Source organism: Toxorhynchites rutilus, chromosome 3 (genome assembly GCF_029784135.1).
Source record: "Toxorhynchites rutilus septentrionalis strain SRP chromosome 3, ASM2978413v1, whole genome shotgun sequence".
Taxonomy (NCBI): domain Eukaryota; kingdom Metazoa; phylum Arthropoda; class Insecta; order Diptera; family Culicidae; genus Toxorhynchites; species Toxorhynchites rutilus.
In genome coordinates this window covers 208,419,812-208,491,900 of record NC_073746.1, presented here as the reverse complement: position 1 = coordinate 208,491,900, position 72,089 = coordinate 208,419,812, and the positions used below count along the sequence as shown (strand labels likewise).

Genomic DNA, 72,089 nt, shown 5'->3' with positions numbered 1-72,089 from the left:
AAAAAATACCATACAAAAATTGTGTCGAAAGATGATTTTATATTATAATGGTAAGTTTTGGTGAGAATATCTCAAAATTCATAGAATATAGTTTAAGTTAGGGTCAGAACAACGTACTTCTAGTAGATAAATAATGCCAAGAAAAAATTTTCATACAAATTTTAGCAATTTAAAACTGCATTAGTCCGACTAATCTGATAGAGAACAGTTGACCTCATACAAACTAATGTCGTATCCAGATGTCGACACCATTCCGCCGTCAACGCGAATCAAGAATGAAGTCAGTTCTATATTCAACCACCAACGAGACTAGTTGTGTTTTGTCCAACTCCCGAAAACATTTCATTTCTTTAATAGTGGCGACGAGGAAAAAAAAATTTAAAAATCTGTGAAAAAAAAAGTGAAACAATTAATACATTTTAATTCAAATGGACAATAAAAGAACAGTTTTATTGTAGACAGTGCCTTTTCTTGGACAATTCCATCCGCCATCTTGACGATTCTTTCGTCTCCTATTTTGGAAGCTGTTGATACTGATAAAAGTGTCGGACCAAGATTCGGAACTTTATGCCGGACAATTAGCTTTCTCCGGAGAGTTTTTTTTCGACGGTAAATAAAAACAAAATCATCGGCAAGGGTCGTACGGCTGTATCGGTACTTCTTGGAAACGTGGAGGTAATGGCCCACCGAAGTCAACTTAGATTGTATCATAGGAAATACCCGGAATCTAGACCAAACATCGTAAAGTGCACAAGACAAGAATGCCGATATTTTGGACAAGAACGTTGAAGAACGCGTAGCTGGAAGGGGCTCAGAAGTCATCCAGTGGGAAATCTCACGGAATGATCTGGCAAAGGTCAGAGGCTCGAGAAAGAGGAATGCTTCTACGGCGGAATTGCCGGGAAGTTTACGGCGCTCGAAACGGACAAAGCGCCCATTCGAAGAACAGAATTATTATTATTATACAAGAAGAAACTGTCAGAAATCTTTTAGTGGCGATCAAAATGGCTGACATATCGAATTGTAAAATTAAAATACTAGTCAGTTCATACGAATTATACTGAATTGTAAGAATATGTTGATTAAATAAAAAAAAGGGGACGACTTTTATGCCTACCTTCAATATGAAACATTGTTAAAGTGTATCGAATCCATTGGAAATTGTTAACCGCGGTGTATCGAAACAATCGATTTGAATGTCTTTGTAGATTAAATATAACTATAAATTGAACTGGCGCGCCAATAAAAAAGTTAGTTGAATAATTTCATTCGAACTTGTTGGACCCTTTTAGATCGTTTCAGCATAATCCGGAAAATCGTGTTGAATTTTGAACAACAATCAAGAATAAAGTCAGTTCTATATTCAATCACCACGAAACTAGTTGTGTTTTGTTCAACTCCCGAAAACATTTTATTTCTTCAATACTACCAAGTCTCCCTTGAAAACCGTAGAGATTATCAAAAAAAGCAGGAGGCTATTACAACACTTTGATGCGAAATCCATGAACAAAGCTGTTGTTTCACGCGCGATCTGTTTCGGATGATTGTTTTGCCAATTATGTAATCATCTTTTTGGGCAACTACTCCATTTCCATCTTTTCGCACAAATTGTCAGTGTTCTTGTCAACCTTCATAATTTCTACTGATTTTTCATAAGGGCATAACCAGAATAATCATTTTTTTCTTCGCAACTCGAAATCAAGATGTCTAATTCAAGTATGATAAATCTGAATCTAAAGCGATAAAGCTATTGAAAAAACAATGAACTGATTAGGAAAATCATTGTTTTAAATACGCCGTTTAAAAATCATACAAAAAAAAATAGTTAATATTCAGAACTCCAACATACACGTAACGCGATAACGTTTTGACTCACTAAAAATAGTTTTGTTCACATATCACATGTTCACCATATTTATAATTAGCACATTACACAGTTGTCATTTTTTGATACATTTACACAGTAGCCATTTAGGCGTAAGAGTATTCCTTCTGATCTCTCATTATCCAGTTAGACCACCGGACAGCGGAGATGGTTGATTGATCATTGTTGAATTATTTCTAGAACAGCAGCCCGATGTGTCTTGCAGAGCAGAGCAGTTGTATGGACGAATCGATCTTATTTCGACCGTGGATCGATCTCCATCGCTGATGATGGTTGCGAGGACGTAGTTATTCTATAACAACACAAAGATGGTCAATTGAGGGCCCTGAGTTTGAACTCACGATCGATCGCTTAGTAAGCGAACGCGTAATGCCAGATTTACAATCATCCACAATGAGCGCGATTTTTTTTTCAATAGCGATTTTTATTCGTCAACCAATCAGAGCAAAGCGCGAAATCACCCATGACAGTGCGAAAGAAGATAGAACTCTCCAAGCTTTGGCAGCGAAAATCGCGTTGCTTTGATAGGAGACACTACATACATCAGACAGGTGGAACAAAATATGCTTGATGGATGGAACGATATATCGAAATAAATGTTCAGCTCTATACATATGAAACGCTTAATAAAGTGAGAGCTGAATCGATCACCTATTGCAAGCGGAATGCTGCATAATCATAATTATTTTTACACATTTTTGTTAATATTTGATTGAATTCGTTAGTTTTTCAATTATTAACTATCTGGGGTTTTGTACTTGCATTCACATTTCTAGCGATATGATTTTGTTCCACCAATCTAGTACGACCTTGTCCATAACAAATAATGACAGTATGATAAAGGAATGCAGGTTTGACATACAGATTATGACAGATTATCGCGCGATATCGCTAACCATTGTAAAGAGCTGCACTGAAAAATATCGCTTGTGAGTATATCGCATGCGATTAAAGGCCAGCATTGTAAAGGAAGCATAACCAATGTAGCTACGGAGTCCCGCGACATGCATTTTGTTACGTAACAACATGCAGTGAGCGAAAAAACAAGGGGCCTGATTCTCGAATACACTTCACGGTGAAAACCAAATAAACGGCACACCATACGTTTTACGAGTTAATAAAGTGTCGAAGATAATAATGATTTTTCAGGCAGAATGAGCACTTTTCAAATAAAAATCATTAATGAAAATTAACTTCTTCCTATCAAACTGTTGTTCAATGTGAATGGAAAACTTTGTTTTCTTCATGTGGTATAATAATCTCATACAAAAGTTTTATCTGAAGATAATTTGATATTATAATAAAAAGTTTTAGTGGGAAACTAATCTCATATCCAGATGTCGACCGTAGCCATCGCGAATACATTTCATTTCGTTTCCACCGTGAAGTGTATTCGAGAATCAGACCCAAGATCTCACTTTCAAACATGGCAAGTTTAATTGCTTATGGTCTGTTCATCAAAAAAAACTCTATATATTGTATCTACCTGTTGTGGTTATTCAAGGTGGTTCTAAACCGATCCCCAGTTTTTACTTCGTAATTATTTAACACGTTGACAATTGCGTTTGCCAACAATGACTCGCACAAGCCTGGCTCATCGGGCGGCGCACACTACCAGTGGAACGCTTTTGATTTTCCTAACAGACACTGTTGATCAACTCCATCTATTTATAAGTATGAGCATGTGCGCATAGCCGTGCAACAGCGTCATGTTCGCGTGTTGACGCTGACGTTGACCGTTGACATTTGCGTGTACACTTTGTTTGTCCACACATGTCGCTCAAAGGCTAAGTTCTTCCTACCCTAACGTTATCTCCCTCTAGCAAAAAAATGCTACCTGCTCAATATAAAAATATATTTTTTTTCATTCTTCCCCACGCACCCATAACACTATTATTCCCTATCGTATTTTGGGATTTCATACCATTTCGGCCTTTTAGTGCCATTTTTCAACGAACCGGAGGTCACCATCTTCGATTCCAAAATGGCGATACGACATTCGACTTTCACTGCTAAGATTCGTATAGGCAACGAATCGACTCAAACTTCAGAAAACTTAATCCTTACATGAGTAATAACTCATAATAGTTCGGCTGAAAAGTTCATAAGGTTGACGTTTAGACGGCGCCTCTTGCGAAAATCTACTTGGCTATCACAAAGCACCATCTTTCAATGAATACGTGTCAAAATTTGACAGCAATCGGTCGATTGGTTCGTGAATTACAGCATTGTTTTCTTTTCGCAAATCTGGAGAGAATGCTTGGTGGCAAGAAATTTAAAACCGATGATGAAGTGATACCGAAACTGAGATCTATTTTGATGAAAACCCGAAAGAGTACTATAAAAATGGTATCGTATTGCCCTCGAAGGCAATGATGTTGAATAATAAAATTGGATTTTGCAAAAAAAATAGTTTTACTGTGTTACCTTATAAACTTTTCAGCCGAACTGTTATTTACCTTTGAAACAATCGAAAAAAAAAGTTGTGATATAGTTGCCACTGCTTGTTAACCCTTAACCGGGAACTGGCAACTATATTGCCATCAACAAAAAATATTCATTTGCTGCACTTGGAATGTTCTTACAATATTTTACTCAGTCAAATCCTCCTAAAGGTATCTGGCAATACTCTAATTTTTTTGGGCTGTTAGGAATGAGCGATATTAATTTGGGAGTAACTTTTTTGTAACAAAACGCCGATTTTAGAGAGCCGGCGAAAAATTCTGTTTAAATTGGTTGAAAATGCATAATGTTGAAAAGTTTTTCCTGTAAATTTACTATTTGGGATCTACTGTGTAAGATCATGTACTTTTTTCAATAAAATAAATGGTGTATTTGATGAAAATGTTAAATTTTAATTTTTTTCTCTGAAACTCTATATAAAAAAACAAGATTTTTCGCTGCATTAGAAATAATGTAAATCGCTGAAATAATTGGTATCGCTGCACTAGAAATATTGTTATGATTTTTGCATAACTAAAGGCACAATAAAGTGAAGTGTTTTTGGGGTTAACGGGCAGTGGCAACTATATTGCCACCAATAACAATAACTGTTTCAATAGTTAAAAGTCACAGGAAGGTTGTGTCCGAGACACGACCGCATAGTTGACGTAGGAATCCGTTAGGCTATGATATTGGATATGTTGGAAAAATTACATCGGTAAACTCTTTGATAATGATTTGGTGGTCCTGAAAAGAGCCGTTTTGTTTGGTTGTTGGGTATTGTTCGTTCACTGTTTCACTGTTTGTATTTAAACCAGTGTTAACCGAGTGATGGTAAACAGTCGTTGTATGGTGCGTATCAGATAAAAGATACCGAAGTGGAACGAAATATGATGAAGACCGCCCTCTGTAATCCTAGACGAGATGCCTCCTGTGTTATGTATGGATGAAATAAAGAACAAATAACTCACCAATGTAATATATGAAAATTACCAATACCGAACACAATTATCATTTTATCTCATCAGTAAAAATCTGTTACTTTAACATAGAGAAAACATATTTGACATGAAAAAGATAATTTTCTTTTATTATTTTTACTTTCTGAGTGTTTATTCAACACAATTCGAATTTTAATTGGACTAACATCTATACTATACTACATATAGAGCATATGGGAAATCACTTTTTCTAATATTTCTTCACATTTCCAATTTTTCCCGCCGTAAAAATTTTCTTTGGGTGAAAATGAACACAACAAAACAGACAGTTGACACCGAACGACCCGTTCTCGAGGGAGAACACACCTTGGTTTTTATTTATGAAAATTGAAATAAATCGTTTCATATATCATGTCATTTTTAATACAACTGCTACCATATACAATTTTACACCTACACTTGTGCTAAATTTTTAAGAATATACGATCGGTCATTGATATGAAATTTTACGAAGCAACCAACATTAAAGTTCCTAATTTAAAATTTATTTGCTAGAATTAATCGTATCACTCACCTTACTTGCAATATAAAAATGCCCCCGACTTGCATATATTTGCAATGCCGATTTCCCCTGGGCACCTTGGTTTTGATGTCTCTGTTAGGGAACACTTTTTGGTGGGAACAAACACTTTCACTACTTTCATGTATTTACAGTGCCGATTTCCCCCAGGCTGCTTGGTTTTGATGTCTCTGTAAGGGAACCACCGAATGTGTCGTCAATTTCGACCAATCAAAAGAGGGTATTTCCGTTAGGATAGGGGTTGAGATTTGGGTTGATGTGCTCGATTTTCGATTATTAATTTGTACCCCAATATGTTTCCGAAAGAGGTAATCCTACGTCAAAAATTGTTCAAAGGTAAATATGTGTTCCTTCCTCATGTAAGGACTAGGTTCTTTGAAGTTGGAGTCAACCCCTTGCCTGATTCTCACGGCCCGTTAAAGGGGTAAACCCAAAAACACTGCCTTGTAAATTCTCTTCACTGCGCCTTTGGTTATGCAAAAATCAAAACAATATTTTTAGTGCAGCGATACCAATTATTTCAGCGATTTACAATATTTTTAATGCAGCGAAAAATTTTGAATGTTTGAACATCATTTGTTTCATTGTAAAAACGGCATGATCTTACACAGTAGATCCTAAACGTTAACAGTGAAAAACTTTTCAACTTGTTGCATTTTCAACGAATTTAAACAGCATTTTCTGCCGACGTTCTAAAACCGTGGTTTTTTTAATTTTTTATTTTATTTTTATTTTTTATTTTTCAACAAATCAACAGGTATACAGAACCCTAATGACGCTTACGTACTAATTATAATTGAAAAGTTATTAGCTAATTGGACTGTTTGCTATTGAAGTGATGTATCGCTTCTTATGTACTGTACGAGATACACAGAAATCAAAACAAATACTGAATATTCGACAGATACTCGAGAATGGCTCATGATAACCGTAGTTCGTGCGTGACAACGGTATTTGAAGAAAGTTGTGCGACCTCAGATTTCTTTGCTGAATGTTGAAATTCACAAGCTGTAAAAGTTCTGAGCAATCAATGTGCGACAGTAACAGGTCAGAGATGAAGCAAATTTTGGCCACGTATCGACGATTAGACAAAGAATCCAGTCCAATGAGTTTGCAGCGATCTTCGTAACTGGGGAGGTTGTTGGGATCACTCCAAGGTAGATGCCGTAGAGCAAATTTGACAAATTTGTGTTGGATAGTTTCTAAACGCAGGATGCTGTTTTGGTAGTATGGTGACCAAACAATCGATGCGTATTCGAGTATCAAACGGACCAGGAAACAATATACGGCTTTTATACAGTGAATGTCCCTAAATGTTTTGTTGTACGAAACATAAATCCAAGCATTTTAGATGACTTCGTTGTAGTATATGCAATGTGTTCACGAAAAGTAAGCCTAGAGTCGAGCATAACTCCTAGGTCCTTGACACAAGTGACTCGTTGTAATATACGATCCCGCAGCTTATACTCGAAGTGTACTGCAGTGCGTTTACGCGAGAATGATATGATTGAGCATTTGGTGGGACTGAGAATCATTCTGTTTTTATCACACCACGCAGCAAAGGCGTCGATTTGTGACTGGTTTTGTTATATAAAAATGTCTTCCAAATTAATATCGTACATTTTAAGTAGCCCAAAAAATTTTGAGTATTGCCGGATATCTTTTGAAGATTTTGGTTGAGTAAAATATTGAAATAATACTCCAACGGCCTTGCAAAAGGTTTACCTACAATGATATTAGAAAAATTGGATTGTAGTCATTTGTAAACGGTGCATTTCTTAGATTGACCACTAAACCACCAGTTCCCATATGGAACGCCGTGCAAAAGCCAAATACAAATGTTTGACTTTCGTATAGTTATTCGCTAAATACAATGGTCACACATATACCCAATTGTGGAAGAATTTCACTTATGGAAGAATTGTAAACAGTAAACTATAAACTAATCGGTGGCTTATGGTTAATTTTAAACGGTTTTATTTAGCTTGCCCTGTAACATGTTTGTATGTTTGTAACGTGTTTGTCTGTAGCGCCCCACATTAATCCCATGCTAATAGAAATTTGATCCCCTTCCTGTGGACCGATTAATCGGGAATTTAGAACACACTTTTATCTCTGCAGTCACTATAAAATTGCGTATTTCATGATCTTAAAAATCTAAGATGTCTACAAAATGTCGAATCACATATTTTCTCAGAACTCCTTCAATATGGGTATCAAATGAAAGGGCTTGACTAGTAGAACACAGCTGTTTATGAAAAATGCAAATCCAAGATGGATGCCACTACAAAATGGCGGACTATATATTTTCTCAAAACCACAACAATATTGGTATCAAACAAAAGGGCTTGACCAGTAGAACACAGTTATTTATGAAAATACAAATCCAAGATGGCGGACTACATATTTTCTCAAAACCCCATTAATATGAGTAAAAAAATGATAAAATGAAAGGGCTTGACTAGTAGAACACAGTTATTTATGAAAAATGCAAATCCAAGATGACTACCGCCAAAAAGTGGCGACCCACATATTTACTCAAAACCCCATTAATTTGGGTATCAAATGAAAAGACTTGACTTTTAATTATGAAAAATGCAAATCCAAGATGGTGACCACAACAAAATGACGGACTACATATTCTCTCAAAATGATAGTGGCCACTACAAAATGGCGATGAACATATTTTTTCCCAAAACCCCATCAATATGGGTATCAAATGAAAGGAATTAACTAGTAGAACGAAATTATTTATTAGAAATGCAAACTTAAAATGGCCACCTTTACAAAACGGCAACAAATATATTGTTTCATTATGAGTATCAAAAGAAAGGGATTGACCAGTTATTTATGAAAAAATGCAAATTTAAAATGGCCACCACCACAACATGGCGATATATATTTTTCTCAAGACCCAGTTATTATGGGTATCAAATCAAAGGGCTTGAATAGTGGATCACATAACATGAAAACCCCAAACCCAAGATGGCCGCAATCACAAAAGCGCAAATTACTTTTTTAAACGGCTTTATTTAGCTTGAACTGATTGTATGTATGTATATATGTCTGTAGGGTTGTCCCACATCAATAATTTGTCCAATTATTTTCTAACTTTTAGTACATTGCTATGTTTAATCACAACCATGTAACTTAAAAAGTTTTTTTTTACTTATTTTATTTTCTAGTACATTATCTGTTTCATTATAATATTTCTCTACAATCAAACCATTGTACTGTATTCTATTAGTCAAATCATTTCATTTGATATCAATATTGAGTGGATTGCAAAAAAAAATACATAGTGTGTTTTCCAAGTTAAGTTCGTTCGTTTGATACACATATCCCAATCAACATTTTTAGAGATAATATGGAATCAGCTATTTTGTAGCGGCGCTCAAATTGGATTTTTCAAGATCATGGAATAAGCAGTTTTGAATTGACAAAATTTGACCAATAGGAACTGACCGATTGTTCTAAAATTTATAAAACACCTTTATCTTTATCTGGTTTTATTATAGAGAAATATTATAATGAAACAGAAAATATACTAAAAACTAGAAAATAAAATAAAAATGATTTTTTTTAAAGTTACACGGTTTCATTGTGATTAAACATAGCAATGTACTAAAAGCTAGAAAATAATTAGGCAAGTAGCAGTTAGCAGTTATCACAGCCCTTCCTTCATCAATCTAGGGCATTGATGAGACTGAAATAAAATCGTGGGGCACATCGGATTTCCATTATTCACAGTTAATGGTTTCATCGTATGATCCACAATTTTATTTTAGTCTTATCAATGCACTAGATTAATGAAGGAAGGGGTGTGATAACTGCTAACTGCTACTAATTATTTTCTAGCTTTTAATATATTGCTATGTTTAATCACAATGAAACCGTGTAACTTACTTAATTATTTTTTACTTATTTTATTAAGTTTCTTGCGGGGCCCAACATGCGGATAAACTATTGAATGAAGATCAATATTAGTTTGTAGACAACACAGATTTTATGAATTGATGCCAAATTTAAACTCAAATATGTAACTTGTTTTTGATGCAAAAACAGCAGTAATGATTCAAAGTACTTTGTTGCACTTTTGATTGTTCATTTATGTTGGTGGTAAGCTATCTAAACCAGACCTTTTTGAGAAAATAAACAATGTTAACTGCTTGGAAAAAGACCGAGTATTTGCCTCAGCAGTGATTCATTACTAATACCCTAACGCAAATATTTCCTTCCCACACTATGTTTACGTACGGGTTTTGAAACGCGCACGTACGCACATGAATATCCATATTTCGATGGCTTGAAGCAACTAAATATACACACATTTATCTCCATTTGCGCTCTTTTCAACAGAATCCCTTTCTATTAATATTGCCGGTCTAGATTAGCTTAGCTGCCACTGTTTATACTCTATGCAAATATTCCCCTTCGTTCTTCTTCCTTTCCTTCGTTCACGGAGACTTTAAATCTTACGATTTCCCCTTCGTTGCTCGTCGATAAATTGCTCGTTATTGACAGCTCTGTTCGGGAAATCACTCAAGTCAACAGAACAAATATATGGGAAAATGGAAACGCTCATAGTTTTCATGAATTTTAACCATGTACACACCAGGGGATTGTGATGTTTAGAATATCAAACAATTCTTAGGAATTTCAGATTCGTTTGGTATGTAAATCGCCAAAATCCGTCCGCGGTCAAAATAGTTATTAACGTTAACTTTATTTCATAAAATCGTGACTTGTTTTCTGATTTGGTACCCTTAGTGAAAGACATATTTCTACGTCAAAATTTTACGAAAGCTGATGACTTAGATTCATTGCCTCTATTCGAGAGAATTTCAGCGGTAGACTGATTCGTCAGACTTGTAGGTTTTTCTCGTGTGATATACAAAGGAGAATTATGAAATATAATTACTATATAAAAACATAATAAAACACATTGTTCAGTAAATGCATATTTAAAATTCACAAGAAATAAACATATATTATTAAGCTTTCATAATCTTACATGATACATGTACTGATATATGCTCTTTCAAGGGAAATTAATCCCAACTAGTATGACACCCATATAAAAAAAATAATACGACCGCAAAGGGTTAAGCATAGCGTACATTCATGAGTGGTCAAAAACAGGTCAACCGCAGAACACAGGTAAACTAACGTACAGCTTATCAACCGACTCCTACATGAAGAGTTTTCGTCGTTTTGTGTGTCGCCGAGGAGTCCTAGCCAAATTTTATTCAAATAACCGCACCAGGGAAAGGATCGCTCGCACACGATAATTACATCCTTCAAGAGCATGCAAAATAATTCGTTAAAGAGCTATAAGACAATTCGATTTCAGCAGCAAATACTCATCACATAACAAGTTTCATGTTTTTATTTCCCGTAGAACCAGCTCGTCATTGTGACTCTTGCGCACATGACGAGTTGAACTTGGCATTATAGTTCAGCTGATCAGTACCAAGCACACAAACGAGCGCGTTCGGTGTACCGACTATTCTTGCCAAAGTCACATAAAACTCTGCCAAAGATAACGATAGGCACTAATTTCCTTTCCCTGTGAATCATCAAATCTTTCACCTTTGTAGAAAGCCCTTTCTCGAAAGTAACGTGACAACCAAGCAAGATTATATCGACTATTTTGGAATGGGATGACGCTCGCCTAAGGACACAATATTGTCGTGCATAAGACATTTGACGATCTGATGGGTCGCTCACAGACGCGCCCTTTCATCGTTATGATAATTTCTTCGAGGATACGGTTAGATGGAACTTGCGGCAAGTGACATTTTCACGCACCCCTGGAAATGCCGAAACGTGCAAAAACTGGCTGCAAAGCGCTCTTCGACAACCAGCTGGAAGGGAGTTGATTTAAAAGCATTCCGTAATTAAGGCTGTGGAAAGGCGGGAAATAATAGTAAGAGTGGTACTACTAAAGTAATGAAGCAGTATCATATAATAATATGATACTCAAGATTCTACCCTCATTAATTTTAAATGTGTCTAGCCTAATAGTGAAATTGTTATCGTTAGAAGCCTTTTAGTTACCAGTAATGTGTTTTCTCTTCACCCGTGTATAATGAAAGAATCTTGACGAACCTAGCAAGACGGAAACAGACTTGCTCAGTTGAGTTCAACTGTGATCCAACATCGCAAAAATCACCATTCTGATGAATGTATGAATGAATTTATAAAATATGTTGATGCATATTTATTGAACTATCGGAACCATGTGCATCCAATAACATAACTGTCAGCAATCACGTTTGGTGGGAGTGAATAACGCCATAAACCAGATGCATCGAAAACATCAACCCTTACGAGCAACGGCTTCAATTAATTAAAAGCCATATATAATCATTTTGCGTGCTGAATTGCTCTTCCATAAAATGGGATTATTTTACATCACGTCATCGTCGATAAAAATGAGTGAAAATAAAAATGGTTAAACTTGTATTAGTGGTTCTGATGCTTGTTCATACAATTTATTTCATTTAAACACTGTAGAATGTACTCATTATTATCAATTAGACGATGATGTAAACTGTTCTAGTTGTCCCTATTTATCCATATTGTTTTTTTTCATAGTTTGATATTTATAGATAGTATGCACAATTGTTTACGTAGATTACTTTTTTGCTAAATGTATAGCGACAAAGCGATCGCCCGATATGTACACTCCTTTGTCTTAGAGAAACTTACCCTTAGAAAAATCCTCTATAAAAAACTACCAAATAACTTTGGTGATGCGAACATTAGAAGAATGTACAATTTGTTTCGACAAAAAGCTAAAACTGCCGAAGAGTACCCTGTTCATTTTATGAAACTTTTAAGTTCATTTAATGTGATATTTGAGGATGTCAAACAATGTGCTAAATATTAATTTTAGGTGTAGAAACTAGAAAGAATGAGTGTGGAAGTTATACCAGAAATCGTGTATCAAAAAGCTTTTTTTTTTCTTTATTATAGTGACTTTCAACACATTTCGGCTGATTTGTCACTTTTACTTCCATTTTTGGAAGAATGTCGGGAGTGAGAATTGTACTCGTGATCTCTGCGTGAGATGGATGTTACCACTACGCCAGATCGCCTCCACTTCAAAAAGCTTTAGGGGAGCTTATTTTTATTAAAAAGCGATTGATCTTCTTCTTCTTCTTCTTCTTCTTATTATTATTATTATTATTATTATTCTTAATCATCTTCTTCTTCTTCTTCTTCTTCTTCTTCTTCTTCTTCTTCTTCTTCTTCTTCTTCTTCTTCTTCTTCTTCTTTGATGGCATGTTGCCTACTTCTTCTTCTTCTTCAATGAATTCTTCATAATAAATCGTGGTCGCAATACTTGGAATCCGAATATTGTTCACTACCACTAGTATCCAATTTCACACACATTAATATTGAAATCATGAGTACAGTACTGGCTAGATGTAATAAAATTAAAATAATATCCGAAAACTGACTCATATATTCCACATATCTTCTAGATTTGAATGATGTTCAGGTTTTACTGCGAGCTATCGAAACACGAACATAATTTACGCCGTAGGCTTCCAATTTCAGCATTAATCAACAGCAACAATCCGTTCGCTGAACCGTTGGTAGACGCCACAGGATAACAGCGCCAAAGGATGGCACATGTTTATCACCGACCGCCATCCAATCTCCAGCAGATATGGGCTGTGCTCCAGAGGCAGCTGTGTATGTGTGGCAGCCTCATAATTCCGACACAATGTCGCGTCGATTTGGCGCCGGTTGTTAGTTTCCAGGGCGAGGTTCAACGAGAAGGAAGCAACAAATGCGTAGAGAGAAATTACACTTATTCAGATTGGTCAGATCATTTCGGAAGCACTTGCTTCTTCGTCAAAATGGGAACTGGACAGAATATACACAAGCCAGCGGGTCAGTCCATACTGTGAGTCATCATTGAACATAATCAGCAAGATTGCACAGTAGTATATTTTCAACTATTCCAGAACACGTGTTCCAAAAAAAACACTACAAATAATGGGTTGGTTGAAGGTAAAGAAAGTTGGCAACACTTTTTCATATACGTGCGATTTTGACATATGTCATTAGTTTTGTGTTCAGTTTTATTTGACATTTAATCATGAATAAAACGCTTGCAAATTGTGAGTTTTTTATATTTAATAAAAGAAATCAAATTAAACGGTTTCAACGTTTTCAAAGGAATTGTAAGAGGAGGGGTGCTCGTGCATGTGCTTTTTTTTCAAATCTTTCCTCATGAAATCGATACACTTTGCATGCATTCAAGCATTCTTGTAAAGCTTTTATTCCGCTTCGAAGGAAAGATTTTTGTTTCAGGGTTTGATCGTTTGTCGAATTATATTATATTCATCGCAAATATATCTTTTATTGTGGTCAAATGTTAGTGTTCGATTCGATTAAAGTAGAATAATTGCCAAGCGTGTGTATTTTTATTGAGATAAACCATGGCGAAAACGCTGTAAAACAACTCAAACAGCACTTGTATGTCAAAACGTTCTGATACATATGCCATTGAAAATGTCAAACTTTTCAGCGCTGATGTCTGATTTGACGTATTGTAACTGGAAATTGCGTATCACAAAACAAATTGTACAACCCTTGCTCCATGCATCAATCTAGTGTTATATAAATGCATAGAGTACAGAATTATGTGTATTGATGAAAATTATCCGATAAATTGCACGGTTTATAGGCTGCAATGGCTACACATTTTTCTATTGGGTAGATTCATTCCCCTCATTCGCAAGGGTGTTTCATGTTTTATCGCAAGATAGCGAATATAATAGATACGATATTTCATCGATTCGTAACACGTGCCTTTTCGTAGATGATGTTATCGGTTACTGTTAGGGTCATTTTTTTTGTCTAAGACAAATTATCAGCAATTAAATCGTTACGCACAAAGTGTCATAATTTCAATGGGAACATCAATTCGGTACACTTGTTTTCAAGCCAATGTTGTTGCTAATCATCTTTCAATATGTTGCAATAATAAATGTTGGAAGAGGTTGGTAATCAAAATATTCTCAACTACCCAATGTAAATACTTATAACAAGCTCAGAGAAGAACGAAGCACTCGAAAGATAATATATATTCTCCCAGAGAATCGAAATTGCAATATTGGTTGGTATTATACCATCTAAATATTGGAATACTCTTTGTCAATTACGTCCAAGACACGAACGAAGCTAGATCAATTCAACGAAAATTCTAGTTACACCGATAGAAATAATTAGTATATAACGATTTTTTTGTTAAATGCTACCAACCTATAGTCATTTTCTACCGTACTAATAAACACATATATCAAGCAGGACCATGATTCGTAAGCCCAATATCGGCTACATTCTCCCACCGAAACTGCACGTATTAAAATTATATCTTTATTATCAGTGTTGAAAAAAAATATTTTCACTAAGCTCAAATGCATAGATTTTCGGGCTAGGTTGCATCGAAAACCTCTACATTCCAAACGAAAATCAAAGTGACAGATCCAGACAACCAGTGAATATGAGCAAATGAACTTTTGTTCTCCAATATGTTTCGAAGTTCATTTTCCCACCCAGTGTCATTTTCGTCTTGATTATGTAAGACGTCGAAATTGAATTTCATTTTAGCTAAATGAATATCAACTGTTCCCGATGTCGCAAATCACTTGACGATAGTTACAACCACTCGTTGCATCCGTTTTGCACATGGCATTGTTACCGTCTCGCCAAATAAAATCCGGCGCGATTTCTTGCAAAGTTCGTTTCATCGAACTCTGGTGTTTAAGTTCTCTAAATGGTCCAGCATGATTAATTTTTTGTATTTTTGAATTTTGACTCAAATTCACTGCCAGAACGAATATCGTTTCGAATGTGATGAATATCATCGTTGATTGTGTTCCTGTGCGGAGGACTGCACGGAGACCAATCTGGGGCAATAGACGACTGGGTGAACTCAAAAGATTGCGATCCTCTGCTCTCCGGCGTTTCTGTAGGTTGCGCTGTCCGTTTGCTAAGCAAGAGCTGAACCGAACGAGCAACGAATACCGTTTGTACAATCGCTTCCTGTATAAACAGTATACGAGGCGTATGCAGAAAAATCTCCGTAGAAACCCGAAACTTTTCTGGTCCTTTGTCAACTCCAAGAGAATGGAAAAAGGCTTGCCCGTGAACATGTTTCTGGTGAACCACTCGGTTAACACTGCACTCGAGAAATGCAATCTTTTCGCTACTCACTTCAAGCGAGCATTCAATTACCGTTCGTCCTCCGAAATGCAAGTTGCTGCCGCCGTTAGAGACACTCAAACCAACGTATTGAATCTTGACATCTTCCGAGTCACCAGCGATGTTGTGGAGGCTGCGATCCGCAAATTGAAGTATTCTTTGACTCCCGGTCCGGACGGTATCCCTTCTTGTGTACTCAAAAAATGTGCGCCAAGTCTTGCCTACCCTTTATCGGTTCTATTCGACACCTCTCTACAGCAGAGTATGTTTCCTTCGCTATGGAAGCAGTCAGTGATGTTTCCAGTACACAAGAAAGGAGACAAACGTAACATAGAAAACTACCGAGGAATCACATCACTTTGCGCCTGTTCAAAAGTTTTCGAAATCATTGTCAATGATGCTGTGTTTTCCTGTTGCAAGAACTATCTGTCAATGGATCAGCACGGTTTTTTCCCAAAAAGGTCTGTCGCAACCAATTTGGTCGACTTTGTTTCCATTTGTCTGCGCAATATGGAGCAAGGTACACAGGTGGACGCAGTGTATACGGACCTCAAGGCTGCTTTCGATCGCGTCGATCACAAAATCCTTCTAGCAAGGCTGAACAAACTCGGGATTTCATCAAGACTAACGACATGGTTGAACTCGTATCTGAAAGATAGACAGATGTGTGTCAAAATTGGACCTGCACAATCTGCGACATTCTCTAATCCTTCGGGAGTGCCTCAAGGAAGCAACCTAGGTCCATTGTTGTTCTCACTATACATCAACGAAGTATCCTTGATACTTCCAACTGGGTGCCGCTTATTCTATGCTGATGATGTGAAAATTTATATGGCAATCAGGAACGCACTAGATTGCCATAGGCTTCAGGATCTGGTCAACCGCTTTGAAGAATGGTGCTTGAGGAATATGATGTCGCTCAGTATCTCGAAATGCAGCACTATTTCGTTTCACCGGAAGCTCAAGCCAATAGTGTTTAACTACTCCATTTCTGGTCAAGTTCTGTCGCGAGTGAGCCACATCCGTGACCTTGGAGTGACCCTTGATAATGCGCTCAGTTTCCGACTGCACTTCAACGAAATTATTGCTAAAGCCAACCGGCAGTTGGGATTCGTTCATAAAATTACAAGTGAATTTCGTGATCCACACTGTCTTCGATCTCTATACTGCTCGCTAGTTCGATCTACACTGGAGTTTAGTGCAGTTGTCTGGTGCCCGTTTCAAACTAACTGGATTTGTAGGATTGAGTCTATTCAGCGGAAATTTGTGCGACATGCTCTCCGGAATCTTCCGTGGCGGGATCCACTAAACTTGCCACCGTACGAGGCTCGTTGCCAACTCTTGGGACTGGAGACGCTGGAAAGGAGACGTTTCAACGCTCAGGCTATGTTTGTCGCCAAACTTTTGACCGGAGAAATCGACTGCCCTGCACTGTTGGAGCAAATTAATATGTATGCGCCTGAACGTATTCTTCGTACCAGAAACTTTTTGTATCTTGAGGGACGCAGTGTGAACTATGCGTTGCACAATCCTGTTCGTTTTATGTCAGTCCGTTTCAATGATGTGTTCGACTTATTTGACTTTAATATCTCTTCGGACACCTTTTACAGACGACTCACTCGTAGATGAAATCTTTGTATTGTTTTATTTTGTTGGACCATTGTATTTTGATTTAGTAGTGTCGTTTAGTTTTAAGAAAATCATTAAGACCAAGTGTGAGTCAGATGGTTTAAAGAAAAGAAATAAAGAAATAAAGAAATATCAATTTGTTTCTTTTGATATTCATAGTATAAATAACAGCGAAGTTATGAACTCCACTCAATGCTGCATTCATTAATTATAGCAAATTTGTTCATGCATCACCGAGATGAACAAAAATTGTAGACAATATGTACAAAAAAAAAGTACATTCTACTAATGTTTGCATTGCCAAATATTTTTGGTAGTTGTCGACCAAGGATTTTTCTAAGTGTACGATTAGCTCTAGATACACACGAAATGTGAAACACTACATCCGCAAAGCCCAAATCCCATTTGACCCACATTAGCGCATCACAATTCTAGGGATTTTTCGACTGTCAACACCGGATAAGGATTATATGAGTGTGCCTCCTTGCGTAAGCGCAATTCTCACATCGCCAAGCCACTTTTCGCCGCCAGTATTTCCTGTTTATGAAAAACTCGTCAAGTATACAAATCTAATTACGATGCAGTGGCTACAGTTTCCAGGGAGCAGAGCGCAAATCTCATTGTGATGAATGTTTTAGGAGGGATTGCGACGTTAGTCTAAATCAACAGAAAAAAGAACTTTGGCTGCCGAAGGAAGAGAAAAAATTTCTTCTTATTTGCCAGCCCAGTCATATATATTCGGGCGAAGGAAGCCCCATCATTACTCGGGGGAAAATACAAAATTTAATCATGGTATTTTATCCATTGGGGAGAGCCGAAATAGGAAAGTACTCTTTGAAGCAGTAATAAAATTAATGTCGAGCGTAAGCACACAGCACACAGAGTGAAAGTTTGGACAGACATGTGTCTTTCCAATAATCTCGGATAATGCGGAAACTGTAATTATAATTATACTCAACGGTAAGAGAAGACGGTGAATAGTTTGCAATTAAATAGATGCTTCTTTGTATAACATGCTAGCGGCGTGAATATAGATTCGTAAACAGATTCATTCTGCTCCGAATAAATAAGATTATAAACATAGATGCTTCAACTCAGATTGTGGAATATTTAATTGGGAAATAACGTTTAAAATATGTTTCGGGTTCAAAGTACAATATGTTCCATTATTATAGAACTGCCCACTGGAGATGGAAAAGAGATCATGGGAAATGATGAAATGATGTGCAATAACCATGTTCGTTTATAAAATGTATATCCTAAATTGATTTGGTTGTGCGCTAAACATTCAAAGTGAGTCGATGTTTCATAACTATAACTATAGGATCAGATGTGAATTTACAAAAATAGCGTCAAATTCAAAAGAATCACGAGTTTAACCCTTTCATTACGGCAGTGTGCTCCACCGAAGTGCTACCTCTGTACGGAGCACAGCGCCGAAAAGTATGCACATCGCGCTGGTGTGATCGAAGAGCAGTATGAATTTCATGTCGTCTAAAGACGACGCTCGTAATGAAAGGGTTAAAGTAGTTACGAAGGTCGCTTTTCTGTCCGCGGATTGTTCTACCGCAGACCTCTTTTTGGCTTTCTGAACATGAAACTTCTGTCGTTTTCGCTGTGTCTCTCGATGGCAACTCTGGGTTCTGTTTAACCCTTCTATGCTCGTGGACCGCTCTCACAGATCGAAAAATCAATAATTCGTTGAAATTTCGCAGAAAATTTCAACACTATGAGATTCTCTTTAGCTTCCTCATTCGTTGTTAACCATTGTTCAACGCATCGCAAGTTTTTGTCAGAAAGGGACTTACATAACTTTTTTACTAAAACCGATCTGTGAGACTGACGCGAGTATAGGAGTTTCTTTTTTGGACAAGTGGCTATTTTCTATTTTAGAATATTGTTCAATGAAATGTATAAATTATTTTTAGTAGCTCACCTCTTTATTAAATACTAGCTAACCCAGCAAATTTCGTCCCGCCCAAAATTTGTTTTTTTGTTATCAATACCTTCAAACATTCACTTTTTCTTACTAAGCGCAAGATCATGAGTCCAATCGCAGAACTGTCCTTTGATTGAACTTCTAATTGACCCCGTTGAATTTACCTTCTACTAAAAAATTCCTAGTACGTCTACCAAAACTCATCATTATAATATCAGACACAATTCACAATTCTCGTTCAAGATTTTTCAACCACTTGCAAATAACAAATTAACTCCCCCCTTAGAGAGGGGGAGGAGTATCTATTCACCATAGAAACGTAAAATCTTCACATGCCGAATTTGGCCCCATTTGCTTGATTAGTTTTCGAGTTATGCAGAAATTTGTTTTTCATTTGTATGTCAGCCCACTAGAGTGCGTGCGATTTGGCACAGCGGCCGTGCCGTGCCAAACAAAAATGGCACAGAAATGGCGTGCCATGGCACGGGACATGGCACAGTGGACGTCCATACTTTAAGGGGTGACCCTCGAAAAAATCGATTTTTTTGCATTTTTGGGAAGCTTATGTCCTCAGAAATGTTGTCCTGAAAGAATTTTTCGATATTTGATTTCGTTGGAATGTTACAGCCGAAAGTATGAGGTTATCTCAAGGGATATATTAAGTATTACTGTGCGAATTTTTGAACGTGTTTTTCTCGAAACCATGTTTTTTCAGCTGGTGGTATCGATATCTCAGGATCTACTCGACCGATTTGGCTGAGTTTTTTATCAGTATGTGAAAATGAATTATCTAAATCCTTACATAGCTGCTTTGATATCTAATTTTTTCGATTCTTTATTAGCTTCTAAACTGCGATCTGTCATGAAAAATAACTCATTTTTAGCAAAAATGGTCGCCATTTTGGAAGTTTTCGGAATGTTTAAAAACCCCTATGTAATGCTTTAGGTATTGTCCTAAAGTTTCAAAATATTCATCGTTCTGCGGCACTCCGTTGTTTCGGAACCGAAACCACCAATAAGGTATCCAGCTGTCAACAGCGTAATAATAATTATTCGTAAACTCGAAAAATTATAAACACATCTACAAATATAACTTCAACAATAACCAAAATACCCGAACACTTGATGTTCAGTCTCACGACTGAAGAAAAGAGAACCCGCATGAGAAAACATGTCTGTACATGTTCATAAGGAACAAACGCCCCTTTTCTTTGATTCCCCTTCCAGCAGCGCACGTGCATTACATAGCGCAATAACGGCAACAACACAAGAAAGAAAAATGCTGTCCATCGCTATTGCAGCATTACCGCTGAATAAAACTATGCGTGAGACGCTCTCACATCTATATTTTTTTGACGGCTCAAGAAGTGTTTTACCTCGAATAGTTTTTTTGCAAGTGTTTTCTATATTCTAGATTAAGTTAGTATAGTTCTAAATTAAGCTAGTAATGTAAATCAAAAGTGTAAATAAAATAGTTTAGAAAGACATTATTCCGTGTGTTGATTCTCACAGTGTTAAAGAGTTTTATTTAGCAGCTGATTCAACGAGAGTGGTCGTCAGCGTAGATCAGCGAGTGGAAAGTTTCGCAGCACGCAGCTTTTCAGCCAGCTACTTCCCGGCGATTGTGATTGTCGCATGCGTGAGGCATCACCAGCTGTCCAGTTAATCTGAGGAAAGGTCACGAGCATCTTTGCCTCCTCCCCAATCATATACAGTCCACCATCGAACCACACATAAGAAATTGGTCCTTCGAGCAGACTCCGAGAAGAAGAGCAGTTACCAGTGTGAAATCAAACACGGAATTTAAACAGTGAAGCGTTAATAGACTAAAGTGAGTGAGTGTATTTGAACAATTTGTGAAGGGAACGAACAATCAAACAACGAGCAAAATGCCCACGAAGAGAACACCAGTGAAAAACGACAGTGCAGCTGCAGAAGTTGCTAGCAGCATCGAAGCTTTGTCTGCGCTCCGCGGGGCAGCGCAAGGAAAAATAACGAGGATCATGCATCTCCTTCAACAAGCAGAAGTGGAGCAAAAGGAAATTTCCAGTCAACAAGTCAAAGTGTGGATGAAACGAGTTGAAGCAGCGAATAACGACTTTGACGGTTATCATCAGCAAATAGTGAGTGGAAGTCCAGCGTTGGAGCAAGAAGAAATTGATAATCGTTATGTGCAGTTTGAGGAAATTTACAACGAAGTGACAGTGAAATTAGAAATGTTGCTAGAGCGACAAGCACAACCGGCTGCTTCACAACCCATTATGAATCCGCCGCCATTAGTGATTCAGCAATCGCTCCCACGTGCCATACCAACATTCGACGGCAGATATGAGCACTGGGAGAAGTTTAAAATAATGTTCCGAGATGTAGTGGATCGAAGCAATGAGCCTCCTCGCATCAAGTTGTATCATCTAGAGAAGGCTCTAGTGGGAGACGCTGCCAAACTGATTGACGCCAGGACGCTAAACGAAGGAAACTACGACAGAGCCTGGCAACTGCTAGAGGAGAGATACGAGAACAAGCGGCGAATGATCGATTTGCATATTCGCGGGTTGTTAAGCATGCAAAAAATAGTGAAAGAAAATTACAATGAGCTGCAAAAATTAGTTGAAACATTCAGCAACCATGTGGAGAATTTAAAGTTCCTTGGACAGGAATTTACTGGTGTTTCAGAGCAAATTGCTGTTTATTTGTTAGCACAATCCATTGATGGCGAGACGAAGAAACTTTGGGAGGCTACCATACGGCGAGGTGAACTACCAAATTTTGACCTAACTGTCCAATTCCTGAAAGAACGGGTGTCAATTTTGGAGAGATGCCAGACAACCAACGAAGTGGCATCCAAACATCAGCGTGCGTCTTCTAAACCATCCTGGGGAGGACAATCGATTCAGCGATCCAACGCAGCAATCGCGCCTGCAGTGCAACAAAGTCAATGTGATTTCTGCAGTAACAGCCACCCATCTTACAAGTGTCCGGAATTCTGCAGTTCATCATTGGATCAACGTCTGCTGAAGGTGAAGGAGAGAAACTGCTGTTTCAACTGTCTACGTCGAGGTCATCGAGTACTAGAGTGCCCATCGAAACGAACGTGCTTCAAGTGTCAACGGAAGCATCACACCTTGCTTCATAACGATGAAGCTGTACAAAACAGCAATGTCGAAAAGAGGCAACTTTCCCAAACCAGTGTCGCAGTGGAGTCAACAACAACCTTTGAAGAAAATGCTGCAGTCCAGTCCACAGTAACATCAGCCCTTTCTAATACACGGTCGAACCCAATCAGCCAAGTGGTGTTGTACACTGCTTTAGTCAAAGTTTTAGATAGAGATCAGCAAATACATCAATGCCGTGCCCTGTTGGATTGTGGCTCTCAGATGAGTTTCATTTCGCAATCACTACAAAATAGGTTGAATCTTAACATAAAAGAAGTGAATGTTCCCATAGCTGGAATCGGCAATATGAGGTCGCTTGTGAAGCAGAAGTGTTCTGTTCAAATTCGATCACATTGCACTAATTTTGAGTTCAATTTGGATTGTCTTATCACGCCAAAGGTTACCGGTAACATCCCGGCTATTCATTTCACAACTGAGAATTGGAACATACCATCAGGCATTAAATTAGCAGATCCCTACTTTAATAAATCAGATAATATAGACCTACTTATCGGAATGGATTGGTTCCATGATTTGATGAAACCAGGCTGTCTTAGACTAGCGGAAAACCTACCCAGTCTTCAAGACTCACAATTAGGATGGCTAGTGGGTGGTCGATATAATGATTACAATCACAACATAACAACACTGCAAGCTCTTACTGTGAGTGTAGATTCTATTGGAGAATTTTTACAAAATTTTTGGGAAATAGAAGGAGTGCCAGAAGATAATATTTTTACCGACGAAGAAGAAATTTGTGAGCAACATTTTATGAAAACTTACCGCCGAGATGGAAAAGGTCGTTTCATTGTTCAACTTGCTTTGAAAGACACAGCAACTCAATTGCCAGACTCGCGCGCTCTGGCATTGCGTAGATTCTACTCACTTGAATCTAAACTGATGCGTCAACCAGATTTGCGGTCACAGTATGACGATTTCCTTGCGGAGTATGAGTTACTTGGTCATTGCAAGGAAGTAAACGAAGAAGAAGATTCTTTTCAATTGCAAAAATGGTATCTTCCTCACCATGCTGTTCTACCTTCAAGTTCGACAACTAAATGTCGAGTAGTTTTTGATGCTTCAGCAAAGGTATCTGGTAGATCTCTCAATGATGAAATGATGGTTGGTCCTACCGTTCAAAGTGATTTAATGTCGATAATATTACGGTTCAGAAAATACCAATTACGTGCCGACATTTCAAAAATGTATAGACAGATTTTAGTAGATCCAAAACATAGCTCTTTGCAACGAATCTTTTGGCGTTCATCACCCAACGAGAGGCTTCGTGTGCTTGAGCCTTTGACAGTAACGTATGGGACAGCATCTGCGCCATATCTTGCCACAAGAGCTTTGCTCCAGTTAGCTAAAGAAGAAAAAGAGACTTATCCGTTAGCAGCACGTGTCGTCGAAGAGAATTTTTACATAGATGATGCCTTGTTTGGCTCTAACAACCTAGAAGAAGCGAGAGAAATTCAAAGACAACTAATTGAATTACTCAATTCCGGTGTAATGCACTTGCACAAATGGTCATCTAATGACAGGCGCCTCTTATTAGCAATCCCTCAAGCAGACAGAGAATCTACAGTAACTATTGGGGACTCTACGATCAACGAAGTCATAAAAACATTGGGATTATTGTGGAATCCATCCGCAGACGAATTTCTGTTCCTCTCTCAACAATCCACCAAAAGTGATCATACTACCAAACGCCAAGTTCTCTCAGCGATAGCAAAAATATTCGATCTGCTTGGTTTAATATCACCCGTCATTGTAATAGCGAAAAAACTAATGCAAAAATTATGGATATGTAAACTTGATTGGGATGATCCGATAAATGAAGAACTTTGTATTGAATGGGAGGAATTCTTGACGGATTTACCGATTCTCCAAGAAATACGTATCCCGAGATGTATTATTTCAAATGGAGCGATTGATTACGAAATCCACGGATTCTCGGATGCGTCACAACTAGCGTACGGCGCATGTGTGTATATCAGATCTATACATTCGGACGGCTCGGCGAACTTGCGATTGATTTGTGGCAAATCCAAGGTAGCTCCAATTTCCCCAGTCACTATTCCAAGAAAAGAGCTCCTTGCAGCAGTGCTTCTTACCAGATTAGTCTCGAAGATCCTTAAAGCAATAAAAATAGAATGCTCATCAACAAACCTCTGGTCAGATAGCCAAATTGTTTTATTTGTACGAAATAGAGTCGCAGAAATCAAATCACACGATACACACACATGGAGATATATAAACACACATGAAAACCCAGCAGATATAGTTTCCCGTGGACAATCTGCATCAGCATTAGCTAAAAATGAAAAATGGTGGAATGGTCCCAAGTTCATGCAAACAGCGGAGTATAATAATGAAAGTGTTGATATACTTCCGGATATTGAGATTCCCGAGCTAAAAGACGAATTACAAGTTTATTGTTCAATGGTTTACGAAGAGTTTCCACTTCTTACAAAATTTGAGTCGTATCGCAAATTGCAGAGAGTCGTTGCATATTTGTTACGATTCATCTCGAATACACGAAAATCCAAAGAGAACCGTAACTTTAGTCGCTATCCAACTATCGCTGAACTACGCCAGGCAAACTTGCACATTGTCAGTGCAATCCAGCATCATGAATTTGCCATGGAAATAGAGAGTATATTATCTGGCGAGCATAATCACCGACTAAATAATTTGAACCCGTTTATGGACAAACATCTTTTGCGCGTAGGTGGAAGGTTACGTCATTCGAATATACCATACGAAACAAGACATCAATTGATTCTCCCTAGTAGAAACTCGATTGTCAGAAGTTTGATTACTGCAATTCACAAAGAAAATATGCATGTGGGACAATCTGGAGTAATGACCATTATGAGACAACAATATTGGCTTCTCAACGCTAGATCTACAGTACGTTCTGTTCTACGAAAATGCGTCACATGTTTCAAAAGGAATCCCAAATGCCTAGACCAACAAATGGGAGACCTTCCTTCTTATCGAGTAAATGCAGCTCCTGTATTTCAAAAGGTGGGTTTAGACTTTGCAGGACCAATACTGATAAAGCAGTCTGGTCGTAAAGGAGCTCCTATAAAGGGTTATATTTGTGTTTTCGTGTGCATGGTTACAAAAGCCATGCATTTAGAAGCAGTTGAAGATTTATCCACCAACGCATTTCTCGCCGCGCTACAGCGTTTCGTATCTAGGCGTGGTATTCCTGAGGAAATGTTCAGTGACAACGGTACAAATTTTAGAGGCGCCAAATCAGAATTACATGCTTTGTTCTGCATGTTCAAAGAAGAAAATACACATAGAAAAATATTCGAGTTTTGTCAAAAATTTGAATTGTTGAATTGTTTGGAGAACAATCCCACCCAATGCACCACATTTTGGAGGCCTTTGGGAAGCAGGAGTAAAAAGTGTGAAGACAATTTTGAAAAAGATCTACCAGAATGCTTCGCTTACAATATACGAGCTCGCTACTCTGCTCTGTCAAATAGAAGCGATATTAAATTCAAGACCTTTATATGCTCACTCTTCAGACCCGAATGATCCCGAAGCTCTAACACCGGGTCATCTATTAATTAATCGACCACTCTTAGCTATACCAGAACCTTCACTTGAAGAAATCCCAGAAAATCGACTATCCCGATGGCAGCGCATACAACAGCTAAAGGTACATTTCTGGCGTCGCTGGACTAAAGAATATGTCACCGAAATACAAGTGAGGAACAAATGGAAAGTCAAAAAGCCAAATGTTCAACCAGGTTTGATTGTTTTAATGAAGGAAGATAATCTGCCTCCACAGTGTTGGAGAATAGGACGAGTGGACAAATTATTTTATGGACCTGACAATTTAATGCGTGTGGTAGAAGTCAAATGTAAAAACGGCACTTTCAAGCGACCCATTCACAAATTAGCACCTTTACCTATTTTGGACAATGATCGAAATGATTCTACTTCATTAGAAAAAGCAGCTTTTACCTATTCGCCGGGGGAGTATGTTCAGTCTCACGACTGAAGAAAAGAGAACCCGCAAGAGAAAACATGTCTGTACATGTTCATAAGGAACAAACGCCCCTTTTCTTTGATTCCCCTTCCAGCAGCGCACGTGCATTACATAGCGCAATAACGGCAACAACACAAGAAAGAAAAATGCTGTCCATCGCTATTGCAGCATTACCGCTGAATAAAACTATGCGTGAGACGCTCTCACATCTATATTTTTTTGACGGCTCAAGAAGTGTTTTACCTCGAATAGTTTTTTTGCAAGTGTTTTCTATATTCTAGATTAAGTTAGTATAGTTCTAAATTAAGCTAGTAATGTAAATCAAAAGTGTAAATAAAATAGTTTAGAAAGACATGTGTGTTGATTCTCACAGTGTTAAAGAGTTTTATTTAGCAGCTGATTCAACGAGAGTGGTCGTCAGCGTAGATCAGCGAGTGGAAAGTTTCGCAGCACGCAGCTTTTCAGCCAGCTACTTCCCGGCGATTGTGATTGTCGCATGCGTGAGGCATCACCAGCTGTCCAGTTAATCTGAGGAAAGGTCACGAGCATCTTTGCCTCCTCCCCAATCATATACAGTCCACCATCGAACCACACACTTGACTTTATTCCTAACATCATTTTTCGACCTTCCAGACAGGGGTCCCTTCCTAATACTTTTTGTATAATATTTTCCCTTCAAGAAAATTGTCTTTTGTTTTAATTTTTTTTTCTTTGTTTGTTTTTTAGATACTTCAAATTCTAAGGTTAATTATCCTTCACTAGAAAGCGCTAGGATTTGTTTGGAAACATATTATAGAGAAATTTTCAAAAGATAGGAGTTGGGTGTCTAAGAACAAATTGTGGACGGTTAAACAGCGTTAATTTGGTTGATATAAGTAATCATGTCTATTTTGCCTTGTTCTGCGTTTGTGGCCGTTGTTTATTCGTGCGAGGTGTATCTGCCACAACGAAACTTGTTGCCACAATGGGTGAAAGAATGTCCAAGTTTTTTTTTGCAATTGGTGCAATGGTAAACCCGCGGTACAAATAGGTGCACCAAAAAAAAACATTTTCTGCTTTCACGTAGTTTGGCAGAACAGAGCTGGCGAAAGTCACCCGAAAAGAGTGTGAGGGCTTATAAACTGTTTTATTGTCTTCCAAAGATGCTGAATGCAGTTGTCTAACATACAGAATCTTCACAAGCTCCAATTAACGAGTTTTTAAAACAACCCTTGTCGAATTTAGAAAACTCCCTTCGCGGCCGAGGAAGACAGCCCAATGTGTCGGTGACAAATGTGTTGGCTCGGTTAGACCTTGATAACATGTCCCAAATACAGGAAACTTCGATATAAACTACCCTCGTTATAACGTGCCTCGATTTAACGTCACTGGATATAACATACATTTTACCTCGATACAAAGTACACATTTTCAAAGTGTAAAGGAATATTTTTTTAAATATATTTTTTTCTGAAAGAACAATTAATTTTCTGTATTGTGATACTAGAACATGTTTCGTACCTTTAACCAATCCCGAAATACAACTGGTTTTGTGATTCCTGATTCTAAATGAATCAAGCTTTAATCAACATTACGAAGGAAAACATCATGAGAAAGGCTGCCTTCGTCTTTTAGTTGAATTTATTCATCAACCTTACCCAAACAACAACACAATGAAGTAATACAAGCTACGTTTCTGAGTTCTTTATTATGTTCGATATAACGTACAATTTTGAAAGTGAAATGCACATTATATCGCAGTTACCCTGTATATGTTATCCTTAAAGCTATCGATCTTCGTGTGTAATTGTCCCTATATCCTTATACCCTCCTTCTCTTCCATTGCGAGCAATTGGCTTCCTTGCTATAAACAGTAAAATAAGTTGAAATGTAAATATACAATAGATATACGAATAGATTTAAGAATTGAATGTGTTCTCAACATTGTAACAATTTCCTTATATCCCATCCTTTTCCTCAAATAATATGTCACCCTTCTAAACTCGAGTCCACCGCGAGTAATAGGTTTTCCACCTTAACAGTTTGTCTGAAAAGTTTATAAGATAACACAGTAAAACTAGTTTTTTTCAAAATTCAATTTTATTATTCAACATAATTGCCTTCGAGCGCGATACAGCGTTTATAGCGATCATGCAACTTTTCGATACCATTTTTATAGTACTCTTTCGGGTTTTCATCAAAATAGGCCTCAGTATCGGTAATCACTTCATCATCGGTCTTAAATTTCTTGCCAGCGAGTATACTCTTCAGGTCTGCGAACAGAAAATGGTCGCTGGGGCCAGATTTGGAGAATACGGTGGATGCGGAAGCAGCCCCATTAATGTAATTACAAACGAAATTCGAACTTTTTCATTTTTTTCACAATAAAAAAAGTTGCTTCACTCTCAATGCTGTAACTCACGAACCAATCGATCGATTGCTGTCAAATTTTGACGCGTATCCATTGAAAGATGATGCTTTGTGATAGTCAAGTAGATTTTTTCAAGAGGCACAATCTAGACGTCATCCTTATGATTTTTTCAGCAGAACTGTTACTAACCATAGAGTTAGGAAAATTGCATATATATAGCTTTGTGGTGAAATCGATGCGCCTAACTTGCTCGAGAAGATGAACTTTCGCGCTCCCAGTAGAATTCTACGATCCTCGTTTTTGCTGCAACCGCTTGCACATCGTTCATCGTATGGTCAACATGAGCCGGTCACGGATATGATCAGAACCTTTTCATCCGTAGAGCAGTTTTATGACTTTGGAGAATCATCACTACGCTTCAGAAACCGAATTGAGAATCCCGATGTGTTTAATGTTATGTTTTAATGTTATGTTTTTGTTCGACTATTATACTAATTTTTGTTCATTAAGACGATTTTGTCAGATGAATGTTATATCTAAACAAATAAACAAATAAACAAATAATAACTCCGTCATTGTTGATATTCGATATTCCATATGCGCAGGAGGATTTTTTTCAATAACATACAGGTGTAGGCTGATAAATAATGCACATACACGCTTGTAGAAAGCGAACAAAAACAAATAGCAAGGTTGGGTAAAAACAAATCTCAACCTTCAAAACATGTATTATTTTTCAACATAGTCACCCTCTAAGCAATACACATTTCTCCCAACGTGTAACAAGTTTTGTCATACCATCACTGATAAATCCATCCGACTTTTCTGGAATCCAGGAATCCAGGACGACTTTCCTGGAATAATCAGGTAGTAGAGAAAAAAATCGCAAGACACAAGGTCGGGAGAATACGGGGAATTGGAGGAATTAATTCAAACTTCAGGTTTTTCAGAGTCTCAGTTGCACGCGAAGTGTGAACGAGCGTTGTCATGTTGCAATGTTATTGGCGCCAGGTTACCTCTATCAAGACAAACTCGACGTCGGAGGTGTTCCAGTGTCTGTATATACTGTATATTCGACGACTTTCATTTGATACTCATATTGATGGGGTTTTAAAAAAATATATTTATGGCGCCATTTTGAATTTGCATTTATCATGAATAACTGCTAGTTAAGTCCTTTCATTTGATATCCATATTGATGGGATTTTGATGAAATATGCAGTCCGCCATTTTTTGGGTTCTCAAGACAATGGAATATGCAGTTTTATAATGATAGCAGAGATAAAGTTGTGCTGACAAGAAGGGGGTAACATTTCTATTATTAAGTTTGTCGCCTAGCGCGATTCGGATGTTTTTCTTGAGGGGCCCAAATAGTCTGTCGGTACGCTAGTAATCAGAGAAATAAACGGGAAACAATATTTTTTTTTACTTTTGAAAAACCAGCACTGAATCGATCCCCTGCATACAAACATACAAACAGGGCAAGCAACAGAACCGTTTAGTAGAAATAGGGATTTAAATCTGTGTTCTGTGTACTGAAACATACAATTCATTTTATTTTTTCATTTTATTTCATTTTATTTATTATATCAACAGGCCTTTACATTAGTGCCCTAATGATATCTAAATCTAATTTAAATCTAAGTCTAAATGAAGATTTTATTATTGTCTAAGAACTACGAGGAACATTTTTTTGAGAGTTGAGCGAGACAGGTGAAAATCGAACGATGAAAAACATCGGTTTAGCACTCGACACATACTCGCTTCGGGCTCGTTGTGCCCGTAATTTGTGCGGGAGTGAGGGAGACGAATAAAAGTGTAGTAGCGTAGGTTTCGATAGCAAATGTTGAAATTGATCGTTTGAAGAAGGTCGGGACAGTCGATATTCGTGAGAATCAGATCCGATATAAAAGTAGCCTTAGCTACGTCTCTACGTACGCTCAGTAGATCAAGTCCAATTAATTTACAGCGGTTCTCGTAGTGAGGAAGATTTGAGGGATCATTCCAGGGCAGATAACGTAAAGCAAAACGAACAAATTTACGCTGGATCGCTTCGATGCGCTGAATACCGTTTTGATAATAAGGCGACCATGTTATGCATGCATACTCGAGAATTGAGCGAACCAACGCACAATAGAGTGCCTTGATGCAATAAACGTCTTTGAATTGTTTCGTGACACGAAAGATGAATCCGAGAGTTCTAGAAGCTTTGGCGGTGACGTAAGATATAGGATCCTTGAATGTGAGTTTACTGTCAATGATGACTCCTAGATCTTTGATTGCTACTACACGGCTTAAAATCACACTGCGCAATTTATATTCATAAACGACAGATGAACGTTTCCTCGAGAAGGATATAATGGAACATTTTTCAGGATTCAAAACCATTCTATTGTTATCACACCATTCAGCGAAAATGTCAAGCTGCTGCTGCAGGTACACTGCGTCATTAAGACAATTGACGGGCCAAAAAAACTTGAAGTCATCGGCGTAAGAGAGTTTGTGGCACTCCAAGCAAAAGTTAACGTCGTTCAGGTACAGAAGAAAAATGTAAGGGCCAAGATGACTACCTTGAGGAACACCCGATGATACTGGAAACGGAAAAGATACAGTGTCACCTATTTTCACTGACATCACACGGCCAGTCAGGTATGAACGTAACCAGTTCAAGAAGTTGCCGTGGAATCCGAGACGTCGGAGTTTAGCGACCGCTATTTCGTGGTTTATTTTATCAAACGCAGCTGAGAAATCTGTATAAATTGCATCAATTTGTTGACGTGACTGTAGAGAGCGAGCGATGAATGAGGTGTACAGTACCAGATTTGTTGAGGTAGATCGCTTGGGAACGAAACCATGTTGTTGATGTGAGATGTAACTACTGCATGCATGGGAGATGAATTCCAAAACTATGAGTTCAAATAACTTAGACACCGAACAAAGGCTGGCGATTCCTCTGTAATTCTTGACATTTTTCCTGCAGCCTTTTTTGAATACTGGAAAAACAAAAGAATTTTTCCATGCTTTTGGAAAATTTCCACATTCCAGTGATCGAGAAAATAGCGAACTCAGTGGCGACGATAGACTACCAGAGTACTTCTTCAACACAATGGAGGGGATACCATCTGGCCCCGGATTTGTAGAATTTTTTATTTCGCGACAAGCTAATTGTACTCTGCTAGGGCTAATGGTAGTGAGGGCGCAGACAGATGGCAGATGAGGTACATTTCTTGTTGCTTTGAAAACTTGATCGTTGTTGAGATTTTCGCTAACGAAAACACTGCTAAATTGTTCCCGAAACAGCGCACATATGCTTTCTCTGTTTGAGGCTTTCTCTCAACATTATTGTGTGTCATCACAGAAGGTAGTCCGAGCTCCTTTCGCTGTTTATCTACATATTTCCAGAATTCCTTTGGACTGAGTCGTAGATTACTTTGAACGCGAGTCAAATTAGCACCAAATAAAATGTTGTTCAACCACTTGTAATTTTTGTTGGCGACAGAGTAGCGGTTTCTCCAAAAATCAGTTCGGTATTTTGAATATTTTTTCAAAGTAAGTCGTTTCTCTCTTCGAAGACGCTTCAAATGATAGTTTGTCCATGGAGGATGAGGAGGATCCTTAATAGTTTTCTTCGGAACAAACTGGTGAATTGCATAAAGAAGTACATGCGACAAGGACATTGCGGCTCCATCGATGTCGCGGTCGTTCAGAATGTCACTCCAGTCGATAGTTGAGAAGAAACGATTCATCATTGCGAAGTTTGATTTACGATAATTATAATATGTTGATTCGATTATGTCTGTGAAAACGAGCGGTGACGATTCATGTAATGAAACCAGCAGTGGTGGGTGATGATGACACAATTTAACAAGAGTAGATGGAGCTGAAGTTATTGTTGTATTGTAGACCATCTCTAAATTTACGAAGCATAGATCGAGAATGCGGTTGTTGTTGTTGTATATTCCGTTCATCTGATATAAACCAGCAGTACTATAACTGTCCAGTAGACGTTCTGTCATACGATGCATAGAAGAACGCGAAGAATTAGGATAAAAGTAGTTGGATGTATTTTCGATCCAACTGATACCAGGAAGATTGAAGTCTCCGAGGAGCAAGACGTTGTCATTCAGTTTTGTTTGATTCATTATCCACATAACCGAAGAAATGTGTTTGTCTATCACGGCTGGGTCATTTACACGGTCCGGAGGAATATAGGCAATGTCAATATAAGTAGTGTGGTTATAAAACGTCACAGCAACCCAAATCTGCTCCACACTTTGGCCATCTAGAGGAAGTAGTTCACGTGAGATGTATTTCGATCTAATAGCCAACAAAACACCTCCACCAGTGAGTTTGGAACTATTCGCAGCTGATCGATCTAGACGATAGACTATGTAAGAAGAATCGAACAATTGTTGTGACAATGTGTTGATATTGAGCCACGTTTCAGTAAAGGCATATACATCGTATGTAGCATCAGAACATGCTAGGTAATAATCAGTGATGCAGGTATTCATTCCGCCGACATTTTGATAATAAATTAAAATATTATGATCTATACAAGCGACGTAGTAAGTGTACCACATGTGCCATTTGTGCCATTTGTACCATTTGTACCATTTGTGCCATTTGCGCCAATGACAGACTGATCACTGTCATTTGTACCTTTTGTGCCATTTGTGCCATTTGTGCCATTCGTGCCATTTGTGCCATTTGTGCCATTTGTGTAATTTGTGCCAATCTGTGCCAAAGTGTGCCAACCGTGCCATCTGTGCCATTTGTACCATTTGTGCCATTCGTGCCAATTTGTGCCATTTGTGCCATTTGCGCCATTTATGCCATTTGTGTAATTTGTGCCAATCTGTGCCAAAGTGTGCCAACCGTGCCATCTGTGCCATCTGTGCCAGCTGTACCATTGTTGCCATCTGTGCCAGCTGTGTCAACTGTGCCAATGTGTGCCAACCGTGCCATTTGTACCAAACGTGCCAGCTATGCCAATCTGTGCCTGCTGTGCCAACCGTGCCAAATGCACCATGACACAGCTCTGTGCCGTACCAAGTGGTACAGAATTTTATCGTGCCCTGGTACGTGCCGTGCCAATGGTACACGCATATTACAGCCCACCCTAAGAGAGGTGGGAGGAGTATCGAACCCCCAGAGAAACATTTTTTTGCATCCTAAAACTTCCACATGCCAAATTCGGTTTCGTTTGCTTGATTAGTTGTTGCGTTATGCAGAAATTTGTGTTTCATTTGTATGGGAGACCTGTTAGAGAGGGGGAGGAGTGTCGAACCACCTTAGAAATGTTTCTTCCCTATAAAACCCTTGAATTATGCGGAAATGTATGCTTCATTTGTATGGCAGCCCCCCTCCCCCCTCAGAGAGACGGGAGGAGTTTGTATTCGCCATAGAAACGTTTTGTGTCCCCTAAAACATTCGCATGCCAAATTTGGTATTTTATTGATTAGTTTTCGAGTCATGCAGAAATTTGTCTTTCATTTGTAGGGTAGTTCCCCCTTAGAGATGGAGTGGAGTGTCTAACCACCGTGAAAACATTTATTGCGCCCCAAAACCTCCATATACCTAATGTGGTTTCGTTTGCTTGATTAATTATCGAGTAATGCAGAAATTTGTGTTTCATTTGTATGGCAGCCACCCCTAAGAGAGGGGGGAGTATCTAACCACCATAGAATCATTTCTTGCACCCTAAAACCTTCACATGCCCAATTTCGTTTCATTTGCTTGATTAATTCTCGAGTAATGCAGATATTTATGTTTCATTTGTATGGCAACCCCCCTTAGAGAGGGAGAGTGGAGTGTCTAACCACCATAGAAACATTTATTGCACCCCAAAACCTTCACATGCCAAATTTCGTTTCATTTGCTTGCTTCATTCTCGAGTAATGCAGATATTTGTGTTTCATTTGTATGGCATTTGTATATGAATTTTGTACAACCAAACTCGTACAACTTGTTTTCGTTGTAAGGACGATAGTTTGACAGATTCGCATGATTTCGTAATTCAATGTGAATGCCTTTTGCGAAAACATTTCGCAGGAACCAATTTCGCACCTGAAAAAATCGTATAACAACAGTTACGATTGGTTTTTCAGTGTTATTATTGACTGCTTTACCACTAGCAGTAGTGATAAAGATTGATTCCTTTTGAAACACTTCGCGGAACAATATTCCGATCTTCCACTTCGTTTTTCTCGAGTTGATGTGAATGTTACATAGGACCTTTTCAAAAGTTACGCGAGATTTAATCGCATATGGTCGAGTGTGTCAAATGCGAAAACTTAAACGATAAACAAACAAATTAAATGAAACGAATGCGTAGTCCTACGTAGGATTGGGCGATCTCGAATCGATTATTAGAAGATCGATCTTTTCCATTCCGATTTCCGATTTTTTGGATCGACTTACGTACTCGAGAAAATCGAGAAAATCGTTTTTTTTTGCTTTCGATCTTTTCGATCTTTTTGTAGATTTGTTTTTCAGTAAACATCGATGTTTTATCTCACCAAAGGCCACCTAACATTTTTTTTAAACATAATGTCAACATTTGGATCACTTCTTCTACGATTTACTTCTGTAAAATTACTGACAGAGACAGAACTAGCAGCAGCTACTGAGGGGATGAACTGTAACCGGTTGCGGATAGGATCACTGAACCTGATGTTGACATCAATTACAGGCGAAAGGTTGGTTTCTAGAACTGGCACCAAAAACAAGAATCGGCTTCGACTAAATGACAGATGTATGGCACTATTGGCTTTTATGGGGTCATTGTCAGCTGAGTGCTAGGTGGTTGTTCAATTTCTAAGAATGCTTTGTTCAATTTATTTATTTAATAAAACGACTACCTGACGGAACAATGTGAATGCCCTGTGGCTGTGGTCTTCATGCTACAAAATGCTTTTGATGTTTGAATAGAAAAATGAATTTTGTATTTCCTGTTTAAAGAAAAGCGGGAATAAACAGATAAATCGAAAAAAATCGGCAAAGATCGATTCTTTGGTACCGATTTAATCAGTGGATCAATCCCAACGCCGTTTGGAAAATCGATTCGATAAGATCGATCTTTTTATAAAGATCGCTCAATCCTAGTGCTACGTCCTAAGCGATCGTGTCTTGGATACAACCCCCTTTATTGACGTAGGACTACGTCTAACCGGAAGATATAGGGGGTGAAATGGAAATCTAGGCACTGAACAAGTAGGAAAAAATGCAAGATTTGAAACGCTTATAGCTCGAGCATTTCTCAATAGATCGCAAAGGTTTTTGCATCAATTGATAGGAAATATATCTACGCATCTATCATAACGAATAACATTTCATTTATCTTGAGATAAATAATTGAATAATTGTGAAATATCAAGCATTGTCCAAATGCACTATGTGCCCATTTTTGATTGGTCCATTTTGTGCTCCTCAAATCGTACCGACCAAAACGGTCAACCAGAGCAGCAGCGAAATAGAATGAAGCACGATTGGAAAGGAAAAAGAAAAAAAATGAACGAAACATTGGTCGCAGTCTCACACACGCGTAATTCTCGAGCCAACCAGTCAGCTTAAAAATCCCCGCTCCGCTGCCGTAACGATCATTCTCATTCAAACCGTATACCACATCAGTTCGCATCACAACACATCAACAAACCAACCCAAGCAGCCATGTCTGGACATGGTAAAGGAGGAAAAGTGAAGGGAAAGGCAGAATCCCGCTAGAACCGTGTTGGTCTGGAGTTCCCCGCAAGGGTAGCTAGGCCGAGCGCGTTAGTACCAGTGCACCAGTCCACCTAGCCGGCGTTATATAGTTTCGACCGCCGAAGTGATCGAGTTAGCTGGCAAAGCTGCTCGCGACGATAAGAAAACCCACATTCGGAACAGAACACATTCGGTTCGGTGGACATCAAGACAACAGGCCGTTGCAGCGAGTGGCGAGTGGCAAACGCAATCGCAAAACGGCAGCTGGTAGCAGAAGAAAAAAGTTTGTTCTTTATACAATCTGCTTTGGTGGCAAATCCAGAACAAGGCGGCTTCGAGGACATTCGAAATGGTTTTTTTCAAAACCACGAGTACTAAGTTTTCTAAATTGTAATCATTCCATAAAACACGGCGCTTATCAGGACCATTAAACCTTTCAAAAAAGAGTTTACGAAATACAGTCCAATGCTTTCTAAAATAATATCCAAAATAATAATAAAACACAAATTGATTTTTTCATAATTTGTTTGTCAGGATCTGATGAGTATGTGAATTTGGCAGTTGTTCTGAGCTTATTGATAGTTGGGGACTTTCCTGACAATTCAATTTTCACCAATTCTTAAATTGTTTCCAGATTGAAAGTACAGTCATTTACAATTAGTTCGACATTTAGCTAATTGGACGGACATGTAATGCGACATATTTAGTTGGACATTTTTGTAAACATAGAGTGCGGGGTCCAAATTATGACCCCACATTGAACGTCGACACTGTTCGCAAATGTTCAATTACAGGTTAAAATCGCCTCCAATCCGACACTTAGTGGTGCTTCGGCACGTCGCGTTAAATGTAATTTACTGTACAACATGTCGCAAGCAGCATGGGAAGAAATTTTCCAACCGTGAAAGCTGTGGCGAGTGACAAATGCAATCGCTAAACAGGAAGGTTTAGCCGAACAAGATGGGGATATCGAGTGATAACAAAACAATAAACTCTTTAGATTGAAGATAATTTTGTGATCCTGAAAAGGACCCTTTTTAGCCTGCATGTGAATCCAACGAGCGAACAAATCGTAATGAATGTATCGTAACGTTAACGCTCATTCGTTCGTCTCGTTGGACTCGCCCCTTTGGTTGAGTCTGCCGATTTGTCTCTATCCTGTGAGCGTGTACCGCTAAAGTACAAAACGCGCGGATCCGCTGAAAAACATATCATTTTCTTTCAAACCGTAAATCAGTGTGGTTGTATGACATCGTTTCATATCACATCGCATCAACGGATTGGTGCCGGAGCATCAGTGTACCTAATAGCGGTTATAGAATTTCGGCCGCCGGAGTGCTCGAGATGGCTTGCAATGCTACTCACGACAATAAGAAAACCCGCCTACAGAACAGAGCACATTCGGTTCGGAGGCAACAACTAGTTTCAGCGAGTGGCAAACGCAATTGCAAGTGGCAAAACCAGCCACCGTAAAACACCGCACTTTTCAGGGCCATTAAACCATTCAGAGAAGAGTTATTAAACCTCAGTTCTTTTTCATTTTTATTTACTTTGTTTGCGGAGACTACAAATCTTACAATTCATTCGTCTCCGAAACCACAGTTTAAGGTACGGTAATGTGCTCAATAGTGAAATATATGATAGTGAATGAGCTGATAACCACCTATGCATTCCCTATCACAGCCATCATTTTGATTGTACGATATGTGCATACGCCGAAAGATGCCCGGTGTTGAACATTTAATAAGTACAAAGCCTTCAGAAAAAAAATCAAGAATCAACACCAAAGGTTCTTTTTAGAACCCCGAACATGTTTATAAAGAGTAAACAGTAAACTAATCCATTTTTCAGGTAGATAGGTAGGTATTCACGTAGGAGAAGAAAATAAAAAAATATATTCGAAATATATATTTAGCAAAAGCTGTCCCCTTTGTATAGTCCTACGTCACTCCGGTTATGTCCCCGATATTACCCACCCGTCTTTTTTTTTACGAGGAGGATACGTATCTTGTAAAAAAACAGGTAAAAAAAATAATTGAAAAAACCGCGTTGATTCGAAAATCCGCGTTAATCGGAAAATCCACGTAAAAAAACGCGTTAATTGGAAAATCCGCGTAAAAAACTGCGTTAATTGGAAAATTCGCGAATGGATTTATGTTTTTCTTCTGTCAGCCTGCTCATTGTTGCACTTATCGAAACAGCGAGCTTATAATGATGGTATCTGAACACATACTGTGCCAACAACACGTGAGAAAAAACATTTTTCAAAACAAGCTATAGGGCCCTATTGTATAAATCGAATCGAGAAGTCGATACAACCATTATCATTCTCACACCGAGCAAAATTTAGTATTTTGTAAATCGAAATAATCTCTTACCGAGCTCGAATTTCGTGTGTTGCAATTGCATATATTTAAACGTTTCTGAAATGTTTCCCTAAGAAAAATATCAGGATAGCAAACCCAAAACGAAATAATTCTCTGAAGATATACGACAAGCAAACCAAACAACCCGAAAAATTATGACAGTTGCACAGATAGCTATCACTCGCTCGATCGACACGATTTCTATAATAGGGCCCATTGTTTTTGTGTTCACGGTGCCAGGGTTGTGCGGTTAGCGTAACAGCCTCACAACCCGAGCGGCCTGGGTTCAATCCCAACTGGCGTCCTTGGGATTTTCTGAGGCGAAAAATCTCTGGTTACGTCTTTCTTCTGTAGGGAAGTAAAGCCGTTGCCCCGACTCATGAGTTGTTGAGTTGATACAATGTGTGGTTTTAAAGTGGCGGAAATAAGCCGGCAAAAATAAGCGAAGACAAAAAATAGTCTTTGCCTCACAGGCGTACCTCTGAGGCGTACCCATAATTAACTATACGGTCCATAGTAATGGGTGTTCAATAAGAAATGAGAATGATTTCAATACCTTTCTATAAAAAAAAAGTCACAGGAGGGTTGTGTCCGAGACACGACCACATAGTTGACGTAGGATTCCGTTAGGCTATCTGTGGATTTTGGATATGTTTGAAGAATTACATCGTTAAACTCTTTGATAATGATTTGGTGGCCCTGACGAGGGCCGTTTTGTTTGGTTTTTGGGTACTGTTTGATCACTCCACCAGTGTTTACCGAGTGATGATGACAGAAGGATGGTAAACAGTCATTGGATGGTGCGTATCAGATAAAAGATACAGAAGTGGAATGAGATATGATGAAAACCTCACTTCTAGACTTCTAGAAAAACTCACCAATGTATTGTAAGATAATTACCAATACCGAACACAATTATCAATTTTTCTCATCAGTAAAAATATGTTACTTTAATGTACAGAAAACATATTTGAATTGGAACAGATAATTTTCTTTATTAACTTTTACTTTCTGAATATTTATTCAACCCGATGCGAATTTTAATTGGATTAACAGCACCTCATAATATATGTAGAGCATATGGGAAACCACTTTTTCTAATATTTCTTCACTTTTCCACTTCCACTTCCACACTTGTGCTAAATTTTTCACAATACACGATCGGTCATTAATATGAAATTTCACAAAGCAACCAACATTAAACTTTTACTTAGTCGCGGCAATACATACACACACTCTTTACAGATGCACGGGCCGAAGGTTGTGCAGTCCACTGATTATTCAACAAGAGCCAAAGGTTGTACCGCTCATGACAACTCTATACGAGCTGATGATTGCGCCGGCTAGTGACCATTCTATCCTGGATTCCTCGAGTCGAGAAAGACGCACCACGCTAGACCATATCTACAGTATACAGACAAGGGGGGCGTTGCTGATTAATGGTCAGCTGCATCCCAATAGGAAGTATCCCGTGTCGGGCACACGTACAGAGCATCGAAGACTGCGACATACCAATTATGAGAACACTTGTAATACTAACCTCGAGTCAACCGCGAGTAATCGGTTACATATTACTAACATAGTCTAAGCAAACATTGTCAAAATATTGAACTCCCGGCCCCGTTAGGCTGACGCCATATGAGCCTTAATAAAATATAGATTTTGGATAAAAAAAAAAAACCAACATTAAAATTCCAAATTTAAATTTTTTTTGCTAGAATTAATCGTATCACTCACCTTACTTGTAATATGAAAATGCCCCCGACTTGTATATATTTTCAGGGCCGATTTCCCCTTAGCACCTTGGTTTTGATGTCTCTGTTAGGGAACACATCTCGGTGGAAACAAAAGTTCTCTTTACTTTCATGTATTTGCAATGCCGATTTCCCCCATGCAGCTTGGTTTTGATGTCTCTGTTAGGGACCTGCCGCATGTGTCGTTAATTTCGACCAATCAGAAGTGGGTATTTCCGTTAGGATAAAGGTGGGATTTTTCAATTGTTCGATAGGTAGTTTCATGACATATATTATTTTCTTCAATATAAAAAATTGTTGTGGAGTGCCGAAATCGATTGACGCAAAAATTTCATCAATCCACCATGAAATGACTGAGCAATAAGCGTTTGAAATTGGACAATTTTCACGATGTGCTCGATTTTCGATTTTAATTTTGTACCCTAATATGTTCCCGAAAGACGTAATCCTACGTCAAAAGTTGATGGGTCTGGGCCTAGGGAAACGGACGGGATCTTGACAGAGGACTGTGATTTTGTGTAATTATGCATTATGTGCATTAAGTTGTTTAATTGTTCACAATCTGTAATTTTTTCTCTTTTGATAGTTTCCTGTATGAACTTGTATCCTTTAAAAAAGTTGGATGAAAAAACGTGGTAGAATCCGGAGCCACATTCTGTTAAAAAATGTACACAAAAATACAATTAAAACCATTACTACCCTTTTCTTCTGTTTATTCAATTATGCAGAAGAAGACAAGGAGTCATCCTTTAACATTTTTAAACACAAGTCTAAATAGTTAAGATCTACATAAATATAAACCAAGTCAAATGAATCAATGACTACAGAAATATATTATAGATGAAAATAGTATTTTCTCCTTCTTTTCCACGTTGTCCGGAACATTGTTTGTAGAGAGTTGTTATAACTTTATAGCCAGGTGATGTATATCAAGTATCCCATGGCCATTAGTGCTCTGTTGGAAAGTTCGTGTAGCTGCTGTAGTGAACTGATTTCATTGGGTGCTAAGTTCTGCTTATCTATAGGCTTCTAGGGAAGACATATATGAGGAACATAATATTAAGATCACGACTACTCAAGCTACCATATCTAATAAGCGTTAGTATACCCTTTCGAACTTCTAAATCAGCAGCCAGTTCAATCCATTAATGGCTTTTTCACATAATCCAACAACATGCTCGATATTATGACATTCTGGACCACAATAACACGAATTGTTTGTTGCGAGACCTACACGATGAAGATGTGAATTGAGACCGAATTGATTGAACTTTGGGGATAATAGAGTAGAATAATCTTCCAGTTCATCCCTCCATTGATTCTGCCAACTTATAAATGCCTGTTTATCCGAAAAATGAGGAATAATTCGTAATACCCACTCACAATGTGAGTTAACGCCCGTATGTAGGCAACAAAATTGCACGTTGCGTTGAAGGGCAAAACGAGTGGCTAGTAAAAACGAAATAACATAGTCATTTTAATCGTCAATTTGTATACTTTTTTTACTACATTCTCTGTGCGTGTTTACAGCAAAAAAATGCTGGATAAATTTCCTGTCTAATGGTCATAACATATATCACAATAACGATTTTGCGTAATATGCGTCTGAAAACTCTTAATGAATCGTTACATTTTTCGTAGAGTAACCTCCCCTATATAGAAATTAAAGACATAGTCCTATGTCAAAAAGCAAAAAGCGTCAATTTTTTTCTCACCCAGAGAATTGCTCTCTGGGCTCCCTAGAAACGAGTTGCTCATTTCTTTCGATTGGGTGCTGTCAGGTCGATCAAAGATGTCGTCAAAACAACAAGCACGCCGCGAGCGCGTTTTACGGTTCTTCGAAACGCGTGAAAGTCAATGAAAAAAGCTTACAGCAGGCCACTTTCGGGACGAAAATGTGCCGGTGAGCACTGTTTATCGGATCCTGGCATCCCGGAACGTCGAGTGGAAGACCGGTAGTGGCCGTCCAGCGAAGTTTATGACGAAAAAGGAGAAGGGATCTCTGAAAAAGGTGTTCGACAACAAGGTCCCCACCCCGAGAGGATTTGCCATCAACCAGAAGGTGTACCAGAAGGAGTACCTGGAGAAGATTCTAGTTGCGTTCTTAGAGGAGCATCATTCTGATGGGAAGTAAGTCTTCTGGCCGGACAAGGCGTCTTCCCATTACGCCAAGGAGATGTTGGCGTACCTCGAGGAAAAACAGATACCGTACGTACCCAAGGAACGGGTCCCGACCAACTTGCCCCAAACTACAAAATATGATTCAATGGGCCAAATTTTCTTTAAATCCTACGTTTATGAGACTTTCTACAAAAATGCATCGATACCCTTATCAGTTGATTTGCAGCAGTCTTGGCGAAAACTGTGAAACGAGGCACTTTGTGTTTTCTTCAGTATAACGGTGAGAGCGTCGAAAGGAAGCCTGGCTTTGATCGTCCGAGAGTGCTGCGCAACCGCAAAGAGCAGCAGAAACTGAAAAGAAAGACCGAGAGCAAGGTAGCCCCGTCGTCCCGCGTCTTTTGCCGGGAGGTCGGTTCAACCGGTCAAACTGGCAAACATGGCTAAAATGGACATGTTTTTATGCGGAAGCGTCAGTCTAGTCCGGCAGTGAGCAGCAGGCAATCATCAGAAAGAGCGACTGAAGTTCATTATCGTATCTACACATTACGTAGTAACCATTTAGGTGTATGGTACATTACACAGTACTCATTTAGGCGTAAGATTATTCCATTGTTCTGTTAGACCAGACAACGGAGACAGTTGATATGATCATTGTTGTGTTATTAACAGCACAAAGTCCACCAACCTTCTCGAAATATTCCAGCTGTGTCCGATAGAAAATTGCTGGACGAAATACAAATCCAATGGATCCAGGATCCACTCAAATAATGATGTGGTCAAACAGAGAAGCAACTGATCACCAAGGCCACGGAAGATCTGGAGAACTTGCTGACATTTATCTTTTCATCGATCGTGGCTAAGGTTCCAAGTCCTTTTTTGAAAGTCTCAATAAATGTAGCATTGAAGGTAAATTTGGTCCATTTAATTATCTTTTGTGGTTTTTTTTTCATCGCCATCCGAAATTAGTCAATTTTGTTAAATGTATACGTTACCTTTGATAACAGTTTCTTCGTTTTTTTTAAAGTTTACAAAAAAAAGAATAGTTATCCAAAATCCAGATGTTTTATCACGAATTTGAACAAAGAATCAAAGTATATCCATGCCCTAAAGCACGAAGATGGAGAAACGTGGTTGATACGCCATACTGTTGAAAATAATAAATGTCTCGTTTAGTTTCATCAACATGTGTAGTCAAAAACGTCGATGCTCGTGCTTTAAACAAAATGCGAAATGCTTACCTTCCATCAAACAGCCTATACACGTCAGGGAAAAACGTCAACCATTCCCCCCTCTTGAGTGAAAAATCGGCCTAACGAACTTTGTCAGTCCCATCACGTTTTGCAACTGCTCTCCCCTCCGTAAAAGGATGCCGCAAAAATTCCGGCCAGCATCCTGCAACTGGCTTTGTTTTGGTGGAATAAATGAATATAAATGATAATTTTATTCTCATCTATCAAAACCCCGGTGAGCAGCACTCATCAGGATTCTATGTTGGCGTCCATGTTTTGTAAAGTATATACACATTCAGGGCTCGTCGAGGGTGAAAGTGTTGATGCGTTTTTCCTATCAAACTCGAAATTCCAATTTACAGAGTCTGTCACTCAAGTAGGATTTTACTTCCATGTCAATTATTTTGTCGTTTCACTCAGCTGTGTCACTGTTCTGGAAATATTCATTAAAATAGCTTCAATAGTTTGCCTCGAGTAGACAAAGGAGTGTGTCGAAGATAAGGATAAAGGAGTGTTAAAGAGATTTGTGATACTATCTTCAGGTCGATGAACGTCGTTGTGGAAAATGACACCACCTTTGGGAATTTGGGTGTAGTTGAACGATTACATGTTGTTACATTTACATTGAATGGAGTATTTCATTATTGATCGGTCACACATTATTAATATTTCAGCTTGGTTTTCATTTGATTAATGGTCAATTTTTGTTCCATTTCTCTGTAGAAATGAAGAGATTAAAACTCAATTTACGCATTTGAATAAATGATAATACACTATTGCAATCGAATTCCATGCTCTATGCATGATTCCATGTAAGCTTTAATATGTATAGCCGATTGTGCCTAAACGTTGTTTGTATCAAACAATGAAGCTTATTCAGAAAATATGCTAAAAATGTATCGGTATTCCTGTACCTTAGTTGATACAAAAAATTTGGAATCTTCGTTTCAACTGAACGACGGTAACTAAGACTAAAAATATCCTCCAAACTAGAAACCAGACTTGAAAGGAAATATTTTTTACAATCAGATTCTCAATTTGGTCCCTGATCCCATCTAGCCTGACATCAGATGGTAGATTATAGCCCGGAAAGAAATTCTAATCTATTATTAATATTTCAATTTTTCTTGCCTCCAGCTAGGAACTCTTTCCAAGAATGTGTCACCGCAAAGGTGATAATGTCGATGGAGCCATCTTGTTCGACATCTTGGTTCTATCATTGAAATTGATAAACTGAAGATAAATGTTGGTCACATAATGTATAATGCATAAAGAAACCCCGTGTTCCCCCCATGTTCAATGTTGCATTTTAAAGTGCGTCATAAATTGATATATTGAAAAATGGCGCCACATCCTGTTTCAGTAAAATAGATGGGGAAAATCCATTATTTTCTCGATAGATAGCTGCGCTGATTGGTCATTGCACGTTGTATAGTTGCGATCGGGTTATGCTAGGTAGCATTTGAAGATAAGATTTCTTACTAAACATCGATCTCATGTCGCTTTATGATTTCTCGGCTCAGTTTTGCTTTAGCGAACGACAATGATAGAAACCAGCTAAACGACCACGGTTCTATATTGACAAAGTTTTTTTGGTTCGGTTAGATATAGAGATTTCCGTTTTAATGTATTGGTTACCAGAACTCTATAATTCGTTATTTTATTCCGGACACCATCTCAAATCAGAAGTTTTTCATCGTTTTCATCGATCATCGGGAAGGGATGAAATTTCAATTACTTGATTGGATAAATGCAATGTCAATTACTGGAACATTACTCAAACAAACGTTCCGAACCAGGATGACGGCCAAATAACAAACACCTCTGTGGTTGTCTTCAAGCAATGTCCTGCTGCATCGATATCTCCCAATACGAAAACCGCCATAGTTTCGAGTGAAACTTTAGTTAAATAAAGCATACTAGTTCAGCATACAAGTGTACCCGAACTTTCAATCAATAGAGTTCTCACCAGTCATATCCCGTCAGCAGGACCTAGTACTGGCAACAAATTTTATCATCTAAACTGCGTGAACATCCGATACTCAAGTGCATCTATGCCAAATTTGGCAAGGCACCACAGACAGGTAGTCGAATAGGTAGTCTTTCCTCCGAATGTATAGCTTCCGAAGGTGACCCAAATGCAGTCAAGTACGATACACAATATCTTACCACATTGTGTGAAAGATCCAAACTATAGCAGGTATCTTTCTCCACTCTCACATCAGATCACTAGCTTGAATTTTGCTTACATTCCTTCGGTCCAGATCTATACCCGCCTCGGTCTGTCGTTAATAACGTTCGGAATCCCGTTAGCCCCTGTATTCGGTCTAGGCGCACGTAAAAGTGTCGCGTTTTTGTGGCTATTCGAATGGAGAATTATTTATTTAGCTGTAACAAGGCCAGATTTTAACCGTGTACAAGTTACATGTTTGATCGTATTATCGTATCTACACATTACGCAGTAACCATTTAGGTGTATGGTACATTACACAGTAGCCATTTAGGCGTGAGATTATACCGTCTATTCTTCCATTGTTCAGTTAGACCGGACATCGGAGACACAACACAAAGATGGGAACTAAGTTTTGAACTCACGATCGATCCCTTAGTAATCGAATGCACAACTAACTAAACTTTGGAATCAGCGGTTGAGATAAAAAAAAAGGTTCGAAATTCGGAATTCATCAATCGACGGGTCGAGACTCCATGCCAGCGGATTACCAAAAACTTGATGGCTGACAAAGGAACGACTCATGAAATGTTGTTAGGAATGGCGTGGAAGCTGAAAGAAGACACATTCACTTTCGTAGTCGATTTCTGAGAAGATATCCTTATCGACAGAACGAGTCTGTAGAACCTTTAACTCCATGGCTTCGCAGACGCAAGCAAAGCGACCTACGCCTGTGTCGCCTATTTCCGGATTGCGGACCATGGTCAGGTTCGATGCTCACTCGTTTCAGTCAAAACCAAGGCCAGCTCTGCTGAAGTGCATGTCTGTATCAAGAGCTAGAACTCCAGGCGCCGGTTATTGACGCTCGACTGATGCAATCCGTTCATACACTGCTGATCAGCCGACGAGTCATTTGAAATGACTCTAGGTCAGTCCATTCATGAATACTTCTGATCAACGTAAATACCATCAATTCGTCGCTTTCCGAGTAGTCGAAATCCTGAACAAAAACCAGTTCGAATGAATGGAGAAATCCCGCACGTCTTAATATAGCAGATGAGGCTACCATCTTCCAACTTCTAGGAGGACAGTCGATAGTACTTCTTTGCACAGGTGAATCAGGGTGGCCAAACTAAGATCTACCGGTATCTTCTACAGAACTGGTCGAAGCAACAGTTAACTACAGGCGGGTGTTTAATAAAAGCCATCAGTTATGCTCGGTGTTTCAGTGCAGTTGTAAGGAAGAACTGCGTGGAATAAATATCCAGCTTCCCAGAACTATACCAACAGTAAATCTTAAAAGCTGAATTGCCAGTATGGCGGTGAGTGCAAGTAGATGCGTATCCTGATGAGCTAGCAATCCTGCGGGGAAACGCAACTGCTTGTCGACTGGAATCCGAAGTGTAGTGAAGCAGTGCCGGTAGTGTGTCATCTACCGATCCATCCCATGGGTTCCTATGATTGCCCCACCTTTAGAAATCAGGATAAGCCCTTACATTCATGCCTTCACCTTTATCTGTATGGACTAATGGACTACTGTCCATTTCCGATACGATAAGGAAGATGCGAGGTGAAAAACTGGGTGATCCTAATTACCGGTTTGAACTTGCACCAATGAAGTTTGTGCCCTGGTCGCCCTACTAGTCAAGCCCTTTCGTTTGATACCCATATTGATGGGGTTCTGAGAAAATAAAAAAACCGCCATTTTGTTTTGGCCGCCATCTTGAATTTGTATTTTTCATAAATAACTGTATTCTACTAGTCAAGATTTTGTATGGCAGCCCCCCTAAGGAAGATAGCGAGTTGAGCAGCATACGGGAGTGGACGTGTGTTTTCTTACTCCGCGATGTCTCCTCTGTGTGCTTGCTTCTTCTGTCGTTTAAGTGTTTTATAAATCGTGAAACCAATGAAAGTGTTCTATTTATTAAGCTAAGCTGAAAACCAGTGGAATTTGGTTGAATTCGTTGGAGTGATTGTGGAAATAACAGTAACAGTAACAGTAACGCATCAAATAGGGTGAAGCCATTTTTTTTGCCTTGCATTTGTCTCCGATCGTTATGCTCCTAATTTTTTTTTCACTCTTCGCCGCTCCCAAGTGTCGTGCTCTCCGTTTCGCAATTTACTCTTAGTCGGTGTGCTTTTGATTTCGTATAGTGCTTTCAGCCGTCGCGCTCTCGGATTCCCAATGAGCTTTCAATCGTTTCGCTCTCGGTTACGCACAGTGCTCTCAATTGTCGCGTTCTCGATTGTGGGTATCGCAATGCGAATTTTTAGTGCCGCAGTGAATGTATCACTCACCACAAAAGGAATCGCTGACATGTGAAGACTTAGGATAGCAGATAAGTTTTCTATCTAACGATAGCACCCCTCTCTCATACACATACATATTGAATTTGCTTTTTTTTCACACATCTACAGGTAACATGTGAAGTAGTTTCATTAATTCATCAGTTCATTTGTCTCATTCAAGAATTCATAACTTTGAATTCTGGAAATCAGATATTGAATGTCGTATTTCGAACATCGTATTTCATTTCAGATATCATAATCAGGTACTGGTTAGCAACGGCAAAACAAACGCGTAGTATAAAATTGAATATGTTTGCATATTGATCAGGCCCTGTGTTATTCGTGCAAAGTAGTGTAGGTTTGATGCTTACTGTGTGTTGCGAGTGATTTTAGTTTTTAGATGTTAGGATCAAGACTTATATAATTCAGACTTTTGCCTTATGTAATTCTTCGATTTATTAATTAATTAATTCTTTAATCCTTTATTAAGTTTCAAATCACAAATCATATGGTTCAATATAACGGAATATATGGTGGGTCGATTGGTTACAGAGGTTCTCTCGGTTGCAATCTTGGGTTTCCCGCAGAAGGCCCTCCGCCGTCGCGATTAGATTCCTAATCGTGACGGCGAGTGATGTCATTGCAAGGGGCCTGATAGGTGACCGGGAGGGCTCGATTGTTACTAGAGAGGTTTTTTTCGGTGACCTTCTCAGGTTTTCCAAAAATAACCAAATTAAAGTTGCGATACAGAGAGCCTGATTACGAGCGTCACTTCACGGTGAGAGCGAGATGATTTGTATGCAAGGTTTCATACACTTCATCTCGTTTTCGCCGTGGGGTGATGTTCGTGATGAGGCCCGAAGTAGGCGTGATGAACAGCGAAACATATCGCCGAGTCGATTGGCCTTGGAGGAGTTCTCTCGGTTACCTTCTCAGGGTTCCCAAAGTTATTTTTCTGCGATGAAATTTCGACTAAAAAGATGCGTTAAATAATCAAATAACAATAGCTGGTCCAATAAATTGTTTAGACTTTCCTTCTCAGGTAACCTAAAGATAATCTCTGCTACGCGTTGTGACACATGAAGTTTTTGTTTAGTCAAGTAGGCAATAGTTCGCGTTTACATAATCACATCACTTACCGCAGTGAATCCTGATTTTTCTTAACCATTCCCACTAATAACTATCCCTTCCATGATAAACGTTAAGGAACCACGCTATAGAGGCGACCCTTCTGGCCTTCGGGCGGCGAATATCATACTAACATTCCTTCCCTTCCCCTGGTGACTGTAAGGACGTGGCCGGCGTCGTTATTGACCATTTAAAGCTCGAATCACCGAAAATTGCACAACGAGAATGATTTGCTAGCCCCAAGCGTCATTCTGTGTGTTCTTTGTGCAATTTGGTTGGTTCAGGTCAATCACGGAGAGCAACTACGAATTGTACAGTCTACCCAAGCTCAAGCTCAATAACTGTATTCTACTAGTCAAGCCCTTTCATTTGATACCCATATTAGCTATTCATTATGGAATTATTATACAAATTATTCAAAATTTCCGAAAATCAAAAATAAAATACTCCGGATAATCGAGTTTAAAATTCCGGATAATTGAATCCCGGATAATCGAGTCCGACCTGTATTAATAAATAACGTGTATTCTAACCAGTGAATTTACGTTAATTTAGAGTTGAAGGCTCATTTAGACCACAAATAAATTGTGTGTACATACAGTTGACAATGAATTACACGATACAGGAAAATTTATATATATTTAAATTGAAACAGATTAAATTATCAAACGTTGCGCAATAGTCCGACACAGATAGTGAAATAAAAAAACGAATTAGAAATATAAGTTTACACATGACAAAACAGAATTTTCCAACACCAATGAAATAAAACTTAAAAAATACATTAAAGCATTCTCCAACATAACTACGAGTTTTCTGAAAAGAGTCCCACAATGTGTATAGTCAAGAATGTGTCGCAACAAATTTCGTTTGATAATTATGTGAACCAATCAGAAAATTTTCATATGTTTGGTTTATGAAATGTTGAAGTTTTTTTTTTTGATTTTCTGGTGAAATCTTTCAGTACATTCAATAAATACAAATCCACCAAATACATAGAATACAATTTTTGCTTTTCTGATGAAATCCTTCAATACATCCTCAATAATAGCCTCTGGTAAACGACTATTTTACATGAATGTACCGAACCTTGGTCCAGCGAAACAAAATTTGAACACCCGAACAATCACGCCCCTAATTAAAACGTACTCAACTTCTTTCCCCAACCAACCTTTAAAATTTATCGCAAATCGATGATAAAAACCAAGCAATTATTTTCAACTTACTCTCGGTAGACTTTCTCTCTCTTTTCCTTAATGAAATTACACGGAAACTTTGTTACGCATGCAAATAATTCTCGTTCCAAATTGAAGACGACGGGTTGTCGGAGCAAACGCTACTGCATTTGGATGCCTTTTATTCTCTTCGCTACATCTAGAAAGCATCAGCGGGGAAAGCTGTAAAATCGAACTTCTATTTAATTAAGGATGTTCCGATAAGAATTTTAAAGATGGAACTAATAGCGGGAGAAGGCATTAATTGAGGGTACTGTTTGCTTCCCGGTTTCGCGACGGGTTTCGTGCTGTGAATAGCAATTATGTGTTCAAGCGTTCAATTGAATATAAACAAGTACCCTACAGTCAGCCGCCTGAACGAGGCTCTGTTGGGAGGAGGCCCCCACATGGTCAAATTAGGTCAGCGATGGAAGTCAACATAAATTATGATGCTTCAGCCTTAGTTCCAATTCAATATAATTAAAAAAATGTTCACAAGGGTATGCAGCGTTTACTAATGATCATTGAATGATCACTTAAATATTTTCTAGAATCAAAACCCGGTACGAAAAAAAACATCACAACCAAAACTCATTCAAGCACTCTGTAGTAAGCATTTGTGGGTTCACCGAACATTTCTCGTAACGGTAATTAAAATATGTTTTCCGCCAATCGCAGTCACAAATCACCACCCTTCTTAACAGTAAAGCACCCCCGAAGGCTCACCCGCAATGTTAGCAGTAAAAATGTGCCTCGCAACTGTGCATTTTATTGCCTCCTAAACATCTTAATGTTTTCTTTCTCGCCTTTGCTCGCTGGAGAGCCATAACGCGTTGATATCGGTGGTGGAAATTAAGCGAAGTGGAAAATTCTGTTCTTTTAGACGTACTTAAAACAGAAAAACACAACAGGTCGCAACAGTATCAACATGGACGCATTTTGAGTGTTGGATGGTGATTTTTCCGATATCATTCCCTTCGTCCACATGGAGTACACGGTGGCGAATATATTCTTATACAATCATTCACGCCTATTCACTTTTAGAGAACTAAATAATACATTTTCCATCATGCAAATGGGCTAAAGATTAGAAGTGTAGATTGAATGTAAAAGGTAAAAATGTAAAATTCTTTCTGTTATTAAATACACGCATCTTAGAACAATAATGGTACAGACTCTCAGCGTTAAACTAGAATAATTTAAGTTTGACAACGAGTATGGAATATAGAGAATTTTAAGAAAACGTTAGAAATCAGATAATTAGTTCCTTTTTTGAAAACATGAATATATTTTCCCTACTTACATTCAGAAAACGAAAAATAAATATCCTCTTCGATTTTTCAAACTTTTTTAACGCAGCTACCAAAGCTACAATTTTCGTGTGACAATTTTGTGTGCAATTTATGTTTTTTACGTAGGATTACGACTTTGATTTCTATAGGGGGTCACTCTACGAAACGAAACGTGACGAAAAATTGAGAGATTTCAAATGCATATTACGCAAAATCGTTATTGCGATATATGTTATGCTACCGTTCATAATCATATTTCGGACGCTTAAGGCATATGATGCAGAAAACAGATCTAAACTTTATGCATATTATTTGGTTGATATGTTTAATAAATTAGTTCAATATGCTTTTAAGCTTTCTACTTTGGTACCTATTTGATTGAAAACATAAAAAAAAATCATCGAATAAAATGCTTTTCAAATGAAGTGAATAAGAATCAAACTTCAGACACTAAATCAAATTTCGGACAGATTGAATTCAAATTTCGGACACTTTATTTTGTTATTTTTTGGACGAAAATTACATTACACTTGTTTATATTTTATAGTCAACTGCGAAACACTTACCAAGTAATCACAGTAAACTGTTAACGATGATGAGAACTGATGAAACACGGGAGAAATTTAAATATTTATGAACGGGCAAATTCTACGTGCTCACGCTAAGGAAACGTCAAACACAAACGATAATGAGTAGTGTTGTAAGATTTGTGTCGATTATGTTATAATTCAAATGTAGTTCTCATGTGAAATGAAAGTGAAACAGACGGATTACTCTAAAGAAGCAATTGTGATATTAATTTGATAGTTATATCATCAGTGCAATCAGCATCTCAAGATATTAGAACAAAGTGTCCGAAATATGATGTTGTCCGAAATATGATTCAGAACGGTATATACCATTAAATAGGAAATTTATTCAGAAATTTTAATAACACAAACAGTGAAGGTTGTTGTTTCAGCGGATTACCCGGATTGTCCGACGCGAAGGCTTTCTCAACGGCACTAATGGCCTCTGGGCCTAAAAACGTGAATGCCACTTGTTTCAGCCGAACACTGTCTCCTACAGCTGGTGCAATTGAACCGGATTGTTCAATTGCATTCACGCGATGCTGGAAACTACTTCCGAAACGCACTGTGATCCCGTCTCGTTTTCCTTTTAACTAAGGAACGGGCTGAGGAACCTGGGCACAAGTTCCACTTAATTCGGGAACGGGTTATTCGGATCGCGTAAATTGTAAAACTACAGTACTCAAAACTTCTCGGATTGGAGAAAAATTGGGTTTTATTCAGACGTCTGTCTTCCACGAGATTCTGATTTCAACTAACTTTACGTGGAGCTTTCAAACAAGATGGTACATGTATGTGATCATTAGATCGTTTAGATCGTTTTCATTCTGGTATGAACTTGAATGTAACGTAGGTAACATATGACCCTAACTTTAGCTACTCAAGGAATTCATTTGAGGTACACATAATTTCAATTTAAATTCATTTTAATATTTATACTAAATACTAAACACTCCGGCCACCTTAAAATAGTAACGTATTTTAATTACTACACGGACACTGCTGCGTACGAATCGATGAACTGTCTGGCGTCGAAGATATTGGCTCATTCTCAACGTCGTTCACGTTTGATGGCATTGGAAGAAGTGAAAGTTTGACGACAGGACGGACAACATTGTCTGCAGATGCCGTCTTCAAGGTGACGACTCTAACGATACCATCATGAGCGGGATGAATCTTCGTTATGCGACCCAACATCCACTGGGCTGGGGGAAGGTTGTCGTCCTTAATGATGATTAGTCGGCCCACTCGGATGTCAACGGGAGGTTTGATGCCTTTTGATGAACGGGCTTGCAGCTGCTGTAAATACTCGGTGCTCCAGCGCTTCCAAATTGCCTGGAGTCGTTTTTGCATCAGCTGCCAACGGTTGAGCTTGTTGTCTGGTAATTGCTTGTAGTCGGCTTCTGGAATCGATTGCAGGTTCGAACCGACCAGGAAATGACCCGGTGTAAGAGCCTCTAGATCCGTTGGGTCATTGGACATCTCAGTTATGGGCCGTGAGTTGAGGCACATTTCGACCTGGGCGAGCAGGGTCAGCATTTCTTCGTGGGTGACGGTTGTATTACCCACTTCCTTCAGAAGATGACTCTTCGCCGATTTCACCGCCGCCTCCCACAGACCACCAAAGTGAGGTGCGCGCGGTGGAATGAATTTCCACTTGATTTCTGCATTAGCGCACCAGTCGAAAATGAGTTTTCGGCTGCTGTCGTCCGTTTTAAGCATTTTAAAGAGATGATGCAGCTCGTTGGCGGCTCCTTTAAAGTTTGTAGCATTGTCTGAATAAAGTTCACAGACCTTGCCACGCCGTGCTATGAACCGCTTCAGAGCAGCCAGGAATGCTGCTGTGGAGAGATCGCTGACGAGCTCCAGATGTACGGCCCGCGTTGAGAAGCACACGAATAAAGCGATGTATGCTTTGACTGGTCCTGCTCTACGGTGTGGACCACGTAAGAGGATCGGGCCGCAATAGTCGACACCGGAGACTGAAAATGGCCGCGACGGTGTCACCCTGGAGTTAGGTAAATCTGCTGTTGCTTGCTGGATCAATACCGGTTTTCTACGGAAGCAGGTATGGCACTGGTGGTACACTTGACGCAATAAATCTCTGCCTCGTAGAATCCAGAACTTCTGTCTGATGGTGGTCGTCATCAGCTGCGGTCCGGCGTGCATTAGAGTTCGGTGGTAGTGATCAGCAAGCAGGTGTGCCAGTCGGTGTTTACTCGAGATGATGATTGGATGCTTCATTCCTTCGGGAGAGTTGGAGTCTTGAATACGACCACCAACCTTGATGAGGCCGTCCTTGGAGAGCATTGGATTGAAGAATTTCATAGGGGATGTTTTGTCAACTGGTCGTCCATTGCGTAGTGCTTTCAGCTCCGTCGGAAACGTTTCACGCTGGGATAGTTGACACAGAACATGTTCAGCGTCTTGAAGATCGGATGCAGTGAGATGTGTGTGTGGCTCACATGGTGTCTTCGAGGATGCCGCACAAGCCCCATCAGGATGTTTCTTGGCAGCTGTTGCGTGCAGTACACCCATGTACCGCAGGAAGTATGCCACGGCCTTCCGTAGCTTAGTATACGACGAGAAACAGTTGAACAACCAATCGCACAGTTGATCCGTGGGAGATATGAGTGCCGCCAGGCACACTTTACATTCTTCGACGACAGCCTTGGAGGATGCCACGGAATCGACGAGTTGGCTTGGCCAATGTTTCTTGGTCTGCTTGAGCCAAGCAGGCCCGGTCCACCATCGCTCTTGGTGAAGAAGTTCGGCTGGAGTGAGGCCACGGGATATATCATCGGCCGGATTGTCCTTTCCTGGCACGTGGTACCATGGATGACCAACTGTCGCAATTTGAGTTTTGGACACTCGGTTGCCCACAAAAGTTTTCCATCTGTTGGGTGATGCTTTCAGCAGCACGGTCATGGAGTCTACCCAGAAGAAAACAGGAAAGTTAGATTTAAGCGAGGCAATTACCTTCAGGAACAGGTCTGTAGAGAGAACTGCAGCACAGAGTTCCAAGCGGGCAATGGAATGGCGGGTCTTCAATGGCGTGACCCTTGATTTTGCTGCAAGCAGGTGGACGACAACGTTCTGGCGTTGATCTTCGGAACGCATGTACACGCATGTACCGTATGCCCTTTCGGAGGCGTCTGAGAAGAAGTGCAATTCGAAGCTGGTAGCACCGGCCACCGAAACGAATCGGGGAATGCGAACATCGCTCACCAAGTTCAATTGGTAATGAAATGCTTTCCATTCATCTTGGATCCTTGTCGGAAGTGGATCGTCCCAAGCGTAGGAATTCCCATCGTTGTTCTTCAATGCCCACAAGCGCTGCATAAACTGCTTGGCTGTTGAAATTACCGGACCGGCAAGGCCCAATGGATCGTAGATCTTGGCAATGTACGACAGTACATTCCGTCGGGTGAGTTCGACTGCAGGAGGTGTAAGTTGGATCCGAAACCGCAAAGTATCGGAATGCAGTTCCCATATAAGTCCGAGTGTAGACACCGACTGCTCGTCGGCGAATTCGTAAACCGGCTGAATTGCCAATTCCTCCGATGGTATTTCGGCTAGAACTGCCGAACTGTTGGAGGCCCATTTCCTCAACGGAAACCCGGCGGATTGCAACATAGCACTGAGCTGTCGACGGAGTTCTACGGCTTCTTCGGGTGTAGATGCACCGCTGATGAGGTCGTCCACGTAAAAGTCTTCGAGGACGGCCTTTTTGGCCATCGGAAAGTTCTCGCCTTCATCTGTAGCGAGCTGTACGAGAGTACGTGTGGAGAGAAACGGCGCAGAAGAGGTACCGTAGGTAACGGTCTGAAGCTCGTACGTGGAGATTGGATCCGTTGGCTTCTGTCGAAAAAGTATTCTGAGGAGTGGTTGATCGTTGCGACAAACTGCAATCTGACGGAACATTTTTTCAATGTCCGCCACAAGACCGATTGGTTTTGTCCGGAAACGCAATTTAATTGACTGAAGATCCTCTTGAACGATTGGCCCGACAAGCAGAAGATCATTGAGGGAACTACCAGACGACGTACGGCAGGACGCATCAAATACGACCCGTACTTTCGTGGTTGTACTGCTGGCTTTGAATACGGGGTGGTGTGGCAAATAGTAGTGGTAAATGGAGTTGTCCACCGGATCCTCGAGCCGTCGCATATGGCCTAGCCGTGAATATTCTTCCAAGAACTCATGGTAGGCTTCCTTTACGGATGCATCACGTTCAAGTTTTCGCTCCAAGCATAGTAGACGTCTTTCGGCGATTGCACGGGATTCACCGAGTTGAATGTAAGGGTCCTGTGATTTGGGAAGAGACACTACATATCTCCCGTCGGATTTTCTAGTCGTAGTACCCTGATATAGCTCCTCGCAGGCGATCTCCTTAGCAGAATAGATTCGGTCGGACTGCAAGGATTCGAGCTCCCAGAACCGTTCCAAAAGAGATTCCAGATTTCGAGTGGTGGCGATGTGGCAGACCGGAGTAGTTGGTGGAGTTGTGCCGTAGCATCGACCGATTACAGCCCACCCGAAGACAGTCTCGAATAGTACTGGACATCCTTTCCCGAGGATTATTCTACCACTCATAATGTATTCGTGGAATTGTTCGATTCCGAGTAACAGGTCGATAGGACTCGACACGTTGAATGCAGGGTCAGCTAATGGGAAGTTTGACGGGATTTTCCACATGGATATGTCGACATTTGACGTGGGAAGTTCAGAGGTTGGATTCGGTAAAACCAGGAACTCTAACTTGCTGGAAAACTCGTTGTTCTTGGAGTGGATAGTGGAGATGACAGACTGGGTAACCGTCACTGTTGTTTCACCGATGCCAGCGATGGGAACACGTACTCGATCTGACTGTAGACACAAACGACGAGCCAGCTTCTTTGAGATGAAGTTCGACTGCGAACCAGAGTCGATTAATGCTCGAGCAGAATGTTGTCTTCCAAATCGATCCTCGATCCACAGCGAAACAGTGGACAGGAAAACAGTTGATGGGGAACTGCTATGAGCAGGAACGCTTACTTCGGGAACCAAAATACCCGATCCGTGGGAATTCGCTTGTTGTGTCGGGTACTGGGGTGTTGACTGTGCTGCAGGGTCGCTCGAGGATTTGTGCAACAGCGTATGGTGGCGTTCGTGACAATGACGACAGGTGTACTTGGAGTCGCATTTCCGTGCGATATGCGACGATTTGAAGCAGTTCCAACAAAGTCGCTTCTGGGAAATTAGTTCGCGGCGCTGCTCAACGGTCATTCTTTGAAAGGCTGAACACTGAAACAATAGATGCTTCTCCGGGCATGCAATGCAGGATGGTGGACTTGGACGCGAACTTGCGGTAGCGGAGTTGGCAACCGCCTTCGTAGTGGGGAGCTTCTTGCTGAAGGAATGGGGACCGGCCACCTTGGCTGGTGCTGCTTGAGAACGATGTTGGATCTCTGTTGACACTGTGTGCAGAATCCGAATTCGCTGGTAGAGAAACTCGATACATGCTTCGTACCCAACATTATCCGACTTTGCTGCATACTCCTCCCAGGCTCTGAGGGTAGCAGGGTCCATTTTATAGGACAACATACAAATCAGTGGAGTGTCCCACGTTTCCACCAACTCACCAAGCTTCGCCAGTGCCTTCACATGGCGTTGAAAATCGTCTACAAGATGATGAAGATCCTGTGCAGATTCTTTCCGGATTGGAGCGAGATCGTGTAGTGTACGATACAACTGTTTTGTTAAAAACCGCTTGTTATCATAGCGCTTTAGGAGGGCTTCCCAGGTGATGACATAATTGGCTGCCACTATATCCACCGTCTCGTAAGGCGTACGTGCCTCACCCTCTAAAGACTGGAGCAGGAACTGCAGCTTCGCTACCAGTGGAATGTCCTTGACGTCATGTACCATCGATTTGAAGGTGTCACGAAATCCCAGCCACCGTGAATAGTCGCCGTCAAACTTCGGCAGATCTATTTTTGGCAACCGTAGGTGGAAGCTAGTAGGTTGAGCTGGAGCTGCATCGTGTACATTGATGGTTGAGTTCAGGTCCAGCAATCGCCTGTTCATCAACCATCCCTTGGTTGCACAGTATCTACTCTGGAACTGGTGGCGTTCCTGGAGATGCTTCACTAACGGGGCGTCTCCATTGTCCATCCTTTCAATTTCGGATTGAACCTTCAAGCAGTCCTGGAAAGCCTGGTCGAGTATCTCCAGCCACACTGGTACTTGTGGGAAATCTCGTTCTTCCTCGTAATTATCCATGAAGGCTTCCACTGTCTCGAGTGTTGAAAGTAATGACCGTCGAAGAGTTAATTTGTCTTTCAACTTTTTATCCTTCACTTTCATGGTGGCCATCTCCCGACGTTGGCGTTATTCGAACGACCACAACAACGAAAATAGATTCACAAACGCGACGGAACGTGGGTGGGACGGTACGTAAAACTTCTTCCCGTATAGTCTTTTTCTTCGACTCTTTCCCGACGAGGATGTTTCGGTCACCAAGGAATTTCGAAAAAACACTGCACAGTTACCGAATTGCTAAACACGGTGCACTACTTGCCCGAGCAAAGGATATAAAGCGTCCTTTCAATTGCGATCGATCGATCGAACAACGTATCGATCCAACAATGCTAGCGTAGCTTGGCTTGAGTTAAATCGCGAGAAACAATAGATATTGTTCACCTTCACAAAGGGTCAAAGTCACTACTTAGTCTTCGACACTGAACAATTGCAATCTTCTTTGCTAATTGTCTCGAACAACGGATGCACTAACAATGCCTATTGGTTTCACACATCGCGTGCAAAATGGCAGATTCCACACCGAACCTTTGTTTTTGACAAACGTGGCCACAATCACTTTTTGGTCCCCGGAATGTCCTTCGCATCCGGTTCGAAGGACCAATGTTTCAGCGGATTACCCGGATTGTCCGACGCGAAGGCTTTCTCAACGGCACTAATGGCCTCTGGGCCTAAAAACGTGAATGCCACTTGTTTCAGCCGAACACTGTCTCCTACAGCTGGTGCAATTGAACCGGATTGTTCAATTGCATTCACGCGATGCTGGAAACTACTTCCGAAACGCACTGTGATCCCGTCTCGTTTTCCTTTTAACTAAGGAACGGGCTGAGGAACCTGGGCACAAGTTCCACTTAATTCGGGAACGGGTTATTCGGATCGCGTAAATTGTAAAACTACAGTACTCAAAACTTCTCGGATTGGAGAAAAATTGGGTTTTATTCAGACGTCTGTCTTCCACGAGATTCTGATTTCAACTAACTTTACGTGGAGCTTTCAAACAAGATGGTACATGTATGTGATCATTAGATCGTTTAGATCGTTTTCATTCTGGTATGAACTTGAATGTAACGTAGGTAACATATGACCCTAACTTTAGCTACTCAAGGAATTCATTTGAGGTACACATAATTTCAATTTAAATTCATTTTAATATTTATACTAAATACTAAACAGTTGTAAAACGAGTGAATAATTTAGCAAATGAAGTAGGCATGTTTTTTTGACTTTACTCGCTACTTACGCTGTGGGAGAAGAAAAACAAACATGTTTGCATACAATTCGGGTGTTAGGCGCCGGTGACACTGGGTGCGAAAAAGTGGTTGTACGAATTGTATGCAATAGTGATAGTAAACAACCACATTAGGTTATATTGGTGTGGTTACCTTGCTTCCCCCTTGCTTCATTCGAATTCGTCAGCTTCTATCGAATAAAATTGTTTGTTTCTCTTCGTCAGTTATCGTACAATCAAAGTTTCATGCGTAGTCCGAGCCAATGTAACCTTAGCCTTAGACTCCATGGCAGAGATGGGCAAACCATTCACGAACGGTACGAAAGAATCAATTCGCCAAATAGTTTGAACGAACGAACGGTTAAAAAATAAACGGTAGCCATACGAACTAAATCCAAAGAAACTGATTGCGAGTGAACTGTTTGGGAACGAATGAAATGCAGCTGTCGATATAAAATTATAACCACCCACCAAAGACAATGTTTCGGACAAGTATAATATCACCGGGGTTAGTTGGCTATTTAAACTCAAGTTTAAGAATGCACTGTAAGATGATGACTTCTTATCGTATTAAGCTAAATTAAATAAACGAAAGAAAACAGCGACCGATCGAATAATATCTTTGTTGTGATGATTTTATCAATAAAGATTTTGGTGTACGTTTATGAGCATCGATACAAAAAGACCAGAGAATGTCGACTTTTTCGTGTTAATGTTGGAATATCTACCTGATTTCTCTTACAATCCGTTTAAAGTTTCGTTCAATCCATATAACAAAAGGATTTCTCGGGCCACCATTTGGAGTGAATGAGTTAAATTCAAAAGCAGTTGGTCGGTTTTAAGTCATACCGGACCATGTGACATTTCTATGATTTCGAGAAAAACGTTTGGTAGTACAAGGTGTTTTCGTTTATCATTCAAAACAATTTCGATGTGTTATTCCAACTGTACGCGTGCTTTTCCAAATCTGATATATGTTGTATGTAGCTTGAGACATGCTTAACATAATGCAATCAATAACTCGAAATTTATAAATTTGCGACTTGGTTCCCTCTGACTCAACATCGACCAGTTGTTCTCAAAGTCCTACGTCAAGTTTCCGTTTTTGCCTCTAGGCTCAGACCTTACTACTTTTTCCATTATTTTTGTGATTTTATCGATATTTTCTACCGAGAAAATGAAGGATTTCTTTTTTTCTGTATTATAGTGACTTTCAACATTTTTGGCTGGCTCGTCACTTTACTCCCATTTTTAGAAGAATGTCGGAAGTGAGAATTGAACTCGTGACCAGGGCTCAGCATACTCATAGTCAACTGAGGATAATCGGCTGACTAACCGTTGACTATATCCATAGTCAGTCGGTAAACGACTTTTGGCTCTTCACTCAGTTTCTCCACCAAAACGAATGAACAGTCAGTCGGGCGTTTAGTCGCTATCTCCCTCTACCGACTCGACTATATCATTCCATTCTTCCCAGTCAAATTGTCCTCATTGCATTTTGAAGTGACTTCCCCCAAAACGAATTCGTTCCTCTCTCTCTCTCTTTCCCATGTATCTTTATGCATGCATCGATGTTTGAGTTCACCGTGGTTTGACAAACGCTACAGGTGAGCTAGATTTTTTTGTAGCGTACACGGAAACTACTCACACGTATGAAATAGCCTGCAGTGTGTGTGCGCTATTTTGCACGCCTAATACTTACTAATACTTTACCTTACTCACCTTTGAAGATTTCGGGCCCTGCTCGTGACCTTACCGTGAGAGGTACGGAAGTTACCATTAAGTCAAATCGTCTCAATTGTATAATGGAATTCATTTTCCCAAACTAATATACGGATAGCCTCTTAGAAATTGTTGTAACATGTTTTCATTTCCTTTCCTCTTCCTCTTCCTCTTCCTCTTCCTCTTCCTCTTCCTCTTCCTCTTCCTCTTCCTCTTCCTCTTCCTCTTCCTCTTCCTCTTCCTCTTCCTCTTCCTCTTCCTCTTCCTCTTCCTCTTCCTCTTCCTCTTCCTCTTCCTCTTCCTCTTCCTCTTCCTCTTCCTCTTCCTCTTCCTCTTCCTCTTCCTCTTCCTCTTCCTCTTCCTCTTCCTCTTCCTCTTCCTCTTCCTCTTCCTCTTCCTCTTCCTCTTCCTCTTCCTCTTCCTCTTCCTCTTCCTCTTCCTCTTCCTCTTCCTCTTCCTCTTCCTCTTCCTCTTCCTCTTCCTCTTCCTCTTCCTCTTCCTCTTCCTCTTCCTCTTCCTCTTCCTCTTCCTCTTCCTCTTCCTCTTCCTCTTCCTCTTCCTCTTCCTCTTCCTCTTCCTCTTCCTCTTCCTCTTCCTCTTCCTCTTCCTCTTCCTCTTCCTCTTCCTCTTCCTCTTCCTCTTCCTCTTCCTCTTCCTCTTCCTCTTCCTCTTCCTCTTCCTCTTCCTCTTCCTCTTCCTCTTCCTCTTCCTCTTCCTCTTCCTCTTCCTCTTCCTCTTCCTCTTCCTCTTCCTCTTCCTCTTCCTTCTTCCTTCTTCCTTCTTCCTTCTTCCTTCTTCCTTCTTCCTTCTTCCTTCTTCCTTCTTCCTTCTTCCTTCTTCCTTCTTCCTTCTTCCTTCTTCCTTCTTCCTTCTTCCTTCTTCCTTCTTCCTTCTTCCTTCTTCCTTCTTCCTTCTTCCTTCTTCCTTCTTCCTTCTTCCTTCTTCCTTCTTCCTTCTTCCTTCTTCCTTCTTCCTTCTTCCTTCTTCCTTCTTCCTTCTTCCTTCTTCCTTCTTCCTTCTTCCTTCTTCCTTCTTCCTTCTTCCTTCTTCCTTCTTCCTTCTTCCTTCTTCCTTCTTCCTTCTTCCTTCTTCCTTCTTCCTTCTTCCTTCTTCCTTCTTCCTTCTTCCTTCTTCCTTCTTCCTTCTTCCTTCTTCCTTCTTCCTTCTTCCTTCTTCCTTCTTCCTTCTTCCTTCTTCCTTCTTCCTTCTTCCTTCTTCCTTCTTCCTTCTTCCTTCTTCCTTCTTCCTTCTTCCTTCTTCCTTCTTCCTTCTTCCTTCTTCCTTCTTCCTTCTTCCTTCTTCCTTCTTCCTTCTTCCTTCTTCCTTCTTCCTTTTTCCTTCTTCCTTCTTCCTTCTTCCTTCTTCCTTCTTCCTTCTTCCTTCTTCCTTCTTCAAAAATATTCAAAAATCTAAATAAAAATCAGGAAGAAATCAGGATAGTTCATATTTGGTCAAGTCAATCAAGAGCATCATTTTCATAAGCAGACATACATTCACTCAATTTTATAAGCACGTTTTGTTCCAAAATATTTCGCCATCTTTCACGCAACTTGAAATCTCTGTCCTATAAGAATATGTTTGCTTTCTCGTCGAAAACTTTTCAAGGTATTTTTATGCTGTTCATATGGTCAAAGTTTTTTTTTCTTTTGAAAAAAAAACATTGCAGGGACCGGTTAGTTTAATTTAAATAGCATTCCCCAGCCGGACTCCAAAATAATATGTCATGTTGTGTCAAATAGACATGAGGTTTGGTATCCTCGGAGTAAGATTTTGGAGTGAGAGAAAAAAAAGATCTGGCAACACGATCCTCATCGTTCATTCACTCAATTAACATTTTTTGACATAGGACTATGTCTTTGATTCTTTTATAGGGGGTCACTCTACGAAAAACGTAACGATTTATTAAGAATTTTCAAATGCATATTACTCAAAATGGTTATTGCGACATATGTTGTGTTATATATCATTAGACAGGAAATTTATCCAGTATTTTTTTTTTTTGCTTGAAACATGAACAGTGAATATAGTAAAAAAAGTTAACAATTTGACGGTTTAAATGGGTATGTTTTCTTTCACTAACCACTCGCTTTCCTCCCCAACGCAACGAGCAATATGTTTGTCTAGATTCGGGCGTTAGCTCACAATGTGAGTTTTTGCGTATAATGAATTATTCTCTATTTACTGATAATAGGCATTTATCAGTTATTGTATTGTATGTTGCCCAATTAATTCGCGCTCAATTCACATTTTAATTGTGTAGGTCTTGCTACTAACATTTTATGCAATTGTGGTCCAGGATGTCATAATAGCGAGCATGTTGTTTGGTTATGTAAAAATGTAATTAATGAATTCAATCAGCAGACAGTTATGCTGATTTAGAAGATCGAAAGGGTATACTCACGTATATCAGATTATGATAGCTTGAGTAGTCGCGATCTTACCGGGCTATAAAGTTATTACAAACAATGTTCCCGACAACGTGATAACAAAGGAAATAATGCTATTTATATCTGTAATATATTTTTGTAGTCATAGATTGATTTGACCCAGGCTTATATTTATGTAGGTCTTAACTATTTAGATTTATGTTTAAAAATGATACATGATGTCTCTATCTTCATCTGCATGGTTGAATAAACAGAAGAAAAGGGTAGTAATGGCTTTAATAATATTTTTGTGTACATTTTTGAACGGAATGTGGTACCGAATTTTACTACGTTATGTCATCTAACCCGTTTAAAGGATACAAGTACATACAGGAAACGGGTTTTCCTGGGCATCCACTTGATGTATTAAAAGAGAAAAAAAACAGATTTTGAACAATAAAAATCTCAATTTAAATGCAATTACTACACACAAACACAGTCCTATGTCAAGATCCCGTTCGTGCCCCTAAGCTCAGACCCATCACTTTTGTGAAGCGAAAATCATAATTAATTTTTCAGTTTAAACAAACACACTTTCAAAATAAAAATTATCAAGGATATTTTATTTTTACGTATCGAACATGTATTATACGTAATACAGGCACAGGTTTTATCGAAAAATGTGACAAATTGTATCTTCTAATTATTTTATATTGTGATGAAGTTTGTTAGGTTGGGGAAAAAGTAATCCATTATTTTTGGGTGAAACTCTAATTTCTTTTTAATATTTTGATTTTGATTGTTGTTGAAAATTGATTACCATTCTAAAGGTAGCTTCAGAATGCCTCTCTCATAGGCTTGGTCCTTATTGGAGAGAAACTCTAGCAATAGATTTTTACAATCTTCTCTTGATCCCGATTTCTTATCACTCAGAAAGTTTTATAATGCGAGAAAAAGGTGGTAATCGCTTAGTGCCAGGTCCGGACTTTATGATGGATGTATTCAAACATCTCAATCAAGCTCCCGGAGATGTGTGGCCTTGCGTTGTCCTCATGGAACAAAACACCTCCTCCGTTGACTGATTCTGGAAGTTGCTGGTCAATTACTAGCTTCAAACGGCACATTTGTTGACTGTATAGATCTGAATTTAGTGTATTGCACTAAAAAAATAAAAATTAAAATTAAAATTTACAAAAAATGAAATAAAAAATAATAAGTGAACCCATTTTACTGTTACAGTATCGGCACCATTAACACCATTCACAATTTCAACGGCCAAGCTTGCCGTTTCGCCTTTATAAAAGAAAAAGTGTAAATGATCCATTTTTAGAGATATTGAGATATTGAGATATTGATCACTAAAGCCAGCTACCGAAAACGTAATGGATTACTTTTTCCCCAACTTAATATTTATTACGGGTAATTTTCATTCTGATGAAGTACAATAATCAGAAAAAAATCAGGATCATTTGAGTAAAATCAGGCAAATTGAGTGTTCGTCAGGATATCATGGAACGTGCCAAAAAGTCTGGGAATTCCTGAAAAATCAGGAAGATTGACATCTCTGGTCACAGGAAGGAAATATTTAGTCCGATTTGGTTTATCAGTGCATTTTTTTCTGTCCCAATGCACTGATAAAGCAAAACATCACATAGGGTAAATGATCTTGGTTTGTCCAATTTGGGGTGTTTTTACGCAACTAGTAAATGCAAATCGATTTTTCTTCATGAAAATCACACATAATCGATACGAGTTTGGGTTTGTTGAAAAGTCCCAAGTCTCTAGTTGCTAATACTACCATAAGGTGTTGAAATTATTCAAATTTTTATGTTTTTTAACGATTTTCCTTAAAGAAGAATTATGATCATGGTTTGACCACCTCTGATCATGATTTGCTCAAAAAAATGATCATGGTTTGTCCGGTTTTAGAAATCTCCATTTTTGAATGAAAACATTCGAATTCACAATTAGGTGTTGCATTTATCATTGCTTGAGTTTACTGTCATCATATTGATTCATTCATAATTTAGGCTTTCTTCAGAATATTGCCTTTTCTTGGGCATTTTAGAAGTGTTCACCTCAACACAATCAACACAGAAAAACCATACTTCTGCTATGCGCGAAGCACACCATAAACAAACATAAACAAACTGCAGCGCGCCAAGCGGTTGCCATAGAAATCATGTGGACAAAACAACATTATTGAATTGGACAACTCATGATCAGAATTGAGTTCATCAAAATGCGTTAATTTAATGGTTTAGCTATGTAAATCCGATACAAATGGTGTGCAAGCATGATGTTTACAATATTTATAAGTGTTGTAATCCAGAAAAGGTCTGAATACGTGCCAAATAATCATCTGGTGATCGATTAAAAGTTAGCTCGAATGAGGGGTGCATTGACACAAATAGAAGGTGTATTTTATAATCCTTTAAAACATGTGATTTCGTAAAAATATACTATCAAACTATTATAAATCATGTAAAAGGCAATTTCATTTATATGTTTCGAAACATTCGAAGGCCTTATTTGACACAGGAGCGCTGAATTAGAGCATTCAAAAAAGTGGGCAATCCATGATCATATTTTCGACTGGACAAACCAAGATCATTTACCCTATATTAGGTTGGGGGAAAAGTTAATCATTATTTTCTCGTTTGCTGACTTTAGTGATCAATATCTCGCGTACTATCGATCATACAATTTCAAGTTTAGGCTCGTTGTAGAGGTGGCATTTCACACTAAAAAAAATCTTTTGCTGTTTTTTGTTTGTTCCATTCAGTTGTGAGTTACAGGATGTTAACAATGGAGGTCAACAAAGAGAAAATACGGTTCATTTTACACTTTTTATTTTAAACATGCAGAAATGCAAGCCAGGCCGCTGAAATTGTGATTGTTGTTTATGGTGCCGATACTGTAACAGTAACATACGTGCAATTCAATTTATTTTCAAAATTTTTTTTTATTGTTTTTTGTCAGACTTATCTCACTTCTTAACTAGGCGAACCTAGCCAGAATTTTCACCTGCCCCCGGGTTTCTGAATGCCAAAGGGGGACTAGGCTCTGCGGAATGCACGTATCTGCATGCTCGTGCTGTTTCAGTCCTGACCGAGATATTGTCGGACAATCGCGCAGGCGCTAAGGATGACCGACTTTTGGATGCCGGCCTGTTCCTTCTCCATGTTCAACACCTTTAGCGCTTCCAGAAGTGTCTTCGGGACAATTCCAGTTCCAGAGAGAACGACTGGAACAATTCTTGGGACCTCCCTTAGCCCCCACAGTTCCTTGAGCACCACGGCCAATGGTCGGTACTTGCAGATTTTGCAACCGTAGGTCTCCTCCAGATTCTGGTTCAGTGGAATAGCGACATCGATGATGGTGACTTTGCGGTCGCTCTTGTCGTAAACCATTATATCTGGGCGGTTGTGGTGGATCGAGAGGTCGGTCAGAACAGTGCGATCCCAGTACAGCTTGAAACGGTCATTTTCCAGGACAGGTGCAGGCAGGTACCGGTAGTTTGGTACGTTGTCTTCCAGTAGAGCACATTGGAGCGCCAGTTGTCGATGAACAATACGGGCCACGTTGTTGTGGCGCTCGGTGTAGGCTGCGTTGGCCAAAAAGGGACAGCCTCCCATAATGTGCTCTATGTTTTCACCTGGTTGATGGCACATCCGGCAAATGTCATCAACGTCTTGATGCCAGACGTACCGCCTGCAGTTTCTCGTCGGCATTCTCCTGTCCTGGATGGCTATCATGTCGGCTTCTACTACTGAAGAGAGTTCACCACGCGTTAGCCACAGATTAGATGCGGCCTTGTCGACGTGTGGCCGGTCCAGTTGATGGGGGTGGGCACCATGCACTGCCTTCTGCTTCCAAGCTGCAATCTTCTCCTCCACTGTATGCAGATTGCAGTTGAGTTGGTACTCCGCTTGCGCCAAGTGCAGAGCGCTGTATCCTCTGTCGGCGGCGCAGACAGCCCGGTATAGCGCGTTTTGGTTGGCGCGTTCTGCGAAGTACTCGCGCAGTTGTTGTACCTGGGCAACACACAGTGCAGATATGTCGACTATTCCAAGTCCCCCTTCTTTGCGTGGTAGTGAAACTCTCTCCAGTGCCGATTGAGGATGGTGCATTCCGGCCTCTTTAAATGCTTTCCTCATCCTCCTCTCAAGGTCCTCTAGGTCAGTTTTGCTCCATTTGACTACACCAAAACTGAAGGTCAACAGGGGAACCGCGAATGTGTTGATCGCGCGTACCTTGTTCCCCGCGTTGAGGAAAGTCCTCAGGACACAGTTCACTCGACTCAAGAACTTGTCTCGCAGCTCCGTCTTGATGTCGGAGTGGCGAATCCCGGTGAGCTGTCGAAATCCAAGGTATTTGTAGGATTCGTCACGAACCATGCCTTGTATAAACTCGCCGTCATAGACCTCGTAGCCTCCGGATTCGGTTGTCCCTTCAGCAGATGGACACAGCGGCACTTGTCGAGGCCAAACTCCATGCAGATGTCCCTGCTTATATCTTCGACAACCCGGATAGCTACACCTAGACGCTGACGTGAATCAGCGTAGACCTTGAGATCGTCCATGTAAAAGGTATGGGTCACTTCTTCGTTGGCGCCGTCCCCATACCTTAACTTATAGCCATGACCGTTCATATTGAGCGTCCTACTGAGGGGGTTCAGTACCAGACAAAACCAAAGCGGGCTGAAAGAGTCGCCTTGGAATATCCCCCTCTTTATCTGCAGCGTTCTAGACTGCAACACATTTTCCCCATCACTAAGGTGCAGAGACGTACTCCACTGCCTCATCGCATGCTGCAGGAACCTAACGACGACGGGATCAATTTTGTAGAGCTCCAATACCCGGACGAGAGACGAGTGAGCTATGGAGTCATAAGCCTTCCTGTAATCGATGTAGGCCATGCTTAGGTTCCGCTGGTTATAAACCTGCTGGCCGACGAAGGCTGCGTCGATGATGACCTGGTCTTTGCAGCCATGCGTATTCTTCCTGCATCCTTTCTGCTCTTCTGCGATGATGTGATGTTGTTCGCAGTGAGCAGAAACTTTGGCGGTTATAATGCTGCTTAATATCTTGTACAGACTCGATAGACACGTTATCGGTCTATACTTTGATGGGTTCAATGTGTTGCTGTCTTTCGGGAGGAGGAATGTGACGCCACGGGTGGCGAATTCAGGGAAGTTGTGTGGGTCACGTAGCACCTTGTTGAAGCACTCGGCTATCTTTGGATGTGCGACGGTTAGCTTCTTGTGCCAGAAGTTCTGAACACCATCGGGGCCCGGTGCTGCCCAGTTCCTCAGGTACCGCGAGGCTTCGCGGACATCGTTTTCTTCGACGATGATAGCTGGGATCTCTCCAATTTCACCACAACTCTCCTCCTCCCGTCTTAACCACATTTGCCCGTCGCGATGTTGTACTGGGGTCTCCCAAATACCAGCCCAGAAGTTCGTCACATCGCTAATATCTGGCAAACCTTCGCGGTAGTCGGGCTACTCGTCGCTAATGTGGTCGTAGAACGCCTTTTCATTATCTCTGAACATCCGATTTTGTTCCTGGCGCTTGGCAGAGTCAGAGTAACGTTTCAGCCGTTTAGTTAGGACGCTCAATTGCTGTACCAGTGTGTCGAGTTTTTCCGTCAGCTGGTGAGCTCCCAGCTGGCGAAGTTCAGTAGGCCGCACGATCACAGCAACTTGGCGACATAATTTCGCCGATCTGCTGCCTCTTTTGTACGCCACCAATCTTCCAATTGCGGTGCGCTTGTTTAGGATCCGTTGCTCCAATCTCTTTCGCCATGGAGGCTCACGGCTCACTAATACAGTATCCTAAACTTTTGGCGGTCGCCACAGCAGCGCAGTAAACTTTCAGTTGCAGCTCCTCCATGTTCTCAGCATCAACCAAGTGCAGCGGAAGAACGTGCTCGTTCATGAACTTTACTGCACTTGTCAGCCTGCGGGAATGCTGCAACTTCGGGATCCTGGGGCGCGACAATGGGTCTGTGTCGCGGAACTGTGAGATCGCCTCGTCGTAGTGGAAGACCAGATCGCGTAGTAGTTGTTGATCTGGCTGTGGGTCTTCCGGCTCAGGGGGTTGTTATACTGTGGCCTCCACTGGTGCTGATTAGCGTGCCCCACTCGCGAATGAATTACTCAGCCGTACTGAACTTCGTCTCGACACATCGCTTACTCTGTTGTTCCTGGAGCTTATTTCTCTCTGCACCTGCTGCTTGATCTCGTCGATTTGCGTTTGGGAGAGCATGTTGTTGCGTACTATCGCTCCACGCCTCGCGTTTGTTTGTTTATTCATTACTATCAACAGGCCTGAACATGAGTGCCCTAATGATACCTAATAAATTAATAACATAAAATATTTAATCTACTTAAAACTATACCTAACTGGAAAGAGCGGTCAAGAATGCCTTTCTTAAACTGGCGCGAGATAAGTGAAAGTCATAAGATAAGTAACAGCGGTTAAATACACGAAACATACTCGATACGGGTTCGTTGTAACCGTAGTTTATGCGAGAGTGAGGAAGGCAGAGAAATGTATGTGAACGCAGGTTACGAGGGCGTATAATAAAATCGATCGACTGAAGAAGATCAGCACAATCGATTTTCGAGGAAATTAGATCGGATATAAAAGTTGCCTTCGCTACATCTCTACGTAAGCTCAACATATCGAGTTCGATCAATTTACAACGATCCTCATAGCTGGGTAAGTTCGAAGGATCGCTCCAGCGTTCATCGCGTTCTGATCAAGCCTCCAGACGAACTCTGGATACGCTTCCTCGAACATTGTTAGTATTCGAGGGCGACCGCTCATGTCCGTCTCCAAAGCAGTGCAGATGTAATAGGCGCGGATCACGAATTCGTTCATTTCGTGTGTCCACATAATCCGGCGCCTAGTGGTACCCACGAGTGTGGACGACTGCCGTCTGGCAGTCACAACACGCCTCGTAGGCGCAGCGTTTCTTGGGTGATGTCGATGGCTGCTGTTTCCGTGTGGCGGTAGCTCTTCGGTTTGAACCCGGCTGGTGGTCCGCTCTTGCACCTCGCCCTCCAGCCGCTGGCCGCTCGCTCTTACGCCCGTTCCAGGACCAGCTCCAGTTCGGAGACCCTCCTCGGGCGATCGCATTCTAAGTATTCTTCGTGAACGTAGCTCCATTTTCTGGGTGTATCTCCTTTGCCCGGGAGACAGCGGGTTGGCAAGGCCTCCATGACCCGGGAGGCCTTCCCCGGGAGAGATATAGCGCTCTGACTCGCTCGCACCCCCTCACTTAGCCACTTTCGACACCCTTTCTCGGAGCCAAGACCAAGTGTGTGTTTCCAGTTCACGCACGATCTAAAAATGTCGTCATATGATCTTCGTGGAGGCGTGAGATAGGAAAATTTGAGACCAACGGGCAGGCTCCTACCCTAGTGTTGATCCCCATTTGATCCCCATCCCCATTTGAGAACCATTTGTAATTT

General features: G+C 40.0%; 2 protein-coding genes across 2 annotated transcripts; one reads left to right on the top strand and one right to left on the bottom strand.

Moving 5' to 3' along the window:
• Window positions 1-21,532: 21,532 nt before the first annotated feature.
• On the top strand, window positions 21,533-43,112 carry LOC129773889 (uncharacterized). The gene is made up of 2 exons (XM_055777548.1): window positions 21,533-23,458; window positions 42,846-43,112. The coding sequence occupies exons 1-2, from the start codon at window positions 21,533-21,535 to the stop codon at window positions 43,110-43,112; spliced, it is 2,193 nt and encodes a 730-aa protein (XP_055633523.1).
• A 10,859-nt stretch (window positions 43,113-53,971) lies between these two features.
• LOC129773888 (uncharacterized) lies at window positions 53,972-59,347 on the bottom strand. The gene has a single exon (XM_055777547.1). It carries the CDS (start codon window positions 59,345-59,347, stop codon window positions 53,972-53,974), a length of 5,376 nt encoding a protein of 1,791 aa, XP_055633522.1.
• Between the last annotated feature and the right edge of the window lie 12,742 nt (window positions 59,348-72,089).

What these genes read in the sequence shown, in the direction of transcription:
- LOC129773888 (XM_055777547.1), bottom strand. Translation starts at nt 59,347, where the DNA reads ATGGCCACCATGAAAGTGAAGGATAAAAAGTTGAAAGACAAATTAACT.
- LOC129773889 (XM_055777548.1), top strand. Translation starts at nt 21,533, where the DNA reads ATGCCCACGAAGAGAACACCAGTGAAAAACGACAGTGCAGCTGCAGAA. An exon ending in CAACACTGCAAGCTCTTACT is followed by an intron (nt 23,459 to 42,845) that starts GTGAGTGTAGAT and finishes CAATGAAAAAAG; the next exon opens with CTTACAGCAGGCCACTTTCG.